Below are 71,197 nucleotides of genomic sequence, written 5' to 3'. Positions count from 1 at the left end.
GGTACCACCAGGTGGCTCCACAGGCGCGACTTTGTCCATGGTGGCAGCCAAGGTGAGGTACAGAGTCGTTAAGCAGAATCTTAGTCAGGGACAGGCATTCGTTCAGGACGGGCAGCACCGGATCAGAGTCAGGGACGTAGCAAAAGGTCAAAGGCAGGCAGCAGAGGAACGTAGTCAGGCACAGAACCGGGGTCACAACGGGAATTCAGAACACGAGCACAGGGCATCAGGAAGACAGCTTTCTAAAAGGCACAAGGCGCAAAGATCCAGCGGGTGTGAAGGGAGAGGCTGGGTTATAAAGGATTCTGGGAATGACCAATCAACGGTGCGCTGGCCCTTTAAATCTTCGGGAGCCGGCGCACTCACCCGACCACCGAAGCCGGAACAGGTAAGTGGCGCTGGAGGACGGAGAGGGGCACGGGAGAGCCCGCGACCTAAGACATGTATATAAATCAATTTTCCTTCCTGTACTCGCTTGATAAGGAGAAGCTGAAAAAGTTTGTACTGATTCAACCCCATATATACAGTCAATAGATGTCTTATCACCTAACAGATGATAAGACAAACATCTTTAGCCTCTTCTCCTTATCTATCAGCAGTGTGAGGACTGCTTTATACTTTGGCCTCCGCTGAGCGTATACGTCACTCAGCAGGATGGAAAGATGTAGATTGCTTTTTGAACGGAATACAACATATCTTAGCCAAAAACACTGCCTCCGCCTGCCAGTACAAGTCTATGTATACATTGGGCGTATACGTCGGGAGCTTTCCTGGCCTATACACAAAACGAGATGTGACCCGAACCTATATATATATATGTCCATAGCATAACTCAGACTGTCCCTTCTCTTTCCCTTTCAGCTTGTGACTACCTCGGGGGGCAGCTGGCAACCCTGTTTGGTCTCAATGTTCCTAAATATCAGTACGCCATCGATGAATACCAGAGGGCGCAGGAGATGGTGAGACAATATAAGATTTCGGAAGAGATCTGGTAATAAGAGATGACGAAAGCAAATCTTTTGATCAATGTAATTTCATCAAATTCTTCAGGACAGCGACGACGACTACGAAGAACCCGATGGGGAAGGTGTGAGGGGAACCGGAGACCAGAATGCCCCCGATGAAAGACATCACTTACAGATGCAGAGTCTGGAATACGGGACCATCCAGGTGACGGACCATAATCCAGAACTGGAGGATAAGTATCAGGTGGACTCTGAGATCAACCTCCAACCGGGACCATGACTCCATCGACAGACGCCAAGATGGTTGTGTATCTTCCAAAGAGCGGAGCCGGCTCTTCCAACGTTCCGTCATTCACCCAAAGCCAATGAACCTCCAGCAGGATAACGGATGGAATATTTCCCATAAATAAGTATTAAAAAACTGGAGAAGCTGACAAAGCCACAACTTCTGAAACAGGAGAACTTGGCTTTCGTGGATGCAGCTTATGGCAGGACTTGGTTTGGCTGTCGGTGGCCCAGTGATGGGTCTTACGTGTCCCATCCATTGGACAGTCCCACTAGAACATCCATATGAGGAGCTATTCATGAGGAGAAGCCTTCTTCCATCCAGAGTTGGACACTTTAAGTTGAAGCCAAAGTGAGGATTGATCTTTACTCGTTATGATTATTTTGTGATTTATTTGACTTGTAAATTTAGAGTTTACTACAGAATTTTCTTAGAGTCTGCTGGATTATTTAATAATGGGGGGGGGGGGGGGGGGTGCGGGTTTGAGACGTTGTGATCTCTAAACATCTAGACAAGTGATGAAGATAAGAGGACCTTCTCTACACCTAGAGGAGGCACGATGGAACTGGCTGCACCAGGATGTGGTGACCGATACCGGGTACAGGAGGGGATGGGTAACTTTAAAGAAAAAGTACCTTATATACTCGAGTATAAGCCTAGTTTTTCAGCACAAAATTTGTGCTCAAAAACCCTAACTCGGCTTATACTCGAGTCAACTAAAACATAAAGACAAAACTCACCTTTCTGATGTCACCCGTAGGTCCTCTTCTGTCTGAGACAGTCTGAGACAGAAGAGGACCTATGGGGGACGTCGGAAAGATGAGTACAGTGTTATTTTTTTTCCTACTACAGGGGCTGGGTAGGCTGTATGCTACAGGGGCTGGGCAGGCTGTATGCTACAGGGGCTGGGCAGGCTGTATGCTACAGGGGCTGGGCAGGCTGTATGCTACAGGGGCTTGCAGACTATATACTGGGAGGCTGTAACCAATGCATTTCCCACCCTCGGCTTATACTCGAGTCAATAGGTTTTCCCAGTTTTTTGTGTTGAAATAAGGGATCTCGGCTTATACTCTAGTATATACGGTATATAACATTATGGGAACTCGATTTTTTTTATTTATAGTTCAGGTGCCTCGGAGAACCAGGTTTTGCTTGACAATGAGAAACCGATAGAGATGAGCGGACACAACGTTCCCATTTTGTTCGCATTGGTTACTAGAGATGAGCGCACCCAGCGTTCCCGTTCCACTGCACGTCTGGGATGTATTTACAGTTTGGCAGCAGAACAACCAATCCAGCAAATTGACGCCGCCCCTAACAACCAATCATAGCCACGGCTAGTTGTTAGGGGGCGTCAATTTGCCGGATTGGTTGTTCGGCTGCCAAACCGGCAATATGTTCTGGAACGTTAGGTGCGCTCATCTCTAGTATCCATTGCTCTTAGAATTAGTGTAAAAGCTCAGGCCACCAGGATACTGAGAAGCCAAATATCCCACTGGAATGAGAATAGATTACCGACACAGGTCCAAGAGGGGATCTACATTTCTAAAACAGAAAACGATGGCAGGTTCTTGCATTAGATATTTAACCAATGTACAAGAGACCTACATGATGCCCCCGTCACAGATTCTTCTATAGACTGGTGCATGATACATAATCTACTGAAATACAACTGTAAGACCCTGTGAAGAAATAATAAGTGGCAGCGCTGTTCAAAGTGTTGTCCACATGTCTTGTGGGAAATCCCAGAATGTTCAAGTAATTCAGCAGCCCTGCAGACTCTCCAGGATTCTTTGTTTACATGCCTGAGCTCCAATGAATAGGAGGAGCTGTAGCAGGAGAGTTGTAACTCATCCTGCTCCCTCCCCTCTTCCTGTCTCTGTCAGTGAGGACAGAGAGAAATACAGTGGCGCCATGAGGATGGACTGGAGCAATGATAGAGGGGAAGCTGTGTGTATATGCAGAGGGCAGCATGGGGAGAACAGGGAAAGGCTGGAGCTCTCAAATGAGGCAAAGACTCAGGTACATATACACGCGTGGGTTGAGCACTGATCGTGGCTGTTAACCCATTAAATGCTGACCATTAAATTGCTGGAGGCCTCTACATTTTTTGGCTGGGTTTTTCCTCTCCCTGTGATGTCATCGGGGAGCGACAGTCTTTTACCATGACACCCTGGAGACATATATTGCAATAAGAGACCTTGTAACAATATTTGCCAGTTTATTGTCAGAAGACACAAAGCAAAACCCTTCCCGGGTCGTAGACATGTGATAAGTGCTGTAACCAGGCGACTAGAAGACAAGAACCAAAATCCTACAGGGACCCCAGTATGACGGGTCCTAAGTGCTGATCATGGGCGGAGCAGAGGTCACTTTTTGCAGGCCCGGAATCTCTCCGTTACATTCTCCCAGTTGATGACGTTCCAGATGGCTTTCAGATAGTCGGGTCTGACGTTCTTGTACTGCAGGTAGTAGGCGTGCTCCCACACATCGATCCCCAGGAGAGGGACCAGACCTGCAACGCACAAGACAAGTCTTACGGCTCAGGGAGAAGAGGTCCTTTAATCCTCGCCCACCCCCTGGCTCCCACGTTTCTGGTTTCAGGCCCTGCCCTGGGCTGACCACGGTATCTGCTTCATCCAATCAGGTCTGAGGAGGACACTTTTTGGATGCAGGGCCCCAGTAATGGTGACACAGGAACTGTACAGGTCAAATAAGTTGTACCCCCCACATCATGCCTTTTGAGGGCATCAAAGTGCTAAAAATCACATGTTCAATTTTGTTCATGTTAGAACTCAAAATTTTTTTTTTTTTACAAAATGGGTAGACCCCATGGGTAAAATTAATCAATAAATTCTACACACCCCAAAATGGTGGCATTCACAAATTTAAGTTGCCCACCAAAAAACCAAGCCTGCACCGGGCAATGATCAATTACTGAAGCTGTCGTCTTGACCAGGAGCCAATAGAGGAGAAGGTTGGGCAGGGTCTCACCTGTTGTCCCCTGTAGTGGGTCCTGATTGGCACACGTAGCGACTTGCAGGCGATTAGCTTCCTTGTTGTACCCGAGCCAACCCCATCCGGATCCCTGGACGGCCACCGAGGCAGTGGTCATCTTCTCCTTGAACTTTTCGAAGGAGCCGAAGTCCCGTTTTATTGCCTCCAGCAGGTCACCTGACGTGCACATGCGTGTTTATTGGTGGACGGTCACATACGGTACATGACGATGAGTGACCCTGTATACTGACCTTGAGGTTCTCCACCGCCATTGGGAGAAAGATTTGTCCAGAATATGGCGTGATTCACATGACCACCTCCATTAAATTTAAGAGCCGGCTGGAGGGCGACCTGAGCCGTCACATCCCCTGCAAGTGCATCCCAGAGAGAGGTTACACGTCACATCCAGGACATAAAGGTCCAAATGTGGAGGAGGAGGAGGAAGAAAAGTGAAGGCAGAGGAAGAGGAGGAGGAAGAAAGAAAGAAAAGTGAAGGAAGAGGAGGAAGAAAGAAAGAAAAGTGAAGGAAGAGGAGGAAGAAAGAAAGAAAAGTGAAGAAAGAGGAGGAAGAAGAGGAAGAAGAGTAAGAGGAGGAAGAAAGAAAGAAAGAAAGAAAAGTGAAGGAAGAGGAGGAAGAAAGAAAGAAAGGTGAAGGAAGAGGAGGAAGAAAGAAAGAAAAGTGAAGAAAGAGGAGGAAGAAGAGGAAGAGGAGGAAGAAAGAAAGAAAGAAAAGTGAAGGAAGAGGAGGAAGAAAGAAAGAAAGAAAAGTGAAGGAAGAGGAGGAAGAAAGAAAGAAAAAGTGAAGGAAGAGGAGGAAGAAAGAAAGAAAAAGTGAAGGAAGAGGAGGAAGAAAGAAAGAAAAGTGAAGGAAGAGGAGGAGGAGAAAGAAAGAAAAGTGAAGGAAGAGGAGGAAGAAAGAAAGAAAAGTGAAGGAAGAGGAGGAAGAAAGAAAGAAAAGTGAAGGAAGAGGAGGAAGAAAGAAAGAAAAGTGAAGGAAGAGGAGGAGGAGGAGGAGGAGAAAGAAAAGTGAAGGAAGAGGAGGAAGAAAGAAAGAAAAGTGAAGGAAGAGGAGGAGGAGGAGGAGGAGGAGGAGGAGAAAGAAAAGTGAAGAAAGAGGAGGAAGAAGAGGAAGAGGAGGAAGAAAGAAAGAAAAGTGAAGGAAGAGGAGGAGGAGAAAGAAAAGTGAAGAAAGAGGAGGAAGAAGAGGAAGAGGAGGAAGAAAGAAAGAAAAGTGAAGGAAGAGGAGGAGGAGAAAGAAAAGTGAAGAAAGAGGAGGAAGAAGAGGAAGAGGAGGAAGAAAGAAAGAAAAGTGAAGGAAGAGGAGGAAGAAAGAAAGAAAGGTGAAGGAAGAGGAGGAAGAAAGAAAGAAAAGTGAAGGAAGAGGAGGAAGAAAGAAAGAAAAAGTGAAGGAAGAGGAGGAAGAAAGAAAGAAAAGTGAAGGAAGAGGAGGAAGAAAGAAAGAAAAGTGAAGGAAGAGGAGGAGGAGGAGGAGGAGAAAGAAAAGTGAAGGAAGAGGAGGAAGAAAGAAAGAAAAGTGAAGAAAGAGGAGGAGGAGGAGGAGGAGAAAGAAAAGTGAAGGAAGAGGAGGAAGAAAGAAAGAAAAGTGAAGGAAGAGGAGGAAGAAAGAAAGAAAAGTGAAGGAAGAGGAGGAGAAAGAAAAGTGAAGAAAGAGGAGGAAGAAGAGGAAGAGGAGGAAGAAAGAAAGAAAGAAAAGTGAAGGAAGAGGAGGAAGAAAGAAAGAAAAGTGAAGGAAGAGGAGGAGAAAGAAAAGTGAAGAAAGAGGAGGAAGAAGAGGAAGAGGAGGAAGAAAGAAAGAAAGAAAAGTGAAGGAAGAGGAGGAGGAGGAGAAAGAAAAGTGAAGGAAGAGGAGGAGGAGGAGAAAGAAAAGTGAAGGAAGAGGAGGAAGAAAGAAAGAAAAAGTGAAGGAAGAGGAGGAAGAAAGAAAGAAAAGTGAAGGAAGAGGAGGAAGAAAGAAAGAAAAGTGAAGGAAGAGGAGGAGGAGAAAGAAAAGTGAAGGAAGAGGAGGAAGAAAGAAAGAAAGAAAAGTGAAGGAAGAGGAGGAAGAAAGAAAGAAAAGTGAAGGAAGAGGAGGAAGAAAGAAAGAAAAGTGAAGGAAGAGGAGGAGGAGAAAGAAAAGTGAAGGAAGAGGAGGAGGAGGAGGAGGAGGAGAAAGAAAAGTGAAGGAAGAGGAGGAGGAGGAGGAGGAGAAAGAAAAGTGAAGGAGGAGGAGAAGAAAGAAAAGTGAAGGAGGAGGAGGAGGAGGAGAAAGAAAAGTGAAGGAAGAGGAGGAAGAAAGAAAGAAAAGTGAAGGAAGAGGAGGAAGAAAGAAAGAAAAGTGAAGGAAGAGGAGGAGGAGAAAGAAAAGTGAAGGAAGAGGAGGAGGAGGAGGAGGAGGAGAAAGAAAAGTGAAGGAAGAGGAGGAGGAGGAGGAGGAGAAAGAAAAGTGAAGGAGGAGGAGAAGAAAGAAAAGTGAAGGAGGAGGAGGAGGAGGAGGAGAAAGAAAAGTGAAGGAAGAGGAGGAAGAAAGAAAGAAAAGTGAAGGAAGAGGACTAAGAAGAAAGAAAAGTGAAGGAAGAGGAGGAAGAAGAAAGAAAAGTGTAGGAAGAGGAGGAGGAGAAAGAAAAGTGAAGGAAGAGGAGGAGGAGGAGAAAGAAAAGTGAAGGAAGAGGAGGAGGAGGAGAAAGAAAAGTGAAGGAAGAGGAGGAGGAGGAGGAGGAGAAAGAAAAGTGAAGGAAGAGGAAGAGGAGGAGGAGAAAGAAAAGTGAAGGAAGAGGAGGAGGAGAAAGAGGAGAAAGAAAAGTGAAGGAAGAGGAGGAGGAGGAGGAGGAGAAGAAAGAAAAGTGAAGGAAGAGGAGGAGGAGGAGAAGAAGAAAGAAAAGTGAAGGAAGAGGAGGAGGAGGAGGAGGAGGAGGAGAAAGAAAAGTGAAGGAAGAGGAGGAGGAAGAAAGAAAAGTGAAGGAAGAGGAGGAGGAAGAAAGAAAGTGAAGGAAGAGGAGGAGGAAGAAAGAAAAGTGAAGGAAGAGGAGGAGGAAGAAAGAAAAGTGAAGGAAGAGGAGGAGGAAGAAAGAAAAGTGAAGGAAGAGGAGGAGGAAGAAAGAAAAGTGAAGGAAGAGGAAAGAAAAGTGAAGGCAGAGGAGGAGAAGATGTGAAGGCAGAGGAGATGTTGTAGCAGAATACAAAGCCTGTAGGTGGCCCTGGAGCTTGGTGTCACTTACCTTTGGCCATGGCCTCAGCATATTTCTCTTCTGCCACGTTGAGGTTGTTCACGTACGTGGCGTGGTGTTTGCTGTGGTGGAGCTGCATGATCTCCGCACTGATGTGAGGCTGGAGCGCGCCATAGTCGTAGGGTAGGTCCGGTAACGTGTGCTTCTGTCTGGAGGCCAAAACCGGAGCCAGTCTGAGGCTCGTCCTAGATTTAGGAAAATTAAAACAAAGCAGATTATTAAGCTTTTGCGCTGCAGACGTTGCGGATATATGTGGGGCTTATTGTGTAGGGGTTTATAGATTTAGGGCTCACGACCACGGCCGGTCCCGGTTTCACAGACAGTCCACGCTGAGGAGGACAGGACACGTATGATGCAAGGAATCCCTTCTTCCCCACAAAAAAGCAGCGGCTGAGTAATCATGCTGCACTGTGATTGGTCGATGAAATCCATAGAGCGCACGGTCCTTGATTCACAGACTGATTGAGTTAATAGAAAAGCCCATAGAGAGGCCTCAATGTGTAAACACCGAGTACGTCCCCATCAATCGTCAGTCATAGCACTATTAAAAAAAAACTTAAAGGGCTTGTCCATGATTTGAAAACATACAACTTTCTTCCAAAAAACAGCGCCACACCTGACCATAGGTAGTGCATGGTAATGCAGCTAAGTCCCTTCCATGTCAATACAGCAGAGGTGCAATACCAGCACTAACCACGGACAGGTGTGGCGCTGCTTTTAGAAGAACGCAGCCATGATTTTCAACCTCTGGACAACCCCTTTAAAATGACATTTTTATAAAGAAGCAAAATAAAGTATATTCGGAATGTGATTACTATGACTTTTACTGACACAATATATAAAAATGTTTAGTTGCGCTTTAACTTTTAAATTGTACATTTTTGGAGTTGTGGTGTGACTGCGGAGCCGCCCTCCATGTGACACGGATTAGGTTTTAAAGCTCGTTGCAGGGAGTAAACCTGCTCGCCACCAGGTAACGCCAGCAGTAACACCCCGCCGATGTCTAGAAAAGAGGGAGCCACGTGATAGAAGTGTCCAGGGTTGAAACTAAATTTCCGCAAAGTTGCAATACTACATACTACCTATGTACAGGAGCAGCGCCGTTTTGGAAAGAAATTAACCGTGTTTTCAAACGGACAACCCCTTCCTTTCAGGGGGGGGGGGGAGGGCGGGGGTAACGGAGGGGAGCGCGGGGGTAACGGAGGGGAGCGCGGGGGTAACGCGGCTCTGCAGCCCAGATCTTTCTTCCTCTAAGCAGCTGGACATTTCCCTGTGACTGCAGCCCCCGAGCCCCCGCACCGTCCTGGGCACAGTCCAAAGTTACATAACTGGCAGAGAGGAGACAGCGGCTGCCATCCGCTCAGTGCAGGGGGACAGCAGGCTGCGACACGGGCAACACGGGCACTCACCTGCCGCAGGGAACTGCTATGACATGGGCGACATGCGAAATGGGGGCGCGCTGCGACATGGGCACTGCAAGCACTCATCTGCAGCAGGGCATGCTGTAACACGGGCACACGCTGCAACTCCCCCGGCACACAGCATGCTATAACACGGGCGCTGCTATAACATGGGCACTGCTGCTATAACACAGGCACACGCTGGGACATGGGCAACACTAGCACTCACCTGCTGCAGCGCATGCTGTAACATGGGTAAGCGGTGCAACTCCCCTGGCACACAGCCTGCTATAACATGGGCACACAGTGTAACATGGGGCACCGCTGCTATAACATGGGCACACAGTGTAACATGGGGCACCGCTGCTATAACATGGGCACACAGTGTAACACGGGCACACGCTGCAACTCCCCTGGCACACAGCCTGCTATAACATGGGCGCTGCTATAACATGGGCACACAGTGTAACATGGGGCACCGCTGCTATAACATGGGCACACGCTGGGACATGGGCACCACTAGCACTCACCTGCTGCAGCGCATGCTGTAACATGGGTAAGCGGTGCAACTCCCCTGGCACACAGCCTGCTATAACACGGGCACACAGTGTAACATGGGGCACCGCTGCTATAACATGGGCACACAGTGTAACATGGGGCACCGCTGCTATAACATGGGCACCACTAGCACTCACCTGCCGCACACTCGGAGACCACACAACATGCTGGCTGGCGGTGACGCTGCAGGGACTGTCAGGGTAGACGCTGGAAGGTCAGGTCTACAAGTAGCTGTGATGTCACTGGTCACATGGTGCTAGAGATCATGTGACCAGGGCTATGTGGGCGGGGCTTCCTGCTGTGGGCGTGAATGTGCAGAGACTCTGTATAACACCCGGTATACAGAAAAGTATAAATACATAGAAGAATTATATCCACACGTATCCATGTATCAGACTGTAGCCACTCCGGAATCCATTCACTTAACCCTTCCATGGCCGGGGTCTTTGGATCACTTCTTTTAAACAGTTTATACAAACCATAAGAATTTTTGCTCAGCTTTTTTTTTTTTTTACAACTTTTTTTTTCTCTGGAAACGCATATGCGATGTGTCCGAGGCCCCTCCCCCTGTGCGCTAGCGTCGCGTTATGAACGGACGCCTAGCGGAACGTGTGAACACGCCCTTAAAAGTGGCAGCTCGGTCTCTGGCTACCTGCACGGGGCATGTGCAATATGGATGTATATAATCATACGGCAGTTGTGAAAGGGTTAATTGGTGGCATGGACAGATAAGCGGTCCTGTTTCTGAGGCCGCGGTCACACGCACCGCTAGACGTCCGTTCATAGCGCGACGCTAGCGCACAGGGGGAGGTCCTCGGCCCCAGGACCTCCCCCTGTGCGCTAGCGTCGCGCTATGAACGGACGTCTAGCGGTACGTGTGACCGCGGCCTAAGGCTGTGTTCACACATCGTGTTCTGTTTGCGTTAACGCATGCAGTTTCAAATACATCAGAGAAGAGGATATTTGCCTAATCACGTTGCGTCAACAAAACTCACACGTTAACACAATGCGTACGCATGTGTGTAAACGTAACTTTCGCATGTTGCGTTTTGAAAACTCATTACAGCAGCTGAGGAGAGGTGATTTGCCTAATGACATTTACTGTTAACATTTGCGTTTACAAAACACATCATAAATGCAACGTTAACGCGTGCTTTAGCAATATGTTAACATAACGTTAACACATGCTTACAATAATGTACCTAGGCAAATCACCTCTCCTTAACTGCTGCAATGTGTTGTGAAACATGTGAACGCGTTTACACGAAGCGTTGCGACACATATTTTTGCTGCGTTTTTTGACGCATTCAGTCATTATCAGATGCTGCGGTTGCATGTCCTTAGCAGATGCAGTTGAAACGCAATGTAACCTCAGCATGTGATCCAGGCTGAAGCCTTTGGAATGTGTCACAAAACGCATCGAAAAACGTAACGCAACGCATCGTGTGAACACATTCAGTTATTCAGATGCAGTTTTTGGAGGGGCGCGGTCACGCAGTCCGTTTTGCACCGCATTACAACCGCTGAGATGACGTGATTTGCCTAATTACATTACTATTAACATTACTATTAACATTTGTGTTTCCAAAACGCAGTGCAAACGCGACGCTAACGCATGCGTTAACAAAACGCAAACGTGAACGCGCGCATTTCCACTGCGTTTTGTAAACACAAATGTTAATAGTAATGTAATTAGGCAAATCACGTCTTCTTAGCGGTCGTAATGCGGTTCAAAACGCAAAACGCACACATGTGACAGCGCCCCAAAGCACGGATGGATCAATATAAGACACATAATTGAAAGGTGCTGCACCTCCTCTTTTTTGGATATCAATAACTGCATCCGAAAAAATGGACGTGTGTATGTGGCCTGAGGGCGCGTTCACACGTTGCGTTTTGGTTGCGTTTTCATTGCGTTTTAAACGCATATACAACAGCTGAGGAGAGGTGATTTGCCTAATTACATCACTGTAAACGTTTCCGTTTACAAAACGCATCGTAAACGCGATGTTAACGCATGCGTTTTGTTAACACGTGCGTTAACATTGCGTTTACAAACGTAAACGGTAATGTAATTAGGCAAATTACATCACATCAGCTGTTGTATATGCGTTTCAAATGCAATGAAAACGCAACCAAAACGCAACGTGTGAACGCGCCCTGAGGGTGATGGCACACATGGCGTTTTTGGTCCGTTTTTCCTGATTATCTTAATTAACAGGTTCTAAGCAGCCAAATGCATGGTAAAGGTTAAAAAACGGCCAAAAAGCGGATGTTCAGTATTTCACATGCAGTTTCGGACGTCCAAACCAGCCGTGGAGTGAAAAAAGAGGAGCCGCAGCTTCTCCCCATGAAATGTGGAATGATCCATTATGATCCACATCTGCTTTTGGCTTCAAAAACTGCATCTGAAAACCTGAAGGTGTGAACGCAGCCTCAGCACTGTAGTCTGTCCTGATGTACGGTGCACTGGGAGAGGCTGTCCCCTACGCCTGCCATGCTGCCCGCCCCCCCTCCCCCTATGGCTCCGCCTCCCGGGAGGGGTCAGCTGGATATAGAATCCGTGGGGCAGCAGCTGCTCCTTCCTATCCGGTGGTTCTGTCTCTGATGAGATGGATTAGTCCAGGATCCGATATCCTCCCTGCGCTGGCGCCGGCTGCATGGGCAGCACAACAATAGAGCGGAGTATAACCCCTGCCATCCGCCCTGCCGGAGATGTATACCTTTGTGGTGAGGGATGAGAACAGCACCGTGTACGCCGAGGTCTCCAAGATCCTGAGCGCCACCGGACAATGGAAGCGGCTGAAGAAGGACAATCCCAGATTCAACCTCATGCTGGGGGAGAGGAACCGGCTGCCATTCGGGAGGTTGGGTGAGTGGTGGGGATCATCCTGACATCACCCCCCCCCCCCCCGGTTTAACCCTTCAAGCCTGGGGTTACATGTAGCGATTCTCCCTTTTGTAACACATTGTAACACTGTAACTATAATCCTGAATCCCAGTAACGGATTATTTGGATATCCACGGAATGGGGAATAAAAGTTCATAGTAAAGAGCGCAGATACAATGTAACATCTGCCGCAGCAATGAGGAAAGTTGGATCCCGAGGATCTGCGATTGGGTGTTGCCTCCTGCACCAGCGTGCGGACCTGAGCCAGAGCTGCTGCAGCGCAGAATCTTGTCACTTCTCTCGTGCCTATTCACACAGCGCTGCAGTATTGTGATGTGCCTTGTGCTCTGGACTTTCTATACAATAGAGATGAGCAATTGCTGCAGCGTTGTGTGAATAGGGACGAAAGAAGTCATATATTCTGCGCTGCAGCATCTCTACTTATCTTTTGCGTTTCCGTTTTTCACTTCCCGTATCCTGAATGCCATAACTTTTCTATTTTTTACAAATCCATAAAGTTCTTGTTATCTGCCGGATGAATTGGACTTCTAGGCCACTGTTTCTACGCCAGTTTTCTGTCGTAGAAGTAGAGGAATAAACACGTGAATACGCCACCTCCACGCTATATGGGAGCGTGGAGGGGGCATAGCAGGGTGCGGCGGCCGGTGGAGGGCACTTGGCGTTCCCTTCCCGTTCCTGCGTTCATTTGCAAAACTGTTGTTCGCTGGTTTTTTACGCAAAACTACGCCAAGTCTGACCTGGCGTAGTTTTGCTCGCTGGCCGTGCTGAGGGGGGTGTATAGTCTGTGAAACTGCCAAAAAAAAAACACAGCGCTTGCGCCATTTTTGTTTTTAGCATGCAGTGTTTCAACAGCTTTCCCTGTGCGGTTCAAGTCACTTTATTATTTGGGTCAGAACAATCGTGTAGATCCCAAGTTTTTAGATATAGTCGGGTTTATTGACTGTTAAAAAAAAAAAAAAAAAACTTTGGCAAAAAAATATCTTTGCGTTGCCGTATTCTGACACCCGTCTATCTTTCATACTGGGACGCTCAGGGCGGAGTACGGTGTTGCTTTTTGTGGGACGAGCTGATGTTTTCATTGATACCTTTTTGGGAACTGTACAACCTTTTCATCGCTTGTTATTGGGTGATGAAATGTCAAAAAAGTGTAGATTATTTAGATGATGTAGATTTGAATAATTTTGGGACAACCCCATTAAGTTGGATATGACATCAGAGTGGCATAGGCAGGAGAATAGTGGTGTAGGGATATTGTGCTCTATTAGTTAGATGGTCAGTTTTGTTCTGGAAATGTAAGAATAAATTGACAACTGGGCGTCGGCTTTGTCCTTTATATGAATAACCGCACAGGGTAATGCAGTCCAGTAAGTGACACAAGTGACAGTAGTAACATCCACAGAGATCCAACCTCTATGGAACAAGAACTCCTCAATTCTCGGTTATTCATTTATTTCCAGGCGGAATTTCCGAGGAGAGATACAATGTAGAAGCTGCAGAGCTGATTATTAATGATGTATAATATGATTATAGAGCTGGTCCTCTGTTTCTGGCCTCTGAGCTGGAAGGAATAAAGCGCAGTCATCTCAGACAGTGAATGTACAAAATTCTCAGTAATCCCCGGAGAATCCATTCCCATTATACAATGTTACAATCCAGCGGCTTCCATTCCATTATATTCTGCTTTCTCCTCTTATTATGGGTTGGTCTCTCCTTCTTGCCCAGTCCCGTCCATGTATCGTCTTTCCCCTCTATCAGTTCCTTTCAGACGTAGGGACTCGCTCCCTACGAGGTGTCAGTGATCCCTCCACCTCTTGTGTGTTGTACAGGTCATGAGCCCGGTCTGGTGCAGCTGGTAAATTACTATCGTGGAGCAGATAAACTCTGCCGAAAAGCTTCTCTGGTCAAGTAAGTGGCCTTTGTTTTGTATCTTTTGGGATGTATAGAGTAACACAATGATAAGAGCCTATATTTACCTTGGTCCGGGACGTCGGTGCTGGTCACTTCCATTCTCACAATGACGATACAGAACCGGTCTCAGCCCAACACACCTGGGATCGGTGACTTAATACACCGCACTATTGCTCCATTGCCGTGTATTAATGGCCGTCCTCCTATGTGTCCTAAAAGGTGTTTAAAGGGAATCAATCACATGGCTTTAGTGGTTTTAGCCCAAATATACTCACAGACTGGTGTCTGCCCCCTCAAACAGGATCTATCATTTATCTGTTAATGGCATCTTTTTCAAGGGACTTAAAAAATTATGCAAATGAGCCTCAGGGGCTCCTGTGTACATCACAGAAGCCCCTTCTGGCTCCATCAACTGTCACCGCCTCTCTGGCAATCGACGGGGGAGAGGTATAAGCAGTGACGGAAGGCGGAAATAATTAGCAGCCAACAGAGCCAGAAGGTGCTTCTTTGATGTACACAGGAGCTCCTGAGGCTCATTTGCATACATTTAAAAGTATTTTTTTTAAATTGAAGAATAAGCCAATAAAAGCAAATGAAAAACAGATCATGTTAAAGGGGTTTGGGATAAAACCTCTAAATTCATGTGGATGATTTCTTTTAAAGGGGTTGTACCAAGTTTAATGATGCTCTGGTCTGGGCAGTGTATTTATAATTTGGTCTGGGGGCTCTATTACAGCCTGGTCTCTGGTTTGTATTGGTTATGATTTCTGGGGTCATATTTAGAGCTGCTTTGGGGTGACCTGTTTATGCAGCTCTGCGCTAGTTGGTGCTTCTAGGGTGTAGGTTACTTGAAGGGGAATGAGAATGCAGCCCTATGATCCCTATAGTTTGTGAACCCCGATATAGCTATAGGAAATCTTTAGCCTGTCAGACGGAAAAAGGGAGGATCAAAAAGTTTGATTTCCATTATCTAATGTTCTAGAATGTTATTGCGTCCGCATTGCACAGATCTTATTGTGATGCTACTATATATATATACGGGTGCTATAGTATACAGCTATTATGCCGAGAAGGATACATTGTATTTATAATCTTCATCATGTATTTTACAGATTAATCAAAACGAGTCCTGAGCTTTCGGGCTCCTGCACCTGGTTCCCAGAATCCTATGTCATTTACCCGACCAATCAGAAGTCTCCGGTGGCAAAAGGAAAGAACGGACTCCAGGATCTGATCAACAGCAGCCGGACAGACGAGCGGGAAGAGTTCCTGGAATCCTTTAATGGGAGGAAGGAAAGTGGGAAAGGAAATGTGTGGATAGCAAAGTCTTCATCCGGTGCCAAAGGTAAGTTTGGGGCAGAACTATGACCCTACCCGAGGTGTCCTGATTTTCATGCGGAAGTATCTTGGTCAGTATTTTGCATCAGAATGTGGAGGTCAAAATCAAAAGATCCCGAATACAAAGAATGTTCAAATTACTACATTATATTTTTACACCTCTATAAGATCCCTTCCAGGTTTGGGCTTGCAAATATTTATCAGAACCCTGATAATAACTATCCATTAAAGGGCGTTTTCCCACGAAGACAAGTTAAGCCCTAACTTGCTGATCGGGGATGGGGCCTAACTTGCTGATCAGTGGGGGTCTCAGTGCTGAGTGCCCCACAGATTGCAAAAACGAGGGGTCCGACCGTCCCTTCACTGCTCCTCAGACTAATGGAGCAGATTATGGAACTGACGGAAATTGCTGTGCACGGCGCTCACCGATCTCCATCAGCTCCATAGAGATTAATGGAGCAGAACGGTCAATTGCGGCCGTCTGCTCCGTTACCCTTATGAAATGACGAGGGGTCGTTGTCGCGATCTGTGGGGGTCTCGACACTGTGGATAGGGGCTACCCTCTGAACATACGTTAATCAAACTTGTGCATTTTTGACAGACCAAAATCGACTTCCAACACAATTCATAGTGCAACTCGGGCAGGGTGCGGTCACAAATGACGTTGGTATCACATTGACAAACACAATGCAACCACCTGAGGACGGGGGTCGGACCTGATCACATATCTGTTTCCATTGGAGACGCATGCAATCGTTGACCATCGCCCGGTGTTTTGCATGTACACAATGTTGGTTGGCGATTGCATTTATTTCAATAGAAACGCGATCGGGCTAGAGTGCACCCCTGGGCGTTTTCATTGTGTTTGTAAACTTATTTCAAAGGCCACATGTGACCCCCACCTCGAAGGAAAACTGACCACTCTAGGACGCATCCTCGTGCTATCCATCTTCACGCACCCATAGACTCCAATCAAAGTCTATATCAAAGCAGGACATGTTCTACTTTTGACGTAAAGCACAGGGCCATCACTAGGAATTTTGGGGCCCCTAACTGGCAAATTTTGTGGGCCCCCCCTCCCCATAGAATGATAATCCGGCCTATGTGCACAGGGAGTTCCCTGCACCTGGGAAGGACTTGGGCCCCCTCAACACAGTCACACGCCCTTGTATAGCAATGCAGACACAAAAGAAGATCTAAAAAAAAACCCTCTCGGACAGGAGGACTGACTGTCGCAGCATTTAACTCCTTAGATTTAGTGGTCAAATCAAATTTTGCACCAAACAAGAAATGTGGTAACAGCACTTTTATTTTACCATTTTGCCATCCATAAAAAAAAAAAAAAAAAAATTTCCAGCTTCCCAATCCACTTCACAAAATATTCATTGATGCCTCTTAGGAGAAATTATTCCCCCCACCCCAAAAAAATTGCCATTTCAATGTCGTGCACCAGAAATTCTGACTTGCTACTTGTTACATGTCCAGGATTATAGGTCCATTATGTCCATTATAGATGGAGCCTCCGACTTCCCGTCTATTATTTAGAGCCGCCATGTGCTCGGGATTTCTTCCACCGTTGGATTTAAGGTGTCGGCGGAATGGAGAGAATGTCGTGTTTTTCCGAACCTTCACCTGCATCTACTAGACACAGACGGTCCCCTACTTAAGGACACCCAATTTACAGACGAACCCCTCTGCCTCCTCTGACCTCTGGTGACCTCTCTGGATGTTACTATAGTCCCAGATTGCAATGATCAGCTGTAAGGTGTCTGTAGTGAAGGATTATTGATAATCCTTGGTCCTATTACAGCTAAAAAAATTGAAACGCCGATTGTCACTGGGGCAAAAAATTTTTTTGTCTGGATCTACCATAATAAAATATACAGTTTCGACTTACATACAAATTCAACTTAAGAACAAACCTATGGACAAAGTAACAGTTGTGTTCCATTGGACTAAAATCACATACATTTTAGGCGGCTTCTTGCTATTGTAGGGATATTACAGATCGGATAGAAGGATTCCTGACATATCCTTACAACAGAGGACTAGGACTACAGCCGAATACTTCCTCCAATTCTGCACAACCACCCTGAAATCGAGAGGAGCAAAACACAATCTCTTGCTTCTGCCATGTTCCAGGTGTCTCCATATGTGGATAGTTACATCACCAGAGAAGAGCCTACGGCGTACGCTCAGTTGAAGCCTGGCATGGGTGCTACACAGTGGCATCCGTCCATGGCCTCCGCCGAGCATATACTGCTCCCTCCAGCACGGTGATATTTGGTGCTTTTTTTTTTTTTTCTCAGCCAATGTTTTGTGCTGGATGCAACATACATTGAACAGATGCAAAGTTCATGTCTATAGACACGTTCACATTATACACCATAAGCTTTTCACTATATGCAGAACGCGTCTTAAAAAAACATAGCGTTAGTCATGCTCGCAGGTGCATCAAGATCAACTGCACTTCTTCAAAATGACGTACTGATCAGTCTCATCTGTAACATCCCAACCTATACAGTAGATTTAAAAAATTTTATATTTTTTTTAATAAATGTATTTTTAACGTGTAACTTTTTTTTTTTTTTTAGGGGAAGGAATTCTTATATCGTCTGATGCTACACAACTCCTAGACTTTATTGACAATCAAGGCCAAGTTCACGTGATCCAGAAATACCTAGAAAACCCTCTGCTTCTAGAACCAGGACACCGCAAATTTGATATCAGGTAAAATAGATTCACTGATCGTTCTTTTGTTGTTGGGCCGGGGATCTCCAGGACTCGGTGGAATCATACATTTTTGTGTATATCGTTACAACTTTTAAAAATGAGCCATATTACCCAAGGAGGTGAAATTTACCCTGTACTCAGAACTGCTCTACAGCCCTTCTGAACTGCTCTGCGTAAGCGCTGCTGTGCAGGATCCACCCAAAAGCTGTTACTTGTAGCAAAGGGGAAGGATTTAGAAAAGCTCATTATAATTGGTACTCCAGAGTGAAGGACCAACAACAGAAAAACTGCAAAACCATCTGATGTTAAACAATCCCTCATGGGCTCCTACCCTAGTGGGAATAGCGTCACTCAGTTTTTTCCCCATTCCCAAAAAATGATTGGCGTAAGTGTGGTTTATGTGTCGGCAGCAAAGTATTTTGGTATAAAACTATCTCCTAGTAACCTGGTGCTTGCCAGTTTGAGATAATGGGTTCAGAAAACAAAAAAATTCCCTTGGTGTCGATCGAGGATGCGGACAACTCTAATTATTTCCTAATGTTCCTTAGAAATGAAACGACGCGTTTCAGGTCTGAGTCGGGATGATATTGGCAGCATGTTACAGGTTTATTCAGAGGGGTTTACAGGTCTGACCTCACTCACAGGTTGAGGGTCACTTGATTTGGACTGGTTTTTTCTTTTTCTACAATTTTTCAGGTGACCTCACCTGTGAACTGCACTGATCTGAAACGCGTCGTTTATCAAACGAATTGGAAAATAATTATAGTTATCCAGATCCTCAGTGGGTGACGCCAAACAAAGGGAATATTTTTTTTCTGAAACCGGTATCTACAATCCTCAGGGCTGGTGATAGTAGATCCCATAAGGTAACTACTTACCATACAACCATACACAGCCAGTCACAAGTTGTGTCGTCCAGCAAAACGCAAGACAGGTGAGCAGCCGGGTGTATTTGAACGACTAAAAGGTCCTACACATGATATGTTAATCCAGGATCAGCTCCAGGTTTCATTTGACCCCTGGGTGACAGAGCCTCAGTGGGCCCCATTACAGTTAACTCACTTGGCGGTATAGAAAATTTGGAAACGAAAACAGTCTTACAGCCCCCTCATGGGTATTTTATATACAGCCCCACTCACACCCTATGAATCCATTAGATACAGCCCCCCTCATCCCCATGGATTCCTTATGTGGGCCCCCCCCCCCCCCCAGCAGCTCTGGGCCCTGACACTTGCTCAGGTATGCCCAGTGCTAGTGCCGGCCCCGCGTTCTTCTCCCATTGCTGAGCTTCAGTCTCTTGGATTGTCTTCTATCCGGATTGTTGTCTTGCAGGAGCTGGGTCCTTGTGGACAGTCAGTATAACATTTTCCTGTATCGTGAGGGAGTCTTGAGAACGTCCTCTGAACCTTACAACGACTCGGACTTTGAGGACATGACGAGCCACTTAACCAATCACTGCATTCAGAAGGAACATTCGAAAAACTACGGGAGATACGAGGATGGAAACGAGATGTTCTTCGAAGACTTCAATCAGTATCTTATGACCTCCTTGAATGTTAATCTAGAAAACAGCATCTTATGGCAGATCAAGGAAATAATAAGGTAGCCCCCGATAGCGGAAGCTCTGACATTGCAGCAAGACACCGGGTTCTAGTTACCGATCGCTTGTGTTTCCATAGATACGCACAAACCTACCCCCGTCCTAGCGGTATGGGTGACTGCGCCTTAAGGGTGATGGCACATGTGGTGTTTTGAAGCCGTTTTTAGTCCATTTTTAAGCAGTCCGTTAAAAAACGCACGCGTTTTTTGTCCGTTTTCCAATTATCTTAAGATAATTGGAGGAAACGGTCAAAAACTGCTACGTTTTGAAAAACGCATACTTTTTTTTTTAACGGACTGCTTAAAAACGAGTTCAAAACGCCACCACATGTGTCACACGCAGGGTGGTGGCACACGTGGCGTTTTGAACCCCTTTTTGGCCTGTTTTTAAGTAGTCCGTCAAAATACGCATGCGTTTTTGACCAGCCTTAGTGGCAGGTTGCTTTCTAATTACAGATTCTTTTAAGCTGGTGTCATGACTTTCTACGACATTTTTGGCAGTGCGGGTTGTTATCACATTTGGACATCATTTCATGTCCACCTTTAGGAACATATTTATGTACAAAATTGGTCACATGTTCAATAGATGTCCCCAACTTGGTCCAATAAGGAATTCTATTTTTGATAATTCCACAACATAGCAAAACCCCTTGCCCCAGACATGTATATCCCATCACACTGGTCATGTGATAAGCCGGTCCAGAACTATCTGGACATGTGCAGCCAAGAAGGTAATGGAGGACACAAAAATATATTTACAAATGATATCAGAGAGTAAGCAGCTCCTAGTGCTTCAACAAACGCCGCAGTGTTAGAAGGATAGCGCTACCGGAAACCTCCGGTAATGCTATTAAACACTGCGACGGGGTACAATGTAATCATCGGACCCGGACCCTCTTCCCCGGACCGCCCCGCTCGCTCCATAGGCCGGCAGTCACCGCCCCTAGCCACGCCCCAGCATTTGATAGCGTTTCCGGTAACGTTATCACTCTAAGGGTGATGTCACACATGGCGTTTTTAGGCCGTTTTCAGATCGTAAAAAACGCATGCGTTTTTGTCTGTTTTTAATAGCGCTAATTCAGAAAAACAGAAAAAACGCATGCGTTTTTTACAATCTGAAAACGCACTAACTAAAAACGGCCTGTGTGACATCACCCTTACACTGCAGCGTTTGTTTAAGCACTAGGAGCCGCTTACTTTAGTAAGCGGCTCCTAGTGCCAAAAATTTGGGTGACAGGTCCTCCTCAACTGTCCAAGCTATAACCAGACTGTTATTATCCTGAGGTGTCTTCATAGGAAGCCTCACAGTCCAACTCTTATTGCATTTAGGGTCAGTCTGAGATGTATAGAACCTGCGATCAGCACAAAGCATTTGCCCTACCAAAGTTTCCAGTTATTTGGCTTTGATTTCATGGTGGATGAAGACTTGAAGGTCTGGTTACTTGAAGTCAATGGCGCCCCTGCCTGTGCACAGTGAGTATCTTGTTATAATGTGAAAACCTAATAAGGCTGCGTTCACACACGGCGTTTACATTGCGTTTTGAAATTTGATTTGCCTAATTACATTGTCAACATTGCGTTTACAAAACACGTGTTAACGCTTTGTTAACATGTGCGCTTAACACTTTTACACTTGCGTTCTGTAAATGCAATGTTGAAACAACGATATAATTGGGCAAATCTCCTCTTCAACTGTTTGTAAACGCAACGTGTGACCGCAGCCTCAGCGGTTGTATTGCGTCACGCTACTTATTAACACAGACTAAAGCTACCTCTGCAGGGGGGTAACTAGGAGATGCTGGGCCCCATAGCAGATGTCTGAATCGGCTCATTTAAAAAAATATATACCTATTAATACACATATTTATACAATTATTCACATTTAATATACTTGTATACACACACATACAGTTCTAAACAAATATTCACACATTTATACACTCTTACTCATGTAAACACATTTATACACACTATATATACAAAGATACAATATACGTACAATATAAACACGCAGCATATATAAACCTTACATTATATACACTCATACAGTATATACACACATATGGCATATACATACATTCAGTACCATATACAGAATAAACACATACATACAGTATATATACACATACAGCAAAAACATATCACATACATACACACATACAGTATATCAGGGGTGTGCCTTTCTGCTGCCTGAGGTGAGCCATAGAGAGACACCCCCCCCCCCCCCCTCATATATGTAATATATCAGGGAGTTTCAGGACCAGATCCATCATATTGGTTTGGTGTGAAAATAAAGCAATGCAAAATGCATATAATGTACCGCCATGTAGTATAAAATGCATACAGCATACCCCCATGTAGTATAAAATGCATACAGAATGCCGCCATGTAGTATAAAATGCATACAGAATGCCGCCATGTAGTATAAAATGCATACAGCGTACCGCCATGTAGTAATGCATACAGCATACCCCCATGTAGTATAAAATGCATACAGAATACCGCCATGTAGTATAAAATGCATATAGCGTACCGCTGTGTAGTATAAAATACATACAGAATATATATAATATATATACACATCACATAAATATACTCATTACATACATATACATTGCGTACATATACATAGATAAACGTACTTTATTTTCTTTTATTCTACAGGAAGGTTTTCCAGGAATGCATGCAGGTTACGCTGTATGCATTCTCCACTCCCACCTGGAGCGGAGGAGAGGGAAGGGGGGGGGGGTGGTTAGGGAGCGGAGGAGAGGGAAGGGGGGGGGGGTGGTTAGGGAGCGGAGGAGAGGGAAGGGGGGGGGGGTTAGGGAGCGGAGGAGAGGGAAGGGGGGGGGGGTTAGGGAGCGGAGGAGAGGGAAGGGGGGGGGGTTAGGGAGCGGAGGAGAGGGAAGGGGGGGGGGGTTAGGGAGCGGAGGAGAGGGAAGGGGGGGGGGGTTAGGGAGCGGAGGAGAGGGAAGGGGGGGGGGGTTAGGGAGCGGAGGAGAGGGAAGGGGGGGGGTTAGGGAGCGGAGGAGAGGGAAGGGGGGGGGGGTTAGGGAGCGGAGGAGAGGGAAGGGGGGGGGGGGTTAGGGAGCGGAGGAGAGGGAAGGGGGGGGGGGTTAGGGAGCGGAGGAGAGGGAAGGGGGGGGGGGGTTAGGGAGCGGAGGAGAGGGAAGGGGGGGGTTAGGGAGCGGAGGAGAGGGAAGGGGGGGGGGGTGGTTAGGGAGCGGAGGAGAGGGAAGGGGGGGGGTGGTTAGGGAGCGGAGGAGAGGGAAGGGGGGGGTTAGGGAGCGGAGGAGAGGGAAGGGGGGGGGTTAGGGAGCGGAGGAGAGGGAAGGGGGGGTTAGGGAGCGGAGGAGAGGGTAGGGGGGGTTAGGGAGCGGGACAGGGAGGGAGCGGGACAGGGAGGGAGCAGTGCGGAGCGGGACAGGGAGGGAGCGGGACAGGGAGGGAGCAGTGCGGAGCGGGACCGGGAGGGAGGGAGGGAGCAGTGCGGAGCGGGACCGGGAGGGAGGGAGGGAGCAGTGCGGAGCGGGACCGGGAGGGAGGGAGGGAGCAGTGCGGAGCGGGACCGGGAGGGAGCAGTGCGGAGCGGGACCGGGAGGGAGCAGTGCGGAGCGGGACCGGGAGGGAGGGAGGGAGCAGTGCGGAGCGGGACCGGGAGGGAGGGAGGGAGCAGTGCGGAGCGGGACCGGGAGGGAGGGAGGGAGCAGTGCGGAGCGGGACCGGGAGGGAGGGAGGGAGGGAGGGAGCAGTGCGGAGCGGGACCGAGCAGAGTGGAGCAGACCAGGAGGGAGCAGACAGGTGCTCAGGGGGATGTTCCGGCTGGCGGGAAAGAGGATTTGCCAGCCGGCATGCTTGGGGTGTCAGCCATGGCGGCGGTATGTACGGGCGGAGATTTTGGCGTCAGCATAGGCGGACTGGCGGGGGGCAGCATGGGCGGGCGCAGAACGCCGCGCCGCTTGAGGCGAGATTTTCAACTTGCCTCATGGCAGGTACGCCCCTGCAGTATATGCACATCAAACCTACACATCCATATATTTATACGTTCGCTGTCAGTCAGTCTTCTTATCCTGGGGCTCAGTGGCTGCTGACCATATTGGGGAAGTAGATGGCAGCTTCCTGGTCCTGCTGTTCTGCAGTCCCCTCTACCTCCTACACATTTCTTATCTGAGCTGTCGGCTAAGCTGTGTACGGTAAAAGATGTGCCCTGTGCAGCATAATATGTATATAACATTGCACATCCTCCATTATTTATTTATTTTTTTTGCAGGTCGGATGCCCAGGGCCCCTGACACTGTGGGCCCCATAACAGCTTGTATGGCTTCCCTGTTGCTACGCCCCGATTCCTTTGTGTTTTTTTTTCCCCTAATAATTTTATTGCTTTACAAGCCTCAGCAAGCAATTCTGGCGCTTGCGATATGCGGTCTGCCTGTCATGTGCATCGAGAACTGAAGACAGGTCGCCCCTTCTCCACTGTCATTACACACGACAAATAGAGCTCACTGCGCAAATGTGAGAGTTGATGCGGTTTGAGGCAACGAGACTTGTGTAAGGCCCCGTGCACACAACAGTCAGGCAAACTTGTCCCCCATAGACGGCTATGGCGTCCGGGCTCGGTACGGTGAGCACAATGTTCCATACCTCCGTGCGGTGCGATCTCCAATGCAGAAGGGAGGGGTGAGCAGCGAGCTTTGGCCGGGGGCGAGCACACGCCCATGTGAATGCAGCATAAGAACTGTGAATCTGTAGAATAGCTGAGCTAAGGAGCTGGTCACAGCAGGAATAGCAGAGAGCTTCAAAACCGGTCTAGATTCCTTTTTACATCAAAATTAATCTAGAATTGTGCTCTTTTTATACTCCACTACCAAACGTTGTATTTCCAACCTCCGTATCCATCTTCTCTCCAGGAAACTGTACGCAGAGCTCTGCCAGGGCATTGTGGATCTCGCCATCTCTACGCTTTTTCCTCTCGGTGACGCCATGCAGACGCAGGACAATGCATTCATCAAACTCTGAAGACTCTGCCTTACCTACCTGCACACAAGCACCGCCGCGGCCACCTACCACTGCTCCCTGTCCTCCTCTCATGACAATGATGGGAGTTGCACTTGTCTGGACTGATGTTTCTATAGAGAGAAGGGACTGTGAGAAGCTTCTATGGGATTACACGCCAAGCATTTTGTTTTATATATAAATATAAAAATATAACTTATTATTTTTTATTTGGGTGTAAATGAAGGACGCAGATTTGGTCTTTTTTTAATTGACTTCTAGCGCTTCAGTGCTTTCTTGTCTATACATTTTTACGAATCTAGTAAAAGCCTTAACATATCCAACACGTTGCCTGTCATCTATGAAGGAGCTGGTGTAATAGTACAAGTCTATGGCAGGTTATAGGACAGCAGTGGGGACTAGAGAGCCCTCTGTGTGGCCCGTGTGATGTCACCCCGTGGACCCCAAAATCATCAACTGAAAATGGGTGTTACAAAAGGAGGAAATCTAACATCAAAATCCAGGGGCATTACTCCTAGATCAACTAATCAACGTTTAAAATTATGGTAATGAGCATGAAGGGTGCGGCAAAAGAGCCCCTCCGTGCTGAAGCTTCATGGGCTGTTACACTGTGCAGGAGCACTTCCCCCTCTCAGTGTGAGATTTAAGAGGGGGTAGGAGGAAGGTTAGAAATGCTTTTGCACTCTGCAGCACAGAGGGGCTCTGGAACACTTTATGCTAATAAGCATAATTTAAAAACTTGATTTTAGAAGAAAGGAGGCCTGGATCTATGAGTAAGTGTCCCGGGTTATCAGGATGGATTTTGATGATAGATTTCTTATAACTCAGCTACTCCTCAGGTGACGTCTCATGTTGGTGTCCTCCAAATGATCGACAACAGAAGATGAAAAGCTGCGATGGAAATATCGAGGTGCAGCCACTGGTAAGGGTACAGATTCTGAAAATTTCCTCTCCTTAACCACTGGGAGAAAATGATATTAAGGGAGCATTCACAAGTTTTTTTTTTTAAAGCATCCGAAGTGCAAGTGGGAGGGGCTTGACCCAAATGCGTATCCACTGAAACACATGCTTTTTGGTGCGACACATTTTCTGACATGCAAAACATGTGTTGCTCATTCTAAATTCCGTGGAAACGCATATGCGTTTGGGTCAAGCCCCTCCCACTTGTACTTGTGAACGCGCTCTAACCCAATAACACCCTACTCCTTTGCAAATGGCAAAAAATTGCCATAAATCAGAGAAAGAACAGCAATGGATCCTAACAAAGCTACAAAAATAATTTATTGTTCTTTATTTGTACTTCTGAATTTGAAGTTAGTTTTTCTTCTGTTTTTTGCAGCATTGCAGTTCACCGTGGTTCTGTCCAATGAAAATCTTTTGTAGGTCAACATTTAAAAAATAACAATACAAATTTTTTTTTTAGTTCAAATATATATATATTTTTTTTCATATTAAGGGAAATATTAATGATATGTCGCAAGTTTTTAACATTTTCTCACAATTGACCAACAGAGGGAGCTCACTTTCAGCACAGGCTGCCCCCAATAACAGGACTGCTGTAAAAGTGGGCTGTCTATCCAGAGCCCCGCCTCCTCTATTCACCTGTGTGTATTGGGAGGGGGATTGTTTTACTGATTACAAATGAGCAGCAGCCATTTTGGAGGATGATGGCAGTGGAGGATCTCCATGTACTAAGAAATCAGTCATTCCCCTGCACAGTATTAGTGGGGGACAGTTTTTCTTTTGGATATTACCGCTGAGTTAAACGTCACAGGTGATGATCTGCCGCCTCTAAACGCAGAACTCCATGGTGACTCTTCCTACAAGTTATTATGCGGTTACTCTATAAATGTTCGTGTGGTATATGGGATATTTGGTGCCAGTAGGAATTACTGAGGGACTGGTTGCGTTCTTGTATTGTATTGGTCTATTGTGAAGGCCCAACTCCACTTCTCAAGCCGTTATGTCCTCATGGATAGAGGTAAGTATTTTTCTGCCGGTAGGGATTACTGAGCCACCCATTTTATCTTGCTTTTGCTATTCATATTCAGTTGCCCTGACAAGGCTTTCTAAGGCCGCGTTCACATGTTGGGTCTGAATTGTGCTTTTGAAGCTCAATGCAAACCCAACAGGAAGGGGCTTGGTCCGGTCACATATATATTTCCACTGAAATACCTGAAGGGCCACATTTATCGTGGCTTACGAGATTTAAGGTGAAGACACACATGGCGTTTTTGGGCCGTTTTTACTAAGTGCGTTTTCAGATCGTTAAAAACGCATCCGTTTTTTTTAAAACGCATGCGTTTTTGTCAGTTTTTCATTGCACAATTTCGGAAAACGGACAAAAATGCACGTGTTTTTAAAAAACGGATGCGTTTTTAAAAAACGGATGCGTTTAACGCATGCGTTTTTAACGATCTGAAAACGCACTTAGTAAAAACGGGCCAAAAAACCGCCATGTGTGTCTTCACCCTTAGGCACAATTCCCTGCGACATCTCAGCCCCCTACCCCGTTTGGGAGTGGTGCCAGGCTGTGCAGTCCAGTGGGCCAGTGCAGGTGTTCTAGCCCCGCGTCTGCACATTCTGTATCGCCTGCCCCCGTGCAGTCATGCTTTTTGGTTTGATCGAACTTGTTTGTTTGTATTCTGAGTTAGGCCGCGGTCACACGTACCGCTAGGCGTCCGTTCATAACGCGACGCTAGCGCACAGGGGAAGATCCTCGGCCCGAGCCCACACGTGTTTCCAGAGAAACGCATGGGATCGGCTTAACAATCACATGCGTTTCCCTGGAAAGAGAGTGGGACAAAAAGAGGGGCGCGCCACAAATGATTTTGCATGATAAACCACACCCATTGCCCCACCCACACAGTATAATACCTAGAATGATGGCTCCTACACCAAATATGCTCACCCTGTACAATGCCCCGTTCCCCCTCCACTCCTACTGCGATCCCTATCTCTGCTCCTTTCATTGGTCCCCATTTCTCTGCTCCCCCGTCCTTATTAATACTCTTATGTGCTCCATCTCTTATTGAGGACACCCCTCTCATCTGCTCCTCCTATTATTGTGCTCCCTCTATACTCTACTTCTTATTATGATCCCCACTTCTGCTTCTCCCTCTTATTGTGCCCCCTATTCTGCCCGCTTTCTATTGTATATATTTATTTGTGCCCCCTTCTCTGCTCCCGGTCTTATGGCCCTTCTTTTGTTGAAGAAAAATAACTTGTACTTACCTTTCCTCATTTCCCCGCTGCCATCCTGCCTCCTCCTCTGCAGTACAGCAGCGGTTTGTGATGTCGCTGTGTGCGGACACGGCAGAGACCCCGTGGTAGGAGTGTGAGCTGATGGCTCTTTGTATCACCATAAAAATTCAACCAACTCTACTGGCGTCCAGAGAACGCCGATAGAGTTGACGTCCCTGATCATATTTCCCGCCGGGCAGAACAGAGCCCAAAATCGGGGCCTATCCTGCTGGATCCGGGACGGTTGCGAGACATGAGTTCAGCTTTTAAGATGCAGTTTTCGCTGTGCAAACCAGTGGAAAAAAGAAGCAGCTTCTCTCACTAATATATTCTCACCCATTGTTACACACGCCGGCTGCTGGCTTACAAAAACTGCATGTGAAAACCTGAATGTGTGAATGCCGCCCCAGGGGGGTCCCCTGTACATTGTGTCTGCAGTGCTAGGAGTGAATCTTAATTGATTATTTGCTTTGTACAAGGCCTGAGCTTTGTCATGGCGCACATTGTTTGTAAATTCTGTGCGAATATTCTGAATAAAGATATTTGCATTCAAACAAAAAAAAAAAAGGGTTGTAAACAAAGACACTTCCTGTATGAACATGGCCATCCCTGTACACAATAAAGGATTACATTCACAGGCATCAGTGTCACTTATTATAATAAAACATTTTGTTTATTTTAAGTAAATGTCCACCAATAAGTTTTCGATTTCCTACTACTATTTTGCGCTCCTAAGGAGACAACGCGTCGTCCACAGAAGCCTCCATTGTCACACACGTGTACATGACAAGGTGTAGACACGCACGTTCTCTATGGCGGACGTCACAAGTTCCTCCTCTGTGAAGCAATGAGCTGCAGTATCATCCTCACCACTGGGTGCAGACAAAGCCTCCCCTCCTCCATGTTAGCAGGCAGCACCCTCCCCCACCTACATGCTGGGAGACAGCAGCACCCTCCCCTTCCTCAGTGTAATCTCGCGTTATCAGTACACCCACAATGGCCGTACTGTAACACAGCACTAGGAAGAGCCCTGCAAGGCGCTACCAGCCCAAGCAATGGTAAGTGACGAGCGCTGCGAGGGGAGGATGTACCTGCGTGTTTCCACATATCTGTGTATACGGCTGTGCGTACGGCTGTGTGTACAATCTGTGTATACGGCTGTGTGTACAATCTGTGTATACGGCTGTGTGTACAATCTGTGTATACGGCTGTGTGTACGGCTGGGTGTACAATCTGTGTATACGGCTGGGTGTACAATCTGTGTATACGGCTGTGTGTACAATCTGTGTATACGGCTGGGTGTATAATCTGTGTATACGGCCCTGTGTATAATCTGTGTATACAGCTCTGTGTATACCGGCCGTGTGTATAATCTGAGTATACGGCTGTGTGTATACGGCCGTGTGTATAATCTGAGTATACGGCTGTGTGTATACGGCTGTGTGTATAATCTGTGTATACGGCCGTGTGTATAATCTGTGTATACAGCTCTGTGTATACGGCCGTGTGTATACAGCTCTGTGTATACGGCTGTAACGTTGTGTTGCGCTTATTGTAGCCTTGCGTGGCCGATGCATTTAGATGACACAAAGCAGCTTTGGCAGCTGTTACACTGAGTGCAGATAGGAAGGGGTTAAGTTGATGGAAGTGGGTGTAGGTCCGAGGGGCGGCTGGTAGGACTAGTGGCCATTACTGGGCCATGAACGTGACCGGGGCAGGATGCTGCATGAAGGTTCATTCACCAGAGAAACTCTGCAGCACAAAGTGAAGGATCATGAGATATCGGCTGCCGTTTTATACTCTGTTTATGATCCATACCCGGTACTGGCTGACCCGGCAGTGTACACCACTTGCAGAACTGCTTGGTGCCGTGCAGAACCCCTGCTTAGGAGTTAGACTATCTGCGCAGGTTCCGTATTCCTTGAGTTCACCCACAGGAAATCACTGCAGTGTAATATCATAGCTGTAACGTGAATGTGATCTTGATAAAGTCAGGTATTTGGTGCGGTTTTAAGCGCGGAAAAATGGAATTATGATCTTGTTATTTTTCTTGTGCGTCCTCGCGGATTTTTGCATGTGTTTTTTTTAAATTTACACTAATCTCTGCGACAATCTGCACACGTTGCGGATTTATACACTGAAAATCCGCATTCAATCTGCAGTTTTTATGTCCGTTTTTCATGCAGATTTGGTTTCACCTTATATGATGTCATCATGATGCGGATTTTTGGCTAAAACCCCCCCCCCCCCCTTTTTTTACTCTTCCATAGACTCTAATCTACAGTCTATGAGGATGAGGGGTGACACAAGAGCTTACAGTCTATGAGGATGAGGGGGTGACACAAGAGCTTACAGTCTATGAGGATGAGGGGGTGACACAAGAGCTTACAGTCTATGAGGATGAGGGGGTGACACAAGAGCTTACAGTCTATGAGGATGAGGGGGTGACACAAGAGCTTACAGTCTATGAGGATGAGGAGGTGACACAAGAGCTTACAGTCTATGAGGATGAGGAGTGACACAAGAGCTTACAGTCTATGAGGATGAGGGGGTGATACAAGAGCTTACAGTCTATGAGGATGAGGGGTGACACAAGAGCTTACATTCTATGAGGATGAGGAGTGACACAAGAGCTTACAGTCTATGAGGATGAGGAGTGACACAAGAGCTTACAGTCTATGAGGATGAGGGGGTGACACAAGAGCTTACAGTCTATGAGGATGAGGGGGTGACACAAGAGCTTACAGTCTATGAGGATGAGGGGGTGACACAAGAGCTTACAGTCTATGAGGATGAGGGGGTGACACAAGAGCTTACAGTCTATGAGGATGAGGGGGTGACACAAGAGTTTACAGTGTATGAGGATGAGGGGGTGACACAAGAGTTTACAGTCTATGAGGATGAGAGGATGACACAAGAGCTTACAGTCTATGAGGATGAGGGGGTGACACAAGAGCTTACAGTCTATGAGGATGAGGGGGTGACACAAGAGCTTACAGTCTATGAGGATGAGGGGGGACACAAGAGCTTACAGTCTATGAGGATGAGGGGGGACACAAGAGCTTACAGTCTATGAGGATGAGGGGGGACACGAGCTTACAGACTATGATGATGAGGGGGGACACAAGAGCTTACAGACTATGATGATGAGGGGGTGACACAAGAGCTTACAGTCTATGAGGATGAGGGGGGACACAAGAGCTTACAGTCTATGAGGATGAGGGGGGACACAAGAGCTTACAGACTATGATGATGAGGGGGGACACAAGAGCTTACAGACTATGATGATGAGGGGGTGACACAAGAGCTTACAGTCTATGAGGATGATGGGATGACACAAGAGCTTACAGTCTATGAGGATAAGGAAGTGACAAGAGCTTACAATCTATGAGGATGAGGGGGGTGACACAAGAGCTTACAGTCTATGAGGATGAGGGGGGACACAAGAGCTTACAGACTATGAGGATGAGGGGGGGGGGCACAAGAGCTTACCGTCTATGAGGATGAGGGGGGACACAAGAGCTTACAGTCTATGAGGATGAGGGGGTGAAACAAGAGCTTACAGTCTATGAGGATGAGGAGTGACACAAGAGCTTACAGTATATGAGGATGAGGGGTGACACAAGAGCTTACAGTCTATGAGGATGAGGGGTGACACAAGAGCTTACAGTCTATGAGGATGAGGGGGTGAAACAAGAGCTTACAGTCTATGAGGATGAGGAGTGACACAAGAGCTTACAGTATATGAGGATGAGGGGGTAACACAAGAGCTTACAGTATATGAGGATGAGGGGGTAACACAAGAGCTTACAGTATATGATGATGAGGGGGTAACACAAGAGCTTACAGTCTATGAGGATGAGGGGGGACACAAGAGCTTACAGTCTATGAGGATGAGGAGTGACACAAGAGCTTACAGTATATGAGGATGAGGGGGTAACACAAGAGCTTACAGTATATGATGATGAGGGGGTAACACAAGAGCTTACAGTATATGATGATGAGAGTGACACAAGAGCTTACATTCTATGAGGGGGTGACACAAGACCGTACAGTCTATGAGGATGAGGGGACACAAGAGCTTACAGTCTATGAGGAGGAGGGGGTGACACAAGAGCTTACAGTCTATGAGGATGAGGGGGGGACCCAAGAGCTTACAGTCTATGAGGATGAGGGGGGGACCCAAGAGCTTACAGTCTGAGGATAAGGGGGGACCCAAGAGCTTACAGTCTATGAGGATGAGGGGCTGACACAAGAGCTTACAGTCTATGAGGATGAGGGGGTGACACAAGAGCTTACAGTCTATGAGGAGGTGACACAAGAGCTTACAGTCTAAGAGGATGAGGGGGTGACACAAGAGCTTACAGTCTATGAGGATGAAGTGGGGGGGGGGGGGGGGGAAGACACAAGAGCTTTGTAAAGCTTTTGCAAAGATATTGTCATTTAACCTGAGAGTATTGATGCTTAAATTTGCATTTCTGTTATGTGCTGTTTTAACCTCTTCACGTCTGCCATACGGAAATATACTTCCTTTTAGCACGTGCCCCATGCAGAAAGCATGTTTATCAACGTCATGACAGTGGTCAGCTCAAAACGGCAATGTCTCCTCACCCCTGGCACAGTTCTGGTGTTGTTTTAAACAGGAGAGTCTCCCCGTTAAAGGAAAGCGACCACAAAAAAAAAAAAAAAAGGCTGCAAATACTCACCTCCGCTCCTCTTCATCTTGATAACCTAGAAAAAAACCTTACAATCAGCAGCACAAAGTGTGGGGACAAGGTGTCCGGAGCTCCAGGCTGCTAATTATGCACGCCCCATGCATATTTAGCAGCCTGGAGCTCTGGACACCTTGTCCCCATGCTCTGTGCTGCTGATTGTAATTTTTTTTTTCTAGGTTATCAAGATGAAGAGGAGCGGAGGTGAGTATTTGCAGCCTTTTTTTGTGGTTGATTTCCTTTAATACGACATATGGATGTGTATAGATGCATCACAGAACCAGGTATCCACCCTTATAGATCTCCAGTCCGTTAACAATCCATACGCAATCCCCCCTGCAGCCTGTCCGCTGAAGACATGTGGAAGATCCTGCAGGAAAGACTTTCACTTTACAGATGTACATGCACCCCCTGCATCTGTACTTGAACCAGGGTGATGGAATAATGCTGGACTTATTTACAACATATATTAGTAAAAGTTTATGCAGTTTTACTACTTATAGAAAAAACTTTAATCAGAAAAATGACCAAAAAAAGCTTATTTTTCACATTTGTAGTCATTTATTGGCTCATTTTCTAAAGAAGAAAATATGTAATTAATAAAACTATCAAGTTAAAATCAAAAGAGCAAAAAAAAGATATTGTCACGCATTACGTTTTTGGAACACATTAAGGGTGCGGTCACACGTCGTGTTTACCGCATGCGTTATAAATGCAATAGCTGAATAGTGATTTGCCTAATTATACAGCTGATAACACGTGTTTACAAAACCCAACTGTAAACGTATTGTTAACCCATGCGTTAACATTGCGGTTTAACGCAAATCTCCCATCAGCTGTTGCAGTGCATTTTTAAACGCATGCAGTAAACGCGACGTGTGACCGCACCCTAAGACAGGAGAGTTGATTTGCCTAATTACATTTCTGTTAACATTAGCGTGTTAACGCATGCGTTAACATCATCTTTACAATGTATTTTGTCAACGCAAGTGTTAAGTGTAATGTAATTTTGCTAACACCTCTCCTCAAAACGCAACGTGTGACCGCGCCCTAAGCTCTTCACCTCCCCGACTATGAAACCATTTACCGTCTTGATTTTTTAGATGATACCCCCACACTGACCCACAGAAGAAACCTGGTCTGAGAGGTATTTAGCTGCTTGACGACCTACTGGTTATGGTTTATTATGCATTAGATACTTATTAGAAATCTTCCATCAGACCACTTACCTTGGGAGGCGTTGCTCTTCATCTCCGTTTCAGAATGGTTCTTCTTATACTCTTGGATCCCGCTATTTCTGTAAATTCAAGGTTCTAAAAATATTCAAATAGGCTTCAGGGACAACAACGGAGCCTAAATTATGCACGCCACTTTTATCCGCTCCATGCCTGTCTGTCTCCACCCCTATCCCAGGCAGAGAGACAGTGATGTAAGCCGGATCTATGCAAATCTTCTGCATGTGCGTCAGCTTACGTCACCGACTCTTTGTCTATAATGGGGGCGGGGATAGGCGGGAACAGAACGGATAGTGGGCGTGCATAATTTGGACATGGTGGAGCCTGGAAGAGCGGCAAGAGTATAGAAGAACCGTTTTGGAGCTACACCTGCCAAGGTAAGTGGTCTACCATGCGGTAATCTGATGGTTTATTTCCTTCAAGGGGGCTTCTATGTAGCTGACACAATGGTAACACCCATGTATCTCGCTTCTTTTAGGAAAAACAAGAGGAAATCGCTGCAGATACAGTTCCTTCCACTCCGCTGTCTGTAAGAGGAGTCAAAGTTGAAACAAAGAGACCAAGGGAAGAAGGCAGAAAAAGGAGCCTATTGTCCTCAAGTATGTAAAGAGAAATTGAAAATTGTGATATGTACAACACAGGGATGAATCTAGAACGGGGCCCCCCCTCCACCACACCCAGGAGTATATTAGGTTATTTATTTTAGTAAGTGGGTTCCCCATGCAGTGTCTCACTATTTTTAGGTGTCAGGTCCTGCTTTATAGCAGGTGACTGCGCCCCTGATGCTGCCCCCCATTTCACTGCAGGTAGTGCAGCCTGAGGCAAGAGGCTAAACTTAATTAATAATCATCCAGCATCAGACACAATAGGAGATGCACGGTGGCTCAGTGGGTAGCACTACAGCCTTGCAGCGCTGGGGTCCTGGGTTTAATCCCCATCCAGATCAACATCTGCAAAGAGTTTGTATGTTCTCTCCGTGTTTGCGTGGATTTCCTCCGAGCCCTCCGGTTTCCTCCCACACTCCAAAACATACTGGTAGATTGATTAAACTGTGAGCCCCATGGGGGACAGGGACCGATTTGGGAAACTCTGTGCAGCGCTGTGTAATCTTTGAGCACTATATAAATAAATTATTATTATTGTACATTCCCCAGTGATTAATTTGGTGCAGCAGAGAACGGTCTAGTTCTAAAAACCAAAACATTAATACTCTCCCACATTTTCTTATAACGTTAATACTGCCAATTGATGCGCCGAGTGGTATGACTTCATGTCCGGTCCGGCTGCTCCCCCCCGAATTTGGAGCAAAATTGTTGAAATGGGAAGCCAGAGGTGTAATGGGAAGGGCCTAGAAAATATATAAAATGATGTCCATTATTGTTACATTAATTTGCCCAAACTAAGACAAAGGTTTTTCGTCATGGTGGATTAAGTCACCCGGGGTTTTACTCAGTTAGGGCAATTAAGTGAGATGGTACAGGGTAACAGAGGGCATCAATTGGGATTTCTTATAGGCCGAGTAGCTCATACAGGAATATTCCCTCAGGAGCAAAATATTTGTTTTTTTATACAAGATTTTTTTTTTAAATTCTTGATTAATGATTTTCTGCAGGAAAAGGCCACAAATGTTCTACATTTGGCTGTAACCGCACATTCCTCAACATGCAGGATCTCATTCATCACGTGTCCATCCACTATAAACCCACAGAGTCTCTGCAAGGTAAGAACCCATCACCAATTACAGCGTCCATCTCTCAACAGATCTACTGGTTATGATTAGAGATGAATGGACCTGATCTTCATGTTGGACCAGAACATATTGCATGATTAGTGGTCAAACAGCCAATCCAGCAAACTGATAAGGCAGCACAGTGGCTCAGTGGTTAGCACTACAGTCTTGCAGCACTGGAGTCCTGAGTTCAAATCCGAACCAGGTCAACCTCTGCAAAGAGATTATATGTTCTCTTTGTGCTTGCGCAGGTTTTTCTCCGGGTCCTACTAATGGGGCCTTCCCTGCCATTTTGTTTTTCAATAAAGTAAATGTTGCTAGTAATGAATACCCCCCCCCCCCCCATAATCAATATATACAGCTCCCCGTAGTAATAACTATGTACATATCTCCCCATTAAAATAACAAACTTTACTCACCTCCCACTCCCTCCTCTACTGTCAGTCAGATGTCTGGTACATGCATTGCAATGTGTTATACCAAGACACTGACTGGCAGAGGAGGCATATTGTAAATGGGGGGGAGGATCCAGCTCTGACTCCGGCTACTGTTTTAACAGATGGTTCAGAAAGCCCGGGAGCGTAACTGGATTCAATTTCCACACATATAGTAGGAAATCCGGATGGCCATGAATCGTCAACAATATAATCCACCTTTGGGTGGTGGTGGTGGGGGCCCCGGGTCATGAGCCCCGGGAGCTCTCCCCAAAATCCAGCCACTTTTATTTCACATTACCTATTTTTACAAAAATGATAATTGGTTGAGAAAATTGTGTTTATTGCTCCCCTCATTCATTAGATCTGTAGTAATAGAAATGTTTTACAATTTTTCCACAGATAAAAAGTTCATCTGCTCTATCACCGGATGTGGGGAAATGCTGAATAGCATGCAAGACCTCATGAGCCATCTGAAAGTCCATTACAAGCCAAACCGCTATTTTAAGTAAGTCTAAGGGGAGCAGCTCAAGCAACGTGTATATCTTTTTGTTAAAGGGATTGTCCAATTTCAGTAGAGAATGTTTTTGTGATTATTATTAGAGTATACTTTCTGTATCAATTCCTTGTGGTTTATTACATCTCTGCTTGCTGTCATTCACTGTTATCTGCATAAAACTCATCCGTCCTGTACGGACTGGACTTGGTTCTGAGCTGTTTCTTCACTCTGCACAACACTGGCCCATAATACCACAGCATGTGCCTTTAATGTCAGATTTTACCCCATTAAAATACCAGCCCCCTTAGGTTCAGTATGAAATTTGCTTACTAAAATTCCCTTGTTTTTGTGAAATCTCACCTATTTACCTATATAAAAAAATATCCTCCAAATGTGAAAATGAGCAGAGAACAGACTAACTGCTTGAGGTGAGTTAATTTTAAAGGCTTCAGCGGTAGCCTCAATTTAGACTCCTCTATCCTCTGCTCTATAGCACCTAGAAACATGATGCTGGTGTCATATTAAAGATAAGAAGCTCATCTTTTTATATTATATTCTGTGTTCTACAGGACAGGAGATATGGGCAATACATAGTTAGAAATTCAAGCTACCTTAATTCATAACCTACCTAACCTACTAAAATCTAGTCCCTTTAAAAGGACATCTATCACCAGGATCTAGCCAAGCCAAGCACACGGACCTACTGGTGTGTGCCCCCTCTGGCAGGATATGTTCTTCTTTTAGCTTTTTATGCCCTTGTTTTTACATAAAAAAAGGCTCCATGGATTATGCAAATGAGACAGAGGGGCTCAATTAATAGCTATGTAGCCCGGAGGCTCTTTTGCATAATTTTAAGACCCAATTTAAAGCAAATCTGTCACCAGGAATGTCAGGTTCCAATAGCCTATCCGGTGCCGATTTTAAAAATGCCTGTCAGCATTCTGGATCATTTCAGTACTTTCTAAAACTTTATTTCACATTACCTGGCTCCCTGCCAGGAGCATGGGACGAGTCCCGAGGGAAGGACAGCTGCAGCCTATGCATTTGTCTGTATCTCATCGTGCATTCTTCCTCTATTCCACACCGTCCCACTCCCTCCCTTGCCTGTTCGATGCAAATGCAGAAGATGGGGAGGGAAATGGAGGAGACTGACATATGCACACAAAGGCCTCGGGACTCGCCACAAGCTACTAGTAGGGAGCCAGGCAATGTGAAATAATATTTTATAAACCACTGAAATTATTCAGAATTTTAACAAAGGCATTTTTAAAATCAGCATAGCCTAGACTATTGGAACCTGTCAGCAGCTAAAAATCACATTCCAGCTGACAGGTTCACTTTAAGCTTAGATTTCATATTTATAACAGTTTGTACCTTTTTTTCCTACTTTTCTTTTTTGCTTGATGATTTATTTTCTCTTCCATCCTTTAACAGATGTGAAAACTGTATGCAACATTTCCGTACTCATCGATCCTTGTTCAAGCACCTCCACGTGTGTTCTGACAACGCTGCCCGCTCAGCAGCACAGAAGAGCACGCACGGGACCACTTCTTCCGATTCTGACCCAGCAATCCCAGCAGGACTAGCGAGTCGCCACACGAGTGTAATACAGTGTGTCAAGAAGGAGGCCCCTCTCTCATTGGCCGATGATGTCCCTACAATGTCTATGGCTGCAGTGGCTTCTACTTCAACACCTCCTGGGGGGCAACAATCCACTGGGAACTCCTTGACCGACCAAGGTCCTAACTCGTTTCCTAACCTAGACCCCAACATATTTCCGGGGCGAGAGCCCGGCCCGGCCCAAACCAGTGGCGCCGGTTCCTACCTTCCTTACATGAATTCCCCAACTCACAACTTGCCACAGGCCTCCATTTCTCAGAGACTCAAACAGTTCTTGGGGAACCAAAGCCTCCCCGCATCTAACGCCACGTGGAAAAAGAGCCAAGGTCAGCAAGAAAGTTTATGATGGTTTGCTATAAAAATTCAATGTGTCTTTTTAATGTTTTTTTGATGATAACAGCCCAAACATTCATGGACTCTCACATAACTCGCGCCTCTTTATACAGGGGGGGATATAGAAATAGATCCCGATCCGGTGCGAGTATTGGCTGAAAAGCGCTGGAAATGCTTTGTATTATACTATGGCCTGTAATTTACAGCATCGGCCCACTTTGCTGTATTTTGCCGTTTTTATGCCTTTTTTTTTAATTTTTGTTTTCTATTTGTGATTTTGATGTTAGTTCTGAAATTTTGGACATGTTGTAGGCAGAATCAGATGCTAAAACACAAGTTAATTTTGTGCAATTTTCTAAATTATACGTGTGATTGCAATGCATATTACCTGCAGGTTCTCTGATTTGATCTCCGAAGTTAAAAAAAAAACAAAAAAAACAAACCTCTTCTATATTGAAATATAACCGATGTTGTACTGGGATGCCATGGGTCCACCAGTACAATCTGCTCTTGGGGCCCACCGGTACACAGCTTCATTCACTTCCTAGCCCTTGCCTGGGACTTGTTATTTTGGTTCTGGGACGCCTGTCAGTAACCTGCTGACTGGCTCCTGCCTTTAACTTATTATATGAATGTATCTACTCCAGCTGTTTAGTAGTGACATTTATACAGCATTACCATTACAATCGGCCATTTGTGGGCAACCACAAAGCTGAACATATTGCTAATAACAATATCCTGAGACACCGGCATGCCTATATGTGCCTCCCGAGCAGACACATTGGGGCAGATTTACTTACCCGGTCCATTTGCGATCCAGCGGCGCGTTCTCTGAGGTGGATTCGAGTCTGGCCGGGATTCATTAAGGCAGTTCCTCCGACGTCCACCAGGTGGCGCTCCTGCGCTGAAGAGCATCGGAACACACTCAAGTACACCGGCCTATTTCTAGTGAAGGTAAGTGCAAGCTCTGCGACACATTTTTTTAAAAAAATGCGACGGTTTTTCTGAAACCGTTGGGTTTTCGTTCGGCCACGCCCCACGGTTTCCGTCGCGTGCATGCCAGCGCCGATGCGCCACAATCCGATCGCGTGCGCCAAAATCCCGGGGCAATACAGGGAAAATCTGCGCAAATCGGATATATTCGGGTAACATGTCGGGAAAACGCGAAGCGGGCCCTTAGTAAATGACCCCCAGTGTCTCTCCCCCTAACCCCAGTGGCTCCCCAGCGGACAAAGTGGGGCTCATTTACTAAGGGACTGAACGCCGCACTTTCGTCGTGTTTCCCGAATATTTCCGATTTGCAACAAATTGCCCCGGGACTTTGGCGGACACAATTGGATTGTGTCACATTGGCGCCGGATTTCACGCAACAGAAATAGGGGGGCGTGGCCGTCGAACAACCCAACGGATTCGGAAAAACCACAGAATTTTAAAAAGAAGTTGTGTCGCAAGATCACACACACTTACATGCACCGGGATGAAAAAGGTGAACTCCGGTGGACCTCGGGGCAGCAGCGACACCTGCTGGATATCGGGCGCACAACCTTAGCGAATCCCGGCAGACCCGAATCCTAGTCGGACAACGCCCCCGCTGGATCGCGATTGTGCCTGAATATAACCATAATTACACAGAAGCAATTGGGATTGACTGAATTAGATTGTTATCTTAGCCTTTCTACATCACAGAGAGCACTCCTACCTGGCCCAATTATGACCTCAGATTTGGCTTCCTAACGACTTAGGCTACATTCACACGACCGTATGATTTCTCCAGTCCCGTATTTACGGGCCGTATATACGTGACGTTTTTCATCCGTATGCAGCACGTATGTGACCTGTATTTTATACGTCCCCATAGACTTCTAGGGCATACGGAACTGAAATACGGGAGAAAATAGGACACGCTCTATATTTTTATACGTTTTCATACGTCCGTGTGAATGTAGCCTTAGGGTATATTCACACTGCCGTTGCCCGCCCGTACCGTAGAGTAGCGGGCAGCGGCAGTGCACGGGGAGAGGAGGAGGAGGTGAGCGCTGCTCACCCCCGCCCCTCTCCATAGCGATACATGGCGCTGTACTACGGGGAAAGATAGGACATATCCTATCTTTTTCCCGGGTACGGAGCGGTACGGTGCCGCACGTGTGCCCATTGCCGTCTATGGGGGACGTATGTCGGCCGTATATACGTCCCCCATACGGTAGTGTGAATGTAGCCTTAGACATATTGACTCCCCTAACAACAAGGCACGGCTATGAACACAGTTGTACTAGGCTTTCTGGGGGGTTTTTGTTGTTGGTTGCTAGCTAACAATTACATGACCGTAACGGGCTGGCCTATAGTGATGGGAATTCCGGCTCTTCTTAGCGAGCCGTCTCATAAGGCTCTAGCGGGCGGGGTTTAGTGAGCCGGTTCACGTCGTTCACGCGAATGAGTCGGCTCGTTCACGAATGAGCCATCACTACTGGCCTAGCGCGATCACTGGCTTCCTGGAAAACAGATTATAAACGGGCCAACTTTGAGGAAAAATTACATATTTTCTTCTAAAAGAAAAGGTTCTAAGGTTCCCATAGCCTTTGTAATATTCATTCTTAATCTGCTTTCATAATTAACATTACTACTTACACCCCCGTTTAAAAGTAGATATAAGTATAAACTGCCTGCCTTCCAGCAGACTGCATCGAGTGACAGTCATCAGCATTATCTTCTCACTGCTCTAATATCTCTACTCCCCCCTGCCTCGTGCAGATGTGAGCTGACTGAGATTTGCTTGCAGCACTGGGTCACCTTATGTCTACATGAGGAGAGAGGGAGGAGGAAGTAGAGTTGTTAAGAGCAGTGAGAAGATAATGGTGATGACTCCATGATGCTCGTTTATATAGAGGGAGGAGGAAGTAGAGTTGTTAGAGCAGTGAGAAGATAATGGTGATGACTCCATGATGCTCCTTTATATAGAGGGAGGAGGAAGTACGAGTTGTTAGAGCAGTGAGAAGATAATGGTGATGACTCCATGATGTCCGTTTATATAGAGGGAGGAGGAAGTAGAGTTGTTAGAGCAGTGAGAAGATAATGGTGATGACTCCATGATGCTCGTTTATATAGAGGGAGGAGGAAGTAAAGTTGTTAGAGCAGTGAGAAGATAATGGTGATGACTCCATGATGCTCGTTAATATAGAGGGAGGAGGAAGTAGAGTTGTTAGAGCAGTGAGAAGATAATGGTAATGACTCCATAATGCTCGTTTATATAGAGGGAGGAGGAAGTAGAGTTGTTAGAGCAGTGAGAAGATAATGGTGATGACTCCATGATGCTCGTTTATATCGTTTTAAAAGTAAGAAGGAACAACTAATGTTCATTATAAAATCAGATTGGGAATTACTATTACATAGGCCATGGGAACCTGTGAAATCCTGATGAAAGGTTCCCTTAAAGGAGGTGCACTTGTAACAACCACAAAAGGATCTCATACTAAAATCTCTGCATCCCGTCTGAGCTCCACCCCCTGCTCTTTACCCCCCTGCAGACGTCATTAATAGATGTTGCACCCCCCATCTCCAAGTCTTGCTGAGCATGACAGGAATTCTCGAGCATCCGTCTCATTGTGCGCCTGCGCCAGCCAGTCTCCACATTCATCTGCGCATCCGCCGCTCTACGCTTCTGGTTGCTACGCATTGAGACTGGTATGAAACTCGCTAAGGATTTTGTGTACTTCCCAGGGCCCCAGTGTCTACCAACTAGAAGCGTAGAGTGGCGCATGCGCAGCTTCCCCAGGGAAACTGTGGGAGAAAATCTACATTCAGACATGTTTTACCTATGTCTTGCTTTCTTCTAGGCCACACTACCCACAGCCGGATCGTCTGGGAGCACACACGTGACAGCTATCGGTGTATGCTGTGCAACTTCTCCACTGCAACAAGAGACCAAATGGATAAACACATCGAAATATTTCATAAGAACCCGAACGCTAACAAGCTGGACGACATAGGTTTGTATCTGCTTTACATAATTACTGCTCCTTTGTGGTAGACCTGATGTGTATCCATTATAGCGCATCTACCACCGGGATTAAGGACTGTATGCAAAAGAGCCTGAGGGGCTCCAGGCTCCATAGGTGTTAATGGAGCCTGGAGCCCCTCAGGCTCATTTGCATACAGTCTTTCATCCTGGTGGTAGATGTCCTTTAAGCAGAAATAAAAAAAATTCCTACATTGTGGAAATGAACATTTCACTTCTGGAAACACCACTAATAGATGCAGTTTTGATAAGTTATTACCATCTTACCAAATAGTTGTTGGCAACTCCCCCCACACACATGCACGCTCGGCCTGACCAGGTCATGCATGTCTCCTAAATTGGGAGCTAACATCTGTCCAATATTGGAACATGAGGAACTCCTGACAGTATCGTTAGGTTCCAACAAATCAATGTATAGAATTAAAGGGAACCTGTCACCAGGTCTTACCTCACTAAGACTACTAGCCCCTCAGGTGGGGGATGAATAATTCCTTCTAGAATTCTTTTTTTTTTTTCAGAAATTTGACTCATTTACCTATATAAAATATCCCCCAAGGTCAGGCAAATATGACTCTTCTCAGATCATTTTCACATGAGATGAGTCAAGTTTAGTGGTTGCAGGGGAAGATAATTTCAAAAGCGCCTATCTTCTGTTCTATAATATCTAGAAACCTCCTTTTCGTGTTACATTAAAGATGAGAATCACCATTTCGGATCTCGTTACAGCTTATGGTTCTGTAAGGTACAGAACTGGACATACAGGCAAGTTAAAGAAATATGCAGGAATCGGATCTTTATTTGCAGGTTGCTTTTCCAACTATGTATGTAGCTGCCTGTATTTCCGTCTGTGCAGCCCCATAAAGCTATGAGCTATTGCAACCACTAAACTTGACTCATCTCATGTGAAAATGAGGTGAGAAGAGTCATATTTGCCAGATTTTTTTTTATAGTTAAACGGTGGAGATTTCACATAAAAGAGGGAATTTTAGAAAGGATATATCATAGGGTACTAGCAGTTTCAAGGGGTAAATCATGGTGACAGGTTCTCTTTGAATAACTCTTGCTTCATGACTATGTGTTAGGACACAGGGCAGTTCAGTATCGGGAAACATCTCCCCATGGCCATGGTGTACACTTTTGATACGTTTGCCATTGGTAACTGTACAGAACCGCGCTGTAAGCTTGTTATATACCTAAATCCATAGGTTTATATAAGTCTATGCAGTGTGTTTTCTTCCATGACCATTGCAAAAAACATCTCCTATATTATCCTTGTGTTTGTTTTACAGATTACGACCTGGATCTTCTCTCCTTCCAATCCAAGCTCCCGGGTGAAATGGAGTCTGATCTCTTACCCTAAGACCTGAAATACGGCCACCAGCAACCGGAACGTCATACTGTTTCTTTTATCCCGATACTGAACATTGTAAATAAAGTTTTAGTAAACAAAAGCCGCGCAGAAATCGGCAAATCAAAGCGAACAGAAGACGGCACAGGAAAACTATCGGTAATAGGAAGATCTAGGTTGGAGTGTGAGCTCAGTCATAGACAATGCATAGCCCCATCTACGGCAGAGTTCACACGGCAGGATTTTTATCCACCCCATTAGATCTGCACCCCGTGGCTGCCCTACTATCACTGCTGCTTTGTGACTGGACACTTGAGCCCTTAGCTGGAGCCCTAGAGGACTGGACACTCCCTTAAAAGCCTCACTAGGAGAGCGTTCGGTAAAAGTGTGATTATTCGCTACTAATGTCGCCCTCTACCTTTCAAATCTCTGGAATCGATATTAAAGGGAACCTGTCAGCAGGGGCCTCATTTTCACTAAAGACAGATTGTAAAAGCCCATGACACCTGCAGTGCACATCGGCCTCTCTGCCTTATCTAAGGATTTTCATTACAATATAATTGCGTGTTATAACTTATTGCATCCTGACAAAATCCTGGAGTAGCCCCAGGGGTTGGGCTTTGGTTTGGATGCATTTCAAAAAACAACATTCTTGGCAATATATTTTCCAGGGTGGGACAAGGAAACCAACACCTCTTTTTGCTACCTTGTATAGCAGCCCCCTTACCATGAAGCATGACTTACAAGAAGCCAAATCACATCATCATGTCATTAGGCTTCTTGAAAGTTATGCTTGATGCTAAAGGGACCAGGGACCTCATTTTCACTAAAGACAAGTTGCAGGAGCCCATTACAGCAGCACTGTGAATGTGCCTGTTTTCTCTGAGCAGTTACATTACAACATAATTCGGTGTTATAACTTACCTTGCATCCTTACAGAATCCTCTGTGTAGTACCAGGGGTTGGGTTTTGGATGCATTTTTTAAAAAAAAACAAAAACATGTGACTTGTCTGTGCTGCAGAATCCTCAGCTCTCAGCCCCTACCTTTGTGCTCCTGCACAGCTCCTCCCTCTCCCTCTGATGTTAGGTTACCAGGCTCCTCCCTCTCCCTCTGATGTCGGGTCACCAGGCTGTGACCTCTGTGAAGGAGAAAGGAGCTGTACAGGAGCACAAAGGTGGGGGGCCAAGAGCTGAGGAGTCTGCAGCACAGACAAGTTTTTTTTTTTAAATGCATCCAAACAAAAAGCCCAACCCTTGGGACTACACAGAGGATTCTCTCATGGTCCAGGGTAAGTTATAACACACAATTATATTGTAATGTAAATGCTTAGAGAAAGCAGAAAGGCAGATGAGCACTGCACGTGGACTGGACTTCTACAACCTGTCTTTAGTGAAAATGAGGTCCCTGGTGACAGGTTCCCTTTAAGGTGGCTGCCTTACAAAGTAGCAAAAAGAGGCAATGTTTTCCTTTCCTACTGTAGTACAAGTCATCACACATATGCAATATGTGATCCAACAAAACAGACCCCAAACCCAGACAAGCAGACAAAAAAGTTTTTTTTTCCATAAATGGGAAATATTTATCACCACTCGTATGTCCAATTATAGAACTGGTCACCGATTGGACTGCGGATATGGTACAATACTGAGAACCTGCAGGGGGCGCTAGGAGCTCTTCAGCCTTAACTTGGGAAATATCTTGTGTGATCTTATCAGAAAGGTTCTGGATCTCCTCTCCTTCCCCCTGCACTTGTTATATTCCAGCTGTAAGATACAAATGTATTTAATGTAATATCAATTTTGTCAAGCCCCCACAATGCACTGCTGTCCTTTATGTTATGTTTGATTTGGAAAACCAAATAAAAATATACAAAAAAAACCTAACAATATGTCAAAACAATTAATGTAAAGCTAATAATAAAAAGTACAGTACAGGTGGTCCCCTACTTAAGGACACCTGACTTACAGACGACCCCTAGTTACAGACAGACCCCTCTGACCTCTGGTGACCTCTCTGGATATTACTATACTCCCAGACTGTAATAATCAGCTGTAAGGTGTCTGTAATGAAGCTTTATTGATAATCCTTGGTCCCATTACAGCAAAAAACTTTAAAGCTCCAATTGTCACTGGGGCAACAATTATAAAATATACAATTTCGACTTACATACAAATTCAACTTAAGAACAAACCTATGGAACCTATCTTGTACGTAACTCGGGGACCGCCTGTACATCTTCCTCTTACATTGTCCTCTACATAATAGTTGTAAACCAGCAGAGATACAAAATGGAAATATTTTATACAAGATTAAAAAACAATAGTTATTAATAAGTAAGATCTTGGTAGTGTCATCCAGTTATAAACTACTTAAAGGGATTGGCCACTTTATGTTATGCTTTTCCGTAATGTGTTTGGGGCAGGATATTCCGTAATTTTCCAATATACTATGGGGGGGCCCGTTTGTCCACACTGCATTTGGGGACACAAAATATATTCTGTATCACAAAATGTATGTAGTGATCCCAAAATTCATACTTGGTGCACAGAATTGCCATTTGTCATGACAAAATCTATTGTGTGCTCACAAAATTCGGTTTTGTGAACACAGATTGGACTTTGTCACACCAAACGTTTGTGTGCACAAAATCTATTTCCTATTTACACAATACAAAAAAAAAAATTATTTTGTCATGCTGTCTAGATTTTGTGAACAGAATTGAATTTGAATCACAAAATGTATTTTATTTTACTTCAAAATATCATCATGCCTCACAAAATTGCATTTTTGTGGCACGCAAAATGTATATTATTCATACGAAAGTAATTTTGTCGCACACAAATAGCTAAACACACAAAATTCACAAAATCCGTTTTGTCATTTTTGTTACGCAAAAATTATTTTGTCACCCAAAATGCACAGAATTCATTTTGTCACACAGAATTAACAAAAATTATTTTGTCACACAAAGTTCATATTGACACACAAAATGCACAGAATGAATTTTGTCACACAGAAATAATTGTCACACAAAATTCACAGAATTCTTTGTCACACAGAATTCATTTAGTCACACAGAGTTAACAAAAAGAATTTCGTCACACAGAATGAATTCTGTCACATAATAAAAACGTTTTTGTCACCACAGAATTACTAGTAAAATTATGCACACAAAATGATATTTTGTACAGAAGGCAACAATTACGCTGCTGTCTATCAGCATTGTGAACAGCAACGAATTGTCCAATTACAGAGCTTGTTATTGGCTAATCAATCATATTCAAATATCCATCTTCCAGTCACAATTCTTGTAATATTTGTAATGTAAAATTAGAAACCAACATTTCCTATGGCTTTTCTTGCAGTTTAGCCCCATGGTACAATGTAAGCTGCGCCCTCCAGTTAGTCTCCTTTTTTGCAGGATGAAGCACACCCTCCTAGCAATGCCATGTCCTGAGGTGACAATGTATATTAAAGGGAACCTGTCACCAGGAGACCCATTTTTAGCACTCCCCAGTCCCCACAGAGCATAGTACATACACTGCCAAAGTGTTTTTGTATAAAAAAATTGTTTTTTACAGAAAAAAAGATATGTTATATTGTACCTTTCATTAGCATCTGTGTGACTAGGCAGTTGCCTATTGGGAGGGGCTGGAAAGGAGCAGTTCCCCCCCACCCTTGGAGAACAGCTCCTCCATGTGACCTTTTCAAATATATGAAAACACCCATCACTGGGCTTAGCGACGCCCCCTGCTCCTCTACAGCCAATCCCGAGTGTGAGGAGTTATTCATATATTTGAAAAGGTCACATGTTTCCCAAGGGTGGGGGGGAACTGCTCCTTTCCAGCCCCTCCCATTGGGCAACTGCCTAGTCACACAGCAGATGCTAATGAAAGGTACAATATAACAGCTTTTTTTCTGTAAAACCTATTTTTTTTATACAAAAACACGTTGGCAGTGCATGTACTATCAAGAGGTAATTTGCTAAATTATCCCCGACGCAGGTTGCACAACATAAAATCCATTTAACTCTTTACTGCCAAGGGTGTAATATATTTTGGCCACTAAGGCCCATAACTTGGTATTGGTGTAACCTAGAACAGCTCTGGTTCACTTGAAAGAGGCGGCCGATAGATGTTTAGTTTTATACTATGGCCTCATGCACACGGCCGTGGGGTCTTTTCTGTTCTTCATATACAGCTTTTTATACGGTCCTGTGCACGTGGACTAACTAAGGGCCATGCGCCAGTTTTCTCGAGGACTTTGCATGTTCTTTCTAGCGTAAACTGCTTGCACAGGTATTTAAAAAGTGTCAGTGGTTTGGGTTTCAGTGCTCAGTCGGACCGTGCGCCACGTTTATCATGCAAAAAAGGTGGTGCACACTGTCGGGGCGCTCTTCTGTCCAACAGGAGAGAAGGTTTATTATTGACCGAATCTGTCACTGTCACATATTTGTGGATTGCTGTTCTTACTAACTTTAAGTAAATTATAAAACTAAACATCTATTGGAGTATCCTAATAAAGGAGCGGTGTGTATAACTACCATTGAATTTGAAAGAAGAGAACCTCCCTTTTAATACTAAATCAACTAAGATTTTAGGTGTCGGAGATTAGAAGTTCGGGTCATCTGCAGGCTCCAAGAAGGGGGAATCTAACACTCTGCAGATCTGTAAATCTGTAGGGTGACCAGACCATGTTTATGTCCCACGAGGTGGCTTTTTGTGTCCCAAACGCATGTATTATTACTAATGGATTTGTTCGGTTTGGAAGCGTTTTTGTTGTTTGGAACAGCTGCTTACACTTCTAGCCAAGAAGAAAAAAAAAACGCTTTCAAACCAAACAAACACATGGTAAAGAGCAAAAAACATGCGTTTAAATCACATCCAAAAATGCCATGTGTAAACACACCCTAAATGTCTGAGGACACCTGTACCCAAGTCATATACATAAGATTGTCCATTCCTGAGCGGGAATCCTCAGTTATAGGTGGTATGGAGAGGGTCATGTGTAGGGTGAGGTATCGGTGTAAAACCACTTTCACTTCAAGCCTAAAGATGCAGTCACATGTAGCACCAGTGCATACGAGATCAGTCCGAGGCCCGTCCATGTGCTCTAGCGCTGCATTCAGCCAACCAGTGACTGCACCCTAACACTGGTTGGCTTGTACTTGGCTATCGGTTCAGCCAATCAGTGTAGGGTACACCGCGGGGGTCATGAATAGGCTAGTGTTGAGTTGGGAAAAAATGAGCGAAGCAAGAAAACAGGCTGCCTGATAAACTTCCCCCCGTTTCTAAATACGCACCACTGACGCCATCTTGTTGGAAATGTGATTGGTCACAGCCTTTATTAAAGTCTGCATGCATGTGTCGCTTCCCCGCTCAGGTCCCCGGAGTTCACCTTCTTCTTCCTGGTGCATGTAAGTTCATTGTCTTGCGACACAATTTAAATGTTAAATCCCGCGCTCAGTCCGAATCAGTCGGATCGCCCGACAGACTGCCCCACCCCACCCCATTTCTGTCACATGATAGCCGCTGCGCAATCCCCAAAAATGAAATGTGGCCGTGGGACCCTTAGTAAATAAGCCCCATTGAGCGGAGTGAACGCTTGTGGAGAGACATTAATCGTCTGATCAGTTCTGTTTTCAGATTAATATTTTTATAAATTGGAAAATGATCACTTACTGGATCCTTTGAAAGAAACAATAAGAGGACTATAGGGGGTTCAAGCCCTCTGGAAGGCTTTGGGGCTTGGCCCTTTACTCCTCCCGTGTGAGGTCACGGGGGGGGGGCGGTTTTTGGGGGCGGGTAAGGACCCACCTAGGGCATTTATAAAGTTCGAGAGCATGTGGGGGGACCTCTTTCCTTCTGCCCCCCTGGACCGAAGAGGCGAGAAGTCAGAGACCCCCTCCGTTCTCAAAAATTACCCAGCATGGCTTCCCTGGAAGAACAAGTGCTCCAACGTGTGGACCTGGAGGGTTCAGCCTGGCTGGACACCCTCCTGCAGCGCCGAGCTGCGGGTTTGGTTTAAGCATCGGACGCCCCTGAAGCTGACAACCATCTCCCTGGCTCGCACCCATCTGCAGTGGCTTCCACCCTGGAGGGTACAGCCACCATCCCCACCCGCAGGCCCGCCACCCTGTCACCACCACCCACCCAGTGATGCTCAACTCCTCCAGGATCTCCTCCACGTGCTAGGCCTCGCAGCGTCTCCGGTGCAGTGCCTGAGGAGCAGCTGGCAGAAGATAGATCAGCCCTCCCGTCCGTTTGAGCCCTGGATCGCCGGCAACAACCAGAAAGCGTGGCACGGGCCAGAAGAAGATGGTGTCGTCCGGACCACGTGGGACGCATGCTACAGGAGGAACAGCGGATCGCCGGAGGATCGCTCCGGAGGAGGCCGCAAGGGGTAAGTGTATGTTGCCTCCTGCCCACTCCCCTACCCTGCATCCAGCGCTGCGGCCCGGCCTACACGGCAGCCAGCAGGTGACTCAAGGTCTTCGCCTCTGCATCGCTCTCCTTCCGGCTCTCCCGATCCCTGGCGCTCGTTTCACCCGAGTCCCTCCGACAGCCCCAGGCACTCCCCCTATCAACGCCTCCCCCCGCACTCTCCCCGGTGCGGCAGGCTTCAGGCCTACGCCACAGATAGCCATGGGCCTTACTCCAGGTTTCAGGCCTACGTCGCAGATAGCCCTGGGACTTACTCCAGGCTGCAGGCCCACTCAACAGCCAGCCCTAGGCACCGCACCAGGCCTACTCGCAAGTCAGCCGTAGGCCTTGCACCAGGCTCACTCACCAGCCAGCCCTAGGCCCAGCACCAGGCTCACTCACCAGCCAGCCCTAGGCCCAGCACCAGGCTCACTCACCAGCCAGCCCTAGGCCCGGCACCAGGCCCACTCACCAGCCAGCCCTAGGCCCCGCACCAGGCTCACTCACCAGCCAGCCCTAGGCCCCGCACGGGGCACCAGGCCCTCCCAGCCTTGCTCCCCCCACCCATGCTCCCAGCACATCAGCAGCCGCCAGCAGCGCCATTCCCAGGCTGCATCCCAGCCTCCCCCACTGTCCCCCCATGTTTCCCGACACAGCCGCCCATACAGTCCCGGGTCCCTAGGCAGGTCCCCCTCCCTTCTCTCCTAATCACCTGAGGCTTCTCTGCAAACTGTGGATGCAGAGGAGACCCCTATGCCCACAAATCGCCACGGAGATTGGGCCACAAATCCCCCTCATATGTGCAGCATTGCCATAGCAGGATGGATTCACAGAGGCCATACCGCAGGCGTGCTGCAGTTACTGGCTCTCAGCTCTCTTCCCAAGGACGTAGCCGCACTTACCACCACGGCGGACATTGTAGACGCCACACCAGCTTCGGGCTCCAGTGGCCGCGAAGAGGCACACTCGCATGTCCGCACCCACCTCCGAGACTCCCGACATCGCCACCATGACTCCCCTCACCGTCTGTCCAAGCGATCCAGACGGGCATCAGTTCATCCAAAAGAGATCTTCAAATCATCACCATCCAGCACAGTCCCAGAGGTCATCCTGTCATGGCAGCCAAGATCTTCAGCAAGCTCCACCTCGCAGTTCCGTCGACATGGACCAGCTACAGCCTCTTCAACGCATTGCGCCAGTCTCCGATCATGCCCTACCAGCTGAACAGGACAACCCACGAGCTTCTCATCAGGACAACTCAGGTCATCACATCAATTAAATCACTCCTAACACAATTAGAAGGAAGTCAAGATGCATCTGGAGGGTTAGGTGCAGGACAGGGTACCACTTTTAGGGACACAATGTTCTGCGGAGTAGCCCCCCTAGGTACTTATGTCCCAGAAGAAACAAAAGAGAAAATTAGAAAGAGTGAGTATATAGACATATGGTCGCTCCTTAACGTTGACCACATCACAGTCGACAAAGATGAAGGTTTCAAAAACGTTCAACAACTGGCTGCAGGCTTTTGCGGTTTTTGGTGCCATTATCACGCAAAAGACTCCAGCCTCAACCCCGAATCTTTTCGTATATATGGACACCATCATGAATGCTTTTAAGCTCCATGGTGGTGCTGCCTGGTGGAGATAGAACGAAGAATTTCGTTGCCACCTTCCATTCACCCCTCACATCGGTTGGGCTTCAAAAGCAACCGATGTGTGGGTTCAATTGGTCCTCGCCCAACGCCCTCAATGTCCCTTTCAGGTGGCCACGGCAGGGTCAGCTCAGCAGCCGACCTCTGCGGTGCACAAGCCCACCGGAGCATGTTGGTTCTACAATGAGGGTCACTGCAGATTCTTCTCCTCGTGCAAGTTTCGGCACGAGTGTTCGATCTGCGGAGGCAATCATTCCGCCCTCAAATGCTTCAGGCGCTACAAACAGGGCCCAAATGTCAAACCCCCCCCCATCTGAGAACGCCAGTGAACGCCAACAGGCTAAGTCACTGGCTAAGGTTGTATCCAAAGAAACGGGAAGCAAACCTTCTTGGGAATGGCTTTTACATCCCTCACCAATTCACCCACCCACCCCGGTTTTGGTTAAATGCGGTAATTTAATTTCGGTAATGGAAAACTCAGCTTTAGCACTTGAAAAGGTTGAAAAAGAAGTTTCCTTGGCCAGTATGGCCGGACCCTTTTTAGAACCCCCTTTTCTTAGAATTTCCCCTTTAGGCTTAGTTCCCAAAAAGGAGCCAGGAAACTTCAGATTAATCCACCACCTATCTTTTCCCCAAGGGTTCCTCGGTCAATGACGCTATATCGAAGGAGGATGCGGCAGTCACGTACATGTCCTTCAATAGGGCGGTTGACTAGGACCAGGTGCCTGGCTCGCTAAATCAGACATTGAATCGGCCTTTAGATTGCTCCCCGTCCACCCAGAATGTTTCCACCTATTAGGCTGTTTTCTAGAGGGTGGCTATTTTTACGACATGTGCCTCCCCACGGGCTGTTCCATCTCGTGCTACTACTTTGAAGTTTTCAGCACGTTTTTGGAGTGGCTCGTGGGGTAGGAGACAGGGATTTATTCAATGACACACTTCCTAGACGACTTCTTGTTTGTCGGCCAGGGGGACTCCGACATGTTCTCCAGTCCTTCTCTTCGCTCATGGAGTTTGTAGGGGTTCCCCTGTCCGCTGACAAGACAGTCAGTCCGGTTAAAAATTTATCCTTTCTGGGAATAGAATTAGACACCATAGGAATGTCATCCAGGTTACCCGAGGAGAAAGTGGCCTGTTTGCGTCAGGAGATTGATTGGTTTTTTAGCAAGAAAAAAGCCACCCTACAACAATTTCAGGTTCTTCTAGGCCTGTTAAATTTCTCGTGTAGGGTGATCCCCATGGGCAGGGCTTTCTCCCGCCGTCTATCCCTGGCTACAAAAGGTACTACTCACCCCTCTCATTTCATCAGGATAACCAAACCCTTGAAGGAGGACTTGCATATTTGGCAGGTATTCCTTCAAGAATTCAATGGTTCAGGCATCCTCCAGGAGCCTGAGTCAGACAATCATTCCCTGTGCTTATTTATGGCCGCCTCTGCCGGTGACGGCTTTGCGGACATATTTAAACAAAATTGGTGTAGAGATTCTTGTCGCCCCTCCTGGCTCCCCTAGTTGTAGCGGTTGAACTGTGGGGCTCTTCCTTAGCAGACAACAGGTTACGGTGGTGGGTAGATGATATTTCAGTAGTGCGGTCGGTAAATAGTCTGTCCTCCTCTTCACACCTCGTGCTGGTGCTGCTTAGACATCTGGTACTTCGCTACCTGCAACATAACATCTGTTTGCGGGCTAGGTACGTTCCTGAATCTTGGAACGACACGGCTAACGCCCTGTCTCGTTCCCAGTTTCAGATGTTCAGAGAGCTGCACAGGTCAGCAGACGAGTCCGGGAAAGGATGCCCCCAGTTCTTATGGAACCTGGCCGTGAACAACTAGCGGCTCTAGTAAGGAACTCAATTTCAGCTTCCACATGGCGGAAATATGCCACCTCCTAGGAACAATGGTTATCTGTCTCTGGCGGTATTATACCCGCGGAGAAATCAGAAATCCTTCGGAATTCATTAGACTGGCTGGCACACTTGAGGAGTCAGGGAGCCTCATTTCATAAAGCGGGGAGTAATTTAGCAGCCCTTGATTTAAAGCTAGAATTACATGACCTTCCCGATATCACCAAAACGTTTTTAGTAAAACACTTGCTACAAGGTTGGAAGTGTGAGAACTCTTCTCACGATTCCCGAGGGCCTTGCAAGTTGTAAGATGTTAAAAAGTTATGTTATTTAATAATTTATTTTCCTGTTAATAAATGCTGTGGCCTTCCCACATTACCCTAACATTTAGTTTCCCGGTCTATTAATGGTAGATTGGGTGTAGGTACAGGGTCAAGTACCAGATTTGGTTTGGGGGGTTTATCCATCCCTACAGTCCTGATCTCTTTTGCATGCATTGGGTCTGATCATGTGAGAACCCACAACAATCACAGCATCTCATCGGCAGCCAACTACTCTCCCCATCAGTTGCATCAAATGAACATGCATGAACTCCATCAACTTCTGTCTTCAGAGGAAGAACCCGGCAATGTTACTGACCCACGTGTTGAAGTGCTGGATCTGATACCTTTTCCATCTAACCTTACAGAAAAACTTACTGTTGAAGTTCCTCAAAATTTAGTCACCCTACAGAATTGTGAACAAATGTATGAAAAGGCGATAGGTATCGGCAAAGAATTTGTTACTGAAATGTAACTACGAATGTTCTAAACTGTTCACAGTTCTAAGCTGTCATTGTAATGTTCTGATAACTCAGCTAAGTCAATAATTACTTGTCGAGAGCTTTTTGTCTGGGGTGTTTCTGATGTGGTGCACATCAACCCCTTAGCGGTCAGCGGAGGATATATCAGCTGCTGAGGTGATGGAGGCTTAGCTCTGGATCAGAGCCGAACTGGCATCGGGAAACACGGGGTGCCAGCTGTGACTAATAGTTGACACCCCAGTCTAACACCCGCGGTCGGAGTGGGCTCCGATCGCAGGTGTTTAACCCGTTAAATCCTGCGGTCAAGCGGCATTTAACCTGCCTTTTGGGGGGGTCTTTCCCCCACGATCGCTGCCCCCCCCCCCCCGTGACGTTTTCAGGGGGCGCCGATTATTGCTATGGCAGCCCTGGGGTCCAATAAGGAGCTGTCTGAACGCACTGCCTGAAAGATGGCGTCTGTGACGTCATCTTTAAGGCACAGTGTCAGCCTGTGCAATACCCTGCAATACATCAGTATTGCAGGATATTATAATGAACAAGCAATCAGATGATTACTTGTTCATGTCCCATGGTGGAAACAGTAAAAAAAAAATGTTTTTCAATAAAAAAAATAAAGTAATAAATCAATAAAAATGTCCATAAGCCCCATAACGTATAAAGAGACATATAACGCAAAAGTCTAACTCATAACACAAACCCTACATATACAGTATCACCGCGTCCGTAACAACCCGTACAATAAAAGTAAATCATTACTGATCCCGCACGATGAACGCCGTTAAAAAAGAAACTGTTAAAAACCCTCCAAAAATTATGATTTTTACATACCTTATATACTCGAGTATAAGCCTAGTTTTTCAGCACAAAATTTGTGCTCAAAAACCCTAACTCGGCTTATACTCGAGTCAACTAAAAACATAAAGACAAAACTCATCTTTCTGACGTCACCCATAGGTCCTCTTCTGTCTGAGACAGTCTGAGACAGAAGAGGACCTATGGGGGACGTCGGAAAGATGAGTACAGTGTTATTTTTTTTCCTACTACAGGGGCTGGGCAGGCTGTATGCTACAGGGGTTGGGTAGGCTGTTTGCTACAGGGGTTGGGTAGGCTGTATGCTACAGGGGCTGGCAGACTATATACTGGGAGGCTGTAACCAATGCATTTCCCACCCTCGGCTTATACTCGAGTCAATAGGTTTTCCCAGATTTTTGTGTTGAAATTAGGGGTCTCGGCTTATACTCGGGTCGGCTTATACTCGAGTATATACGGTATTCAATCCCACAAAAAATGCAATAAAAAGTGATCAAAAAACATATGTACTCCAGAATTATACTGGTGCAAAGTACAACATGTCACACAAAAAAACAAGCTCCGTAGCCAAAAAATATGTTCTGCCACTTGGAAGACGGCAATTCAAAAATGATAGATTTTTCCCACATTAGGGTTTTATTTGGCAAATTTAATAAAACGTAAGAAAAAATATTCATGTCTGGTATCCCCGTAATCGTATCGACCCATAGAATAAAGATAACAGGATTATTAGTCTATACGGTGAACACAGAAAAAAAACAATTTCCAGCGTAAGACAATACGGGTAAATAACTAGCATGGGTAGAAAGAAGTGAAACATCAAATTATACAATACACACAACTTTCATTGCTTGTCAACCATAAACTACTGTCTTCTTGTATACTGTGATCAGTTTATAGAAGTATGTATGATAGTGTATATCAGCTTAGTTACCTACCCATGTATTGCTATAGTAGTTTATATGAGAGGTGTAATATTCGAGATCAGGTGCTGGATGGGGTAGACGTACACGTATAAGAAAAGCTTCTTGACACAAAAATAGCTACGTGAGCCGATATTGGTCAAAAGGTTTTGCATCTTTTTTTCGACCCATATGGACAAATAATGCTTTCTCTACCTATACAAACCACCCATGATCCCAGACCTGTTGCCCCAGAAGGGTAAATGTCACTTCATATTAGTTCTGGTAATCGATTATTAGTATCCGAAGATCCATTTCCCAATGTAAGCCGTTTGAAGTAGGTAGATGCAGCTACGCAAGCGAGAAGGTAAGTTGTATATGTGCCGGTGTAGTGAAGCAAAGGAGAGGTAGAAGGTAAGGATCGGCACTGCCAAGTAGGTAAGGAATTTGGGTTACTGACTAGCCTCTTGACTGATGGTGGATGGCAACTTTGAAAATGTCATAGATTATTGTGTTCTGTGGACTTCCTGAAAAGGCGAGTGGTTAAATGACCTGTGCAGTCTTCAAGTATATCTTAAGTAGAGCAAGAAAGACGATTGTAATGATTAAGTCTGAATCCTCGTTACTCCATTAGGTGGTCTTGAAATGCAAAGAGAGGGAATCATTGTACCCTTCACGTATGCAAAACATGTCATCGATGTACCTCTTCCAGACTCTTCTAGGGTGTAGTCTATGGGGGTAAAAAAAACTCTCACAAAAGCTGACATAGCAATTAGAAAATGGAGGGGGCGCACATTTGAACCCATGGCGGTCCCCTGTAATTGAAGAAAACAAGAATCCTGGGAGAGTGCTGCCTGTACTGTCTTTGAGTATATCTTGAGTATAGCAAGAAAGATGATTGTAATGAGCAATGTTACCCTTCACATATGCAAAACACGTCATCAATGTACCTCTTCTAGACTCTAGGATGCAGTCTTCAGAGGGTGTGGGGTAACCATAAGCTCTCACAAAAACTGACATAGCGATTAGTAAATGGAGGGGGCGCACATTTGAACCCATAGCGGTCCCCTGTAATTGAGGAAAAAACTTTCCTGGGAGAATGCAGTGTGTGCTGTCTTTAAGTATATCTTAAGTACAGCAAGAAAGCCGATTGTAATGATCAAGTCTGAATTCTCGTTACTCCATTAGGTGGTCTTGAAATGCAAGGAGAGTGAATCATTGTACCCTTCACGTATGCAAAACATGTCATCAATGTACCTCTTCCAGACTCTAGGATAAAGTCTTTAGGTAGTGTGGGGGTAAACAAACTCTCACAAAAGCTGACATAGTAATTAGTAAATGGAGGGGGCACATTTGAACCCATTGTGGTCCCCTGTAATTGAAAAGAAAACAACCATCCTGGGAGAGTTCTGTCTTTGAGTATATCTTGAGTACAGCAAGAAAGCTGATTGTAATGATTTAGGCTGAATTATAGTTACCCCACTGGGTGGTCTTTAAATGCAAGGAGAGTGAATCAATACTGGAAAAGATAGGTGGGACCAGCACTCGTAGAAAATGTGTTAAAAGTCCATATTCTTTATTCTAACCCATTAAAAATGAAAAGTACAAAAAGCAGGAGTGGTACAAAACATTGAGCAGTGGTGCTCGCTGCTAAAAAAAAACGTTTTGCGTTTTGGACTGAGACCATCATGTCGTCCTTATTCATGGTCTATCTGCCCAAGAGTGACGTACAAACATTTAAGGTGAAAAACCTGCTCACGTCATGTATGTGCGAGCATGCGCCGAAGAAACATTACGATTGTCGGTAGTAAGTATACGTTTAGTTCTTAGTAGCAATTTATTTTCAGACTTTAAATAGAAATATAATGGGGGTCATTTACTAAGAGCCCGATTCCCGTTTTCCTGACGTGTTACCCGAATATTTTCAATTTGCGCCGATTTTCCCTGTATTGCCCCGGGCTTTTGGCGCACGCGATCTGATTTTGGCGCATCGGCGCTGGCATGCACGCGACGGAAATCGGGGGGGGGGGCGTGGCCGAACAAAAACCCGATGAATTTGGAAAACCGCCTCATTTTTAAAAAAAAAGTGTCGCGAGACTCGCGCTTACCTTCACTAGGTATAGGCCGGTGAATTTGAGTGCATTTCGGGGAACTTCAGCGCAGCAGCGCCACCTGGTGGACGGCGGAGGAACTGCCTTAGTGAATCCCGGCCGGACCCGAATCCTCTGCAGAGAACGCGCCGCTGGATCGCGAATGGACCGGGTAAGTAAATCTGCCCCAATGTGTCTGATCCATGGGGAGAGTGAGTATCTAGTTTTAGGATCCAATAGATTTCTCTATTTCTAAGCTTACCCCCTGCACAGGGGTAACATCTCTTACTAGATAAGCATGTGGCAAAACCTCCGTATATCACAGGGGAAAACCGGCACCAGAACACTGGACATGCGACACAGGACCCAGAGGGCATCTCCAGAAAAAGTTAAATGGTAAGTACAATCCTAGTTGTTCCACAATTATTTTTTATATACTTATTTTAGTCCTCTTTGAAAAAAGTGAATAAAGGCGGGGGGGGGGGGGGGGGGATTTTTTGTATTAAAATTTTTTGGGGGAAAGAAGTGAAAGGGGAAGAGGAAAGAATAAGTGAAGGGAGAGGAAGGGGATTGGATAGAAAAGTGTGGGGGAGTGAAAAGGAAGGGGGGGAAACCCATAAATAAATGCAAGTGGGTCTGTGCACTATAAGATTATAAGGAACAAACAGTCCATATGTGTTCCGTGTATGAGGACCATAAGGGTCCTACAAGTGTGTTTAAATAAGGGACCATAGGGATCCAATACTACAAGGGGAATCCCTCCAAAGTGAATTAGAAGTTTACTAAATACCAAACTCTCATATTACCCATATACTAGTGCTGTGATACAAAAAACAGTAGTTACTCACCGGTAATGATGTTTCCTCGAACCACGACGGCACCAACCAGAGAGAGGGATCCGCCCCCAGGGACAGGAAACCTGAGCATAAAAAACATGCTCCTCCTATTCTGCCTCAGTGTTTACAGAGACTTGGAAGAGCCATATCATTAGTACATCAGAAACATACAGATCTATATATCGTTTTCCATGTATGCGTAATTTATATATATATATAATATATATATATCTTTTTTTTTTTTTTTTTTGCAACACTCGTGAATTATCCTATAGAACCATAGATTTAGGAAAGAACACCGTGGGTGGGAATATACCAGGTGCCGTCGTGGTTCGAGGAAACATCATTACCGGTGAGTAACTACTGTTTTCCCCTTCACCACGACGGCACCAACCAGAGAGATTTTCAGAGAAAAGTATTAGGGAGGGATAACAGAGGAGAGAACCTTCCTCCCAAACGAAAGTTCAGATGACCCCGCCACATTCACCCGATAGTGTTTGAAGAAGGTGTGAGGGGTAGTCCAACATGCAGCCTGACAAATTTGGTCTAAGGAGGCATGTCTGAATTCTGCCCAAGAGGTGGCTAGTGCCCGGACAGAATGGGCGTGAATATTCTCTGGGGCAGATTTCTCGGCCACTTCGTAAGCCAATTGTATAGTGACTCTAATCCATCTGGCGATGGTTGCAGAAGAAGCCTTGGAGCCTTTGTTTCTTCCTGAAAAGAGAACAAATAAACTATCTGATTTTCTCCAGGATTTTGAAACATCTAAGTATTGGAGAATACTACGTCTAACATCAAGGTTATGAAAAGATTTTTCACCTTCTGACCTAGGATTTGTGCAAAATGATGGAAGAATTACTTCTTGGGACCTATGGAAATTAGAGACCACTTTTGGAAGGAACTCAGGATCGGATCTTAGAATAATCCTATCATGTAGGACAGAAAAGTAGGGGGGTCTACATGACAATGCCGCTACTTCACCTACTCTCTTTGCCGAGGTGATGGCTGTTAAAAATACTGATTTTAATGTAAGAAGCTTTATTGGGATACTTTCTAAAGGCTCGAAGGGAGGACCCGATAATGATTTCAGAACCAGTGATAGGTCCCAAGGGGGCAGTCTAGATCTAATAGAAGGACGAAGTTTCACTGAGGCCCTAATAAATCTAGATATCCAGGGATGACTAGCTATATCCTGGTCATAAAGAGCTGCTAGGGCTGACACCTGAACCTTCAAAGTTGCTGGTTTTAACCCTTTCTCAAGCCCCAACTGTAAGAAATTTAGAATAAGCTTGAAGTCTGGGTGATCTATGTGTATGTCGTGATTTCCTACAAATGAAAAGAAAGCCTTCCATGTTCTGAAATAAATTTTGTAGGTAATAGGCTTCCTGCTATTTTGCAGAGAGGATATTACCCGAGAAGAAAGTCCCCTATTTTGTAGGATCAACCTTTCAATAGCCATGCCGTTAGATGAAGCCCTTTCACTTGAGGATGACAGATAGGACCCTGGAATAACAAGTCTTTCCTGTCGGGCATTATCCACGGGTCTGCGATTGACATATCCCTGAGACTCGAAAACCAAGCTCGGCGTGGCCAAAATGGGGCAATGAGAATCACTCTTGCTTTGTCCCGTTTTATCTTCCCCAGTGTTCTTGGTATTAACACCATGGGAGGGAAGGCATAAAGTAGATGGTAGTGTCCCCAGTTCTGGGAGAATGCATCTATGGCCAGTGGATGGTCTCTGCAATTTAGAGAAAAAAAGTTTTTGACCTTCCGATTCCCTTTGTTGGCGAAGAGGTCTACTTCTGGATACCCCCACAATTTTGTTATCATGTGGAATATTTTTTCGTTCAAAGCCCAATCTCCTTGGGAAATGAAATTTCGGCTCAGAAAGTCTGCCTGGACATTTTCTGTACCCCGTATATGTACTGCGTTTAGGGATTTGAAGTGTACTTCTGCCAACTGAAAGATCTGAGAAGTAATCTGCATTAGGTGTAACCCTCTTGTGCCCCCCTGTTTGTTTATGTAGGCTACAGTAGTGGTGTTGTCTGATCTTACTAACACCTTCTGGTTCCGCAAGAGTGGAAGTGCTGCTTTTAGCCCTTTTAGTACTGCCAATAACTCTTTTGCATTGGAAGATAGACCGTCTTCCTGAGGTTCCCAGTTGCCCTGAAAAGACTGATCTTCTACATGAGCCCCCCATCCCCAGGGGCTGGCATCTGTAGTAATTATTCTTCCCCAGTCTAACACCCATGGGAGACCTTGTGTTAAGTTTTGGGGGGTTAACCACCATTGTAGGGATTTTAGTACTACATTGGGAATTCTTATTATTGTGTCTAGGGATGCTGGACACTTGTCCCATGTGCTGAGGAGAAAATTTTGGAGTTCCCTTGTATGATACTGAGCCCAAGGGACTGCCTGAATGCTTGCTACCAGACAACCCAGAAGAGACATGGCCCCTCTGATGGAGATGTCGGGAGTGGAGATTAAGTCGGTTACTCCTTTTGTAATTTTTCCTTGTTTCTCTAGGGGAAGGAAGGATTTTTGACACTGGGAATCCAGCAGTACGCCCAGGAATCTTTTTTGTGTTGATGGGGTTATACAAGATTTTTCTAGGTTTCTGACCCAACCTAAGAAATCTAGGATTCTGCATACCCTGTCTACTTGGTTCCTTACTGCTTGTTCTGAGGAACCAACTAGTAGGAAGTCGTCTAAATATGGGATGAACAGACCTGGGCCTTTTCTTATAAAGGTTGCCATTTCTGAAATAACCTTTGTAAAAACCCTTGGTGCGATGGCTATGCCAAAGGGAAGTGCTCTGAACTGAAAATGCAAGATCCTTTGATCTATTTGAACCGCAAGTCTTAGGTACTTCTGGTATTCCGGATGAATTGGAATATGGTAATAAGCGTCTGCCAGGTCTATTGACGCCATAAAACATCCCGGGAATAGCAGATTTACCGCAGACTTTAAAGTTTCCATTTTGAAACTTGGGATCTGAAGATGTGAATTTAGACCTTTTAAGTTTATTATAGCTCTTAATGACCTGTTGGGTTTTTTCACCCAGAAAAGAGTTGAATAAAAACCTTGACCCTTTTCCCCCCGACGGTACCTGACACAGTACCTTTTTGGAAAGAAGAGTAGCAATTTCTGATCTCATTGCTAGTCCACCTTTTCCGGACGGGACCTTTGTAATTCTGAATCTCTGAGGAGGGAGAGTTGTAAAGTTCCAGGTTATCCCTTGTGAGATGGTACTTAGGATCCAGTTGCTGTCTGATATTGTTTTCCAGGCCGGGAGGAAAAAGGAGAGTCTTCCTCCTACCTGGGGCCTCATGTCATTGTGGATGGGAACGGGCCAGTTTGGATGGATTCCTAGACTGGTTAAATAAGAACCCTCTATTTCTCTGAGGTGGCCTGGAGGGAATTGGTCTAGAGTCTTTCTCTCTCCTTTCAAACCTTGCCCTACGAAAAGACCGAAAGGATCTTGATTTATAGGGAACATGAGGGGAAGGGAATCCCTTCCTCTTATCCCCCGCTTTTTCTAGTAGATCATCCAGGATGGGACCGAATAAAAAATTTCCATTACAGGGTATACCACACAGTCTACTCCTAGATGCCAAATCGCCCGACCAGTCTTTCAGCCACAGGGCTCTTCTTGCAGAGTTTGATAGTGCCGCAGATCTTGCTGATAGTCTCAGACTATCAATCGAGGCGTCTGCTAAAAGAGCTGCTCCTTTCTGTATATCTGAAATAGAAGCCTGCAGGTTTTCTCTAGGGACTTTATTATGTATATCATTTCCCAATTGGCCTAACCACATCAAAACTGCTCGGGCCGTGCAAGCGGCTGCCACGGCTGGTTTAAACGCATTTGTAGAAGATTCCCAAGTTTTTTTTAAGGTATCCATCCGCTTTTCTATCTAAAGGATCCTTTAGGGAACTAATATCTTCAAAGGGTAGGAAAGCCCCAGGGGCCATTTTTATGATTGAAGCATCCACCTTTGGTGGAGGGCCCCAGGATGAAGTATTATCCAAATCAAAAGGGTATTTCCTTTTAATCGCTCTGGAAATAAAAGATTTCTTATCAGGGTTTTCCCACTCCTTTGAAATTAATGTGGAAATAGTGTTGTGAATGGGAAAAGTGCGTTTTTTCTTTTCCGCTAAACTTTCAAACATAATGTCCTGGACCGATTTTGGTTCTTTCTTTTCCTCAATGTCCATAGTGGCTCTAATCATTTTTAACAACTGATCAGTGTCCTCCATTAGGAATAAAGGACGCCCCGTCAGTTCCTCCTCAGAGAGTGAAGAGGTTGTCTCATCCTGAATTATACCCTCTTCTTCAGAATTTGAAGGGTCTTCCAGGGCTGTTACAGTGGAAGGACCCGGAAGATTTTTATCCGGTAATACAGGTGCCGGATTAATAGTTTCTTTTACTGTCAATTGGACCTCTTCTCTAATTACTGATCGAAGGGTCTCAAGCCATGAGGAGGATTCCTCTGATATAATCTTTCCAATGCAGGAAGAACACGTATTTTTCTCATAACCCGACGGTAACTTCCTACCGCACATCCTACATTCTCTGTGGTGTGTTTTCCTAGTGGCTTTCTTGGGAGTATCTTCTCCCTGAAACCATTAATAATAATCAGAACATTAGTGTGTGTAAGGAAAAATGCCCCATCGGATAACTCACCACACATTCATTACCGGAGTGGAGTTCTTCAGGGGTTCAGGGAGCTCACGCTTATCCGCCATTCTCCTGGCCTGAGCTGCAAAGCACCGTATGCTTACTGTTGCATGGCGCTTAAATCTGAAAAAAATCCAGCCAGGCCACACCCCCTTCCGGTTCCTGACATGTCGGCTCGATCTTCTAATGCATATACACATATGCACTGAACGAGCCTCAGCCAGCTCGGAAACACCCCGGTGGTTACTCCACCGGGGTTCCCTCCCCTGCCCTCACGCTGTATACCTCCGGTCCGGGCAGCACACCGATGCGACCCGGAAGTGAAGCGTGACTACTTCCGGTCGCGCGAATCCGGAACACTGGCGTGCTACGCATCCGGCCGAGGAGCAAGACGGGAGGAGAGGTCACGTGGAGCCGGCTTCTTTCCCGGAGAGACGCGAAGCGCCCCTCGGTGAGTACATACTGTGGGCACCCGACGGAACCAACCAGAGGTTCCATCACCCACGCTCAGGTCCCTTCCAGGGACAGGAAACCACTGAGGCAGAATAGGAGGAGCATGTTTTTTATGCTCAGGTTTCCTATCCCTGGGGGCGGATCCCTCTCTCTGGTTGGTGCCGTCGTGGTGAAGGGGAAAGGACGGATATCGGGACTTGCACGACATATAATCACCGTACAACCTTGGCTGGCAGACTTACCATATATGTTCCCCTGTTATCTCTAAAATCCTGAGAAGAGGAGGTCTTCATTAATGCCTGTAGGTGGAATATAACCAAGGTTAAAAATCCAACGAGCCTCCCTACGCCAGAGTTCCGGTACCACGTTGCCTCCCCGGATGGTAGTAGGTACGACATCTATCCCCACTACTCTGATCCCATTAGATGAATGAAAGTGTCTGAAATGTGTCAGTACAGTAGGGAGTACCTTACCTTGATTGAAATGTCGTGTAGAATTCCAGGTACTCGTAAGATGCTGCTGTATCCTTCTCCTGAGTTCCTGTGTTGTCTGGCCCATGTTATGAGGCCATAAATCACATTTCTGCTTATGATAAATTGGTGTAAATCAGATGTTCTTTTGTTGGTGGCGTTCATAACCTGTCTTGTTGGTCTCATAAGAGGACAAACTGTACATCCACCACATGCATATGAACCCATATTCCTCCCTCCACGACCAAGGGACTTCCTCTTTCGTTGAAAATGACTTGTCGGAATATCTGTCAGATTCTTTGATCTTTTTGCGATCAGACGAGGCTTCTCCGTGATCAAGTTCAAATTCTGTAGATTTACCCAGTGTCTTAAGGAGGTTCTCCCGGCTACCGTGTGCAGCTCTGAGATAAGCCCTAGAGATGTTTTTTTTCGGATATCTCCTATTTCTAAAGCGATCTGTCAGTTACTTCGCATTTCTGCGGAAATCGTCATTGGTTGTACATTTTCTCCTGACTGTCCCACAGGTATGTTGTCCCTCAAATGTCGTGGATGGAAACTACTGTAGTGTAGTAAACTGTTGGTCGATGTGGTTTTTCTGTATAGATCCGAACCAACGATGCAAACGTTGGTCGCGGATGATTATTTTCAGGTCCAAAAAGTCAACGGTGGTCTGTGAAAAAATGGGAGGTGAGGAAGATGTCCATTGTTATTCAAAGCATCAATAATTTTTTTACACAAATCCAGTGGTCCGTTCCACAAAAGGAGCACATCATCGATGAATCTGAACGACCCCAAAACATGTTGGTTGAATGATTCGGATGGGTACACGCGTGCGTCCTCCCACCAACCCAAAAATAGGTTGGCATAGGAGGGCTTACAACGTGCACCCATTGCCGTCCCTGAGGTCTGCAGGAAGAACTTGAGATCAAAAGTAAAATAATGTGTCTCAAAACAACCCCCATAAGTTCTAAGATAAAAGAGTCGTGCCTACGGTCCCCAGTACAGTGCCTATCCAGGTAATATGCAATTTCTCGGATGCCATCATGATGTGCTATATTCGTATATAGCGCTTCTACGTCGCGATTTACAATCCAGGTGTCCTCAGGTATGGTCAAATCCCGAATTTTACCAATGAGGTCAGCCGAATCCCTAATATATGACCATAAGTTCAGTACCAACGGTTGGAGGAAGTGATCTATATACATGCATGCTCTCTCGCTTAGGTCCCCAATCCCTGAAACAATTGGCCAGCCAGGAGGGCAGATCAGGGACTTGTGGACCTTTGGCAGCATGTAGAAGGTGGGTACCACAGGATTTTGAACCATCAAGAACCGGGGTTCATTCTTTGTGATGATTCCATAATTAAAGGCTGCATCCAACAATTGGTCCATCTTCTTTTTGAAGACCTCCGTTGGGTCGGATGGAAGGGGGGTGTGGTGAGTCCTGTTAATTATTTGGCGTCTAGCCTCCTCAATATACATTTCGGTAGGCCATAATACTACATTTCCCGCCTTTGTCAGCCTCTTTAATCAAAAATGTTGGATTCTCTTTCAAAGACTTAATTGCCATCCTCATTACGAGTCAGGTTTTTTTGAGTATGTCTATTAAGTGGTAAATCCTCAATGTCTCGTGTCACCTGATCATAGAATAATTGCAAAGCCGGGACCAAGCTAAGATTTGGGGTAATTTGGGACGTGTTACGGAGAGGGCAAGGTGGCCACCTGTGCGCTCCTGTTGTTCATTTTCGTGTAATAAATCCAAAAGGTCCTTGAAAGTTTGACGATCCTCCTCAGAAAAATTCTCAATCAGTGACGGTTGTTGATACACCTTAAAAGACAACTGCCTACAAAGAAAGAAAAGTATCCTCGATTAGCTCGAATTTATCAATTAGCCCTGTAATTGAAGAAAACAACGATCCTGGGAGAGTTCGGTCTGTGCTGTCTTTGGGTATATCTTGAGTATAGCAGGAAAGCTGATTGTAATGATTAAGTCTGAATTCTCGTTACTCCATTAGCTGGTCTTGAAATGCAAAGAGAGTGAATCATTGTACCCTTCACGTATGCAAAACACGTCATCAATGTACCTCTTCCAGACTCTAGGATGTAGTCTTTAGAGGGTGTGGGGGTAACCATAAACTCCCACAAAAGCTGACATGGCAATTAGAAAATGGGGGGCGCACATTTGAACCCATAGCGGTCCCCTGTAATTGAAGAAAACAACGATCCTGGGAGAGTGCTGTCTGTACTGTCTTTGGGTATATCTAGAGTACAGCATGAAAGCCGATTGTAATGATTAAGTCTGAATTCTCGATGCTCCATTAGGTGGTCTTGAAATGCAAAGAGAGGGAATCAATGTTACCCTTCACATATGCAAAACATGTCATCAATGTACCTCTTCCAGACTCTAGGATGCAGTCTTCAGAGGGTGTGGGGGTAGACATAAGCTCTCACAAAAGCTGAACTAGCAATTAGAAAATGGAGGGGGCACATTTGAACCCATAGCGGTCCCCTGTAATTGAAGAAATCAACGATCCTGGGAGAGGAAACAACATTCTTCAATGACTGGTAGAGTAAGTGAATACAGTGAGCTATTTTGTGACATTATTGGCGTGCTTAGTTAGTATTAGGGAGACTACCTTGATAAATTTGTCGTGGTTTATAAAGCTATTATATTGGAGTTAGTGTTGGTCATGTATATTTCTCCAAGAATAACCTATGGTTAAAGAAACATTTCTGACGTTGGATGAAATCTGGCATAATAAGTATTGTGGAAGTGTAGAGTATACCTGTGTAGCCTAGGAATCTCCTCAATGTACTTGGCCTTATCTAAAGGGACAACTGTTTTCCTCTTGTCTGCAGGTTTAACGACAATATTCTTATTGGCCAGTAGTAAGCACAGAGCAGTGGGATTTTGGGGGCATGTAGGAGTATTGATATGTAGATCCAAATCATTGATGCTAATATAGGAGCATTCCAGGTTCACCTTTGGGTCAGTAGGTCCAAAAATTCTAAGTGTTAATGTGATCCCCCAAGGGATTTTGGATATTTTCCTGTAGGAACTAGAGAATTTCTTGTTTATGGCCATCCCAAACGATGAACAGATCGTCGATGTATCTCTTAAGGACTTTTAAATTGTTACTGTATTTCGGATTAGCCCAAATAAAGATATTATCGAATTCACCCATAAACAGATTTGCACATTGGGGTGCAAACCTTGTCCCCATCGCTGTACTTTTTTCTTGTAGACTGATGACAAGAACATTAACATATTATGTTCATCTTATGCTCTGGAAAGGGAAGTCTGCTTGTTCGGTAGGCAACTCTGGATCGCGGTTGAGGACTTGGGTGATGGCTGCTATTTCCAGAGAGTGTGAGATATTTGTATATAATGCAGTCACATCCATGGTAACAAGTTGGGAGGTAGACTCTCATTCAAAATTCTCAAGTTGCAAAATTAGTTGTGATGACTGCTTAAAGGTAGGTTAGAAGTTTGTGTTCATAGGGCTGTATGAGTAGATACTCTGATAGATTAGATTTATGGCATTGATTCCCGATATGATAGGGCAACCAGGAGAATGCATCGGGTCCTTGTGGATCTTAGGGAGATAGTAAAAAGTACATGGATTGTTGAGTACAATGTACCAAAGTTCACTCTTATTGAGGCGGCCATTCCTATGTGCTTCCATGGTAAGGGATCTCAAGTCATCCATTTGATCCATCTGATGGATAGGATGCGGATACATTTGTTTATGTAGTCTCTTTTATTCTGAATGACTGTGCCCCCGCCTTTATCTGCTGGATTGATTGTTGCCTCATTGATAGTAAATTGGTGATTGAGGGCGACTTTTCTTATAAAATTGTTTAGATCCATAAACAAATCAAATTCAAATGTGGAATAGCTCCAGTTCTCCCACTTCCCATCCATTATAGAAACTTTTCCACCTTTGTCCGAAAGATTTACAATGATTGACTTGTCTTATACTAGAATTTCAATGGAAAAGAAATTAGAGAAATTATCATTTCTATTTATGTTTCCACCTAATATATTAAGATCAGAAAAAAACATGCAAGGAGAGTGAATCATATTACCCTTCACATATGCAAAACATGTCATCGATGTACCTCTTCTAGACTCTAGGATGTAGTCTATGGGGGTAAACAAACTCTCACAAAAGCTGACATAGCAATTAGAAAATGGAGGGGGCGCACATTTGAACCCATCGTGGTCCCCTGTATCTGAAGAAAACAAGAATCCTGGGGAAGTGCCGTCTTTGAGTTCATCTTGAGTACAACAAGAAAGCTGATTGTAATGAGCCATGTTACCCTTCACATATGCAAAACACGTCATCAATGTACCTCTTCTAGACTCTAGGATGTAGTCTTCAGAGGGTGTGGGGGTAACCATAAGCTCTCACAAAAGCTGACATAGCAATTAGAAAATGGGGGGGCGCACATTTGAACCCATTGCGGTCCCCTGTAATTGAGGAAAACAACGTTCCTGGGAGAGTGCTGCCTGTACTGTCTTTGGGTATATCTTGAGCATAGCAAGAAAGCCGATTGTAATGATTAAGTCTGAATTCTCGTTACTCCATTAGGTGGTCTTGAAATGCAAGGAGAGTGAATCATTGTACCCTTCACGTATGCAAAACATGTCATCCATGTCCCGCTTCTAGACTTTAGTCTTTAGAGGGTGTGGGCCTAGATATAAGCTCTCACAAAAGCTGACATAGCAACTAAAAAATGGAGGGGGCCACATTTGAACCCATGGCGGTCCCCTGTAATTGAAGAAAACAACGATCCTGGGAGAGTGCAGTCTGTACTGTCTTTGAGTATATCTTGAGTACAGCACGAAAGCCGATTGTAATGATTAAGTCTGAATTCTCGATGCTCCATTAGGTGGTCTTGAAATGCAAAGAGAGGGAATCAATGTTACCATTCACATATGCAAAACACATCATCAATGTACCTGTCCAGCCTCTAGGATGTAGTCTTCAGAGGGTGTGGGGGTAACCATAAGCTCTCACAAAAGCTGACATAGTAATTAGAAAATGGGGGGCGCACATTTGAACCCATCGCGGTCCCCTGTAATTGAAGAAAACAACGATCCTGGGAGAGAAAACAACATTCTTCAATGACTGGTGGAGTAAGTGAATACAGTGAGCTATTTTGTGACATTATTGGCGTGCTCAGTTAGTAATTGGGAGACTACCTTGATAAATTTGACGTGGTTTATAAAGGTCTCTATTGGAGTTAGTGTTGGTCATGTATATTTCTCCAAGAATAACCTATGGTTAAAGAAACATTTTTGACGATGGATGAAATCTGGCATAATAAGTATTGTGGAAGTGTAGAGTATACCTGTGTAGCCTAGGAATCTCCTCAATGTACTTGGCCTTATCTAAAGGGACAACTGTTTTCCTCTTGTCTGCAGGTTTAACAACAATATTCTTAGTGGCCAGTAGTAAGCACAGAGCAGTGGGACAGACTGCTTTTTAACATGCCCCTAGATTAAAGTCATGGTAGAATCCATTAATATCTTGGGTAACTTGCTGTGCACAAGTCTCGACTGGTAGGATTTTGGGGGCATGTAGGAGTTTTGATATGTAGATCCAAATCATTGATGCTAATATAGGAGCATTCCAGGTTCACCTTTGGCTCTTTCCTCCCGGAAAATGGGTAAAATTCAGTATTCCACTAGCCTTGATAGTAGTCACCTTTATATAATGTTACACGGAAGAGGGGGGGGGGGGGGGGATCTTGAAACAAACGTTAATTTATCTTCAGTACTAGAAAAAAAGGTAGTTAAAAACTTGATTTCTTTATTGACACATGGTTAAAAAAGGATGTACATCCGAAGGGGGGAACTAAAATGACAGACCTACGCGTTTCAAGCTGCTAAATATAGCTCTTGGAGCCAGTAGGGAACAACCTCTTATTAATACATGATACATGCTAGAAAATATGTAGTATGTGCCAAGCGTCTGAAATGTCTAATGTGTGGACACATTGTGTTGATTTTAAAAATCCCAAAGTTCTCCCTCCGAATAAATTGACCCAATCTGTCTCGGTGGTCCTTGGATATTTGTTCAATTGGGATCACTTTAACTTGACTGGTGTGATGGAAAGTGTCTTGAGACACTGTG

General features: G+C 45.5%; 4 protein-coding genes across 5 annotated transcripts in view; 3 read left to right on the top strand and 1 right to left on the bottom strand.

The window, feature by feature from the left end:
* FAM177B (family with sequence similarity 177 member B) overlaps positions 1–1,670 on the top strand; it is a 9,953-nt gene extending 8,283 nt beyond the window's left edge. For both annotated transcript variants that reach the window (XM_072139464.1, XM_072139463.1), the window contains exons 5-6: positions 862–959; positions 1,051–1,670. In XM_072139464.1, the coding sequence (XP_071995565.1) occupies positions 862–959; positions 1,051–1,245 (293 nt within the window). In that variant the 3' untranslated portion in view covers positions 1,246–1,670. The remainder of the gene's footprint in view (positions 1–861; positions 960–1,050) is intronic.
* Positions 1,671–3,452: 1,782 nt separating this feature from the next.
* Positions 3,453–9,724, bottom strand: SOD2 (superoxide dismutase 2). Its single transcript, XM_072140075.1, has 5 exons — positions 9,568–9,724; positions 7,464–7,657; positions 4,500–4,616; positions 4,246–4,425; positions 3,453–3,766 (listed from the first exon to the last, which is right to left on the bottom strand). Exons 1-5 carry the CDS (start codon positions 9,594–9,596, stop codon positions 3,621–3,623), a joined length of 666 nt encoding a protein of 221 aa, XP_071996176.1. The 5' UTR covers positions 9,597–9,724; the 3' UTR covers positions 3,453–3,620.
* Positions 9,725–11,974: 2,250 nt separating this feature from the next.
* Positions 11,975–25,255, top strand: TTL (tubulin tyrosine ligase). Its single transcript, XM_072140074.1, has 7 exons — positions 11,975–12,302; positions 14,168–14,246; positions 15,362–15,594; positions 18,182–18,317; positions 19,653–19,922; positions 21,249–21,392; positions 24,827–25,255. The coding sequence occupies exons 1-7, from the start codon at positions 12,146–12,148 to the stop codon at positions 24,933–24,935; spliced, it is 1,128 nt and encodes a 375-aa protein (XP_071996175.1). The 5' UTR covers positions 11,975–12,145; the 3' UTR covers positions 24,936–25,255.
* A 3,746-nt stretch (positions 25,256–29,001) lies between these two features.
* ZNF414 (zinc finger protein 414) lies at positions 29,002–45,989 on the top strand. Its single transcript, XM_072140073.1, has 7 exons — positions 29,002–29,233; positions 34,601–34,721; positions 35,735–35,842; positions 36,688–36,793; positions 38,219–38,730; positions 42,568–42,720; positions 44,039–45,989. The coding sequence occupies exons 1-7, from the start codon at positions 29,231–29,233 to the stop codon at positions 44,107–44,109; spliced, it is 1,074 nt and encodes a 357-aa protein (XP_071996174.1). The 5' UTR covers positions 29,002–29,230; the 3' UTR covers positions 44,110–45,989.
* Positions 45,990–71,197: the final 25,208 nt, after the last annotated feature.

This window comes from Engystomops pustulosus, chromosome 3, assembly GCF_040894005.1.
Source record: "Engystomops pustulosus chromosome 3, aEngPut4.maternal, whole genome shotgun sequence".
NCBI classification, from domain to species: domain Eukaryota; kingdom Metazoa; phylum Chordata; class Amphibia; order Anura; family Leptodactylidae; genus Engystomops; species Engystomops pustulosus.
The sequence above is the reverse complement of the archived record's forward strand: the minus strand, read 5'-3'. Positions and strand labels throughout refer to the sequence as shown.

What these genes read in the sequence shown, in the direction of transcription:
- SOD2 (XM_072140075.1), bottom strand. Translation starts at nt 9,596, where the DNA reads ATGTTGTGTGGTCTCCGAGTGTGCGGCAG. An exon ending in GGTCTCCGAGTGTGCGGCAG is followed by an intron (nt 7,658 to 9,567) that starts GTGAGTGCTAGT and finishes TCCTAAATCTAG; the next exon opens with GACGAGCCTCAGACTGGCTC. An exon ending in TGGCGGTGGAGAACCTCAAG is followed by an intron (nt 4,426 to 4,499) that starts GTCAGTATACAG and finishes TGTGCACGTCAG; the next exon opens with GTGACCTGCTGGAGGCAATA.
- TTL (XM_072140074.1), top strand. Translation starts at nt 12,146, where the DNA reads ATGTATACCTTTGTGGTGAGGGATGAGAACAGCACCGTGTACGCCGAG. An exon ending in GTCTTCATCCGGTGCCAAAG is followed by an intron (nt 15,595 to 18,181) that starts GTAAGTTTGGGG and finishes TTTTTTTTTTAG; the next exon opens with GGGAAGGAATTCTTATATCG. An exon ending in CACCGCAAATTTGATATCAG is followed by an intron (nt 18,318 to 19,652) that starts GTAAAATAGATT and finishes GTTGTCTTGCAG; the next exon opens with GAGCTGGGTCCTTGTGGACA.
- ZNF414 (XM_072140073.1), top strand. An exon ending in AAGGAGCCTATTGTCCTCAA is followed by an intron (nt 34,722 to 35,734) that starts GTATGTAAAGAG and finishes GATTTTCTGCAG; the next exon opens with GAAAAGGCCACAAATGTTCT. An exon ending in TAACAAGCTGGACGACATAG is followed by an intron (nt 42,721 to 44,038) that starts GTTTGTATCTGC and finishes TTTGTTTTACAG; the next exon opens with ATTACGACCTGGATCTTCTC.